Source organism: Triticum urartu, chromosome 3A (assembly GCF_056163025.1).
Source record: "Triticum urartu cultivar PI428250 chromosome 3A, HENAU_Tu73, whole genome shotgun sequence".
NCBI lineage: Eukaryota > Viridiplantae > Streptophyta > Magnoliopsida > Poales > Poaceae > Triticum > Triticum urartu.
Window position 1 is genome coordinate 685,144,489 of NC_141875.1, and position 72,089 is coordinate 685,216,577.

Below are 72,089 nucleotides of genomic sequence, written 5' to 3' on the forward strand. Positions count from 1 at the left end.
TGATCACAAAAGATATTACTCATATAAATAGAACAACCATTATTCTCTGATTTAAATGAATAACCGTCTCGCATCAAACAAGATCCAGATATAATATTCATGCTTAACGCTGGCACCAAATAACAATTATTTAGGTCTAATATTAATCCCGAAGGTAGATGTAGAGGTAGCGCGCCGACTGTGATCACATCGACTGTTTCCCACGTGCATCTTCACCTCGTCCTTAGCCAATCTTCGCTTAATCCGTAGTCCCTGTTTCGAGTTGCAAATATTAGCAACAGAACCTGTATCAAATACCCAGGTGCTACTGCGAGCATTAGTAAGATACACATCAATAACATGTATATCACATATACCTTTGTTCACCTTGCCATCCTTCTTATCCGCCAAATACTTGGGGCAGTTCCGCTTTCAGTGACCAGTCTGGTTGCAGTAGAAGCACTCAGTTTCAGGCTTAGGTCCAGACTTGGGTTTCTTCTCTTGAGCGGCAACTTGCTTGCTGTTCTTCTTGAAGTTCCCCTTCTTCTTCCCTTTGCCCTTTTTCTTGAAACTAGTGGTCTTGTTCACCATCAACACTTGATGCTCCTTCTTGATTTCTACCTCCGCAGCTTTCAGCATTGCGAAGAGCTCGGGAATAGTCTTATTCATCCCTTGCATATTATAGTTCATCACGAAGCTTTTGTAGCTTGGTGGAAGTGATTGGAGAATTCTGTCAATGACGCTATCATCCGGAAGATTAACTCCCAGTTGAATCAAGTGATTACAATACCCAGACATCTTGAGTATATGCTCACTGACAGAATTGTTCTCCTCCATCTTGCAGCTATAGAACTTATTGGAGACTTCATATCTCTCAATCCGGGCATTTGCTTGAAATATTAACTTCAACTCCTGGAACATCTCATATGCTCCATGACGTTCAAAACGTCGTTGAAGTCCCGATTCTAAGCCGTAAAGCATGGCACACTGAACTATCGAGTAGTCATCAGCTTTGCTCTGCCAGACGTTCACAACATCTGGTGTTGCTCCAGCAGCAGGCCTGGCACCCAGCGGTGCTTCCAGGACGTAATTCTTCTGTGCAGCAATGAGGATAATCCTCAAGTTACGGACCCAGTCCGTGTAATTGCTACCATCATCTTTCAACTTTGCTTTCTCAAGGAACGCATTAAAATTCAACGGAACAACAACACGGGCCATTTATCTACAATCATACATAAACAAGCAAGATACTATCAGGTACTAAGTTCATGATAAATTTAGGTTCAATTAATCATATTACTTAAAGAACTACCACTTAGATAGACATCCCTCTAATCCTCTAAGTGATTACGTGATCCAAATCAACTAAACCATGTCCGATCATCACGTGAGATGGAGTAGTTTCATTGGTGAACATCACTATGTTGATCATATCTACTATATGATTCACGCTCGACCTTTCGGTCTCCGTCTTCCAAGGCCATATCTGTATATGCTTGGCTCGTCAAGTATAACCTGAGTATTCCGCGTGTGCAACTGTTTTGCACCCGTTGTATTTGAACGTAGAGCCTATCACACCTGATCATCACGTGGTGTCTCAGCACGAAGAAATTTCGCAACGGTGCATACTCAGGGAGAACACTTCTTGATAATTAGTGAGAGATCATCTTATAATGCTACCGTCAATCAAAGCAAGATAAGATGCATAAAAGATAAACATCACATGCAATCAATATAAGTGATATGATATGGCCATCATCATCTTGTGCTTGTGATCTCAATCTCTGAAGCACCGTCATGATCACCATCGTCACCGGTGCGACACCTTGATCTCCACCGTAGCATCGTTGTCGTCTCGCCAATCTTATGCTTCCACGACTATCGCTACCGCTTAGTGATAAAGTAAAGCATTACAGCGCGATTGCATTGCATACAATAAAGCGACAACCATATGGCTCCTGCCAGTTGCCGATAACTCGGTTACAAAACATGATCATCTCATACAATAAAATTTAGCATCATGTCTTGACCATATCACATCACAACATGCCCTCCAAAAACAAGTTAGACGTCCTCTACTTTGTTGTTGCATGTTTTACGTGGCTGCTACGGGCTTAAGCAAGAACCAATCTTACCTACGCATCAAAACCACAACGATAGTTTGTCAAGTTGGTGTTGTTTTAACCTTCACAAGGACCGGGCGTAGCCACACTCGGTTCAACTAAAGTTGGAGAAACTGTCACCCGCAAGCCACCTATGTGCAAAGCATGTCGGGAGAACCGGTCTCGCGTAAGCGTACGCGTAATGTCGGTCCGGGCCGCTTCGTCCAACAATACCGCCGAACCAAAGTATGACATGCTGGTAAGCAGTATGACTTATATCGCCCACAACTCACTTGTGTTCTACTCGTGCATATAACATCAACATATAAAACCTAGGCTCGGATGCCACTATTGGGGAACGTAGTAATTTCAAAAAAATTCCTACGCACACGCAAGATCATGGTGATGCATAGCAACGAGAGGGGAGAGTGTGATCTACGTACCCTTGTAGATCGACAACGGAAGCGTTAACTTGGTTGATGTAGTCGTACGTCTTCACGGCCCGACCGGTCAAGCACCGAAACTACGACACCTCCGAGTTCTAGCACACGTTCAGCTCGATGACGATCCCCGGACTCCGATCCAGCAAAGTGTCGGGGAAGAGTTCCGTCAGCACGACAGCGTGGTGACGATCTTGATGTACTACTGTCACAGGGCTTCGCCTAAGCAATGCTACAATATTATCGAGGACTATGGTGGAAGGAGGCACCGCACACGGCTAAGAATATGATCACGTGGATCAACTTGTGTGTCTAGGGGTGCCCCGTGCCTCCGTATATAAAGGCTCAAAGGGGGGGGCTGGCCGGCGAAGAGGTGGCGCGCCAGGAGGAGTCCTACTCCTTCCGGGAGTAGGACTCCCCCCTTTCCTAGTTGGAATAGGATTCGCGGAGGGGGGGGAAGAGGAGAGAGAGGAGGAAGGGGGGCCGGCCCCCTCTCCTTGTCCTATTCAGACCAAGGGGGCAGGGGCGCGTGGCCCATCTCTGGCCACATCTCCTCTCTTCCACTAAGGCCCACTAAGGCCCATATACCTCCCGGGGGGGTTCCGGTAACCTCCCGGTAATCCAGTAAAATCCCGATTTCACCCGGAACACTTCCGATATCCAAACATAGGCTTCCAATATATCAATCTTTATGTCTCGACCATTTCGAGACTCCTCGTCATGTCCGTGATCACATCCGGGACTCCGAACAACCTTCGGTACATCAAAACGCATAAACTCATAATATAACTGTCATCGAAACCTTAAGCGTGCGGACCCTACGGGTTCGAGAACAATGTAGACATGACCGAGACACGTCTCCGGTCAATAACCAATAGCGGGACCTGGATGCCCATATTGGTTCCTACATATTCTGCGAAGATCTTTTATCGGTCAGACCACATAACAACATATGTTGTTCCCTTTGTCATCGGTATGTTACTTGCCCGAGATTCGATCGTCAGTATCCTATACCTAGTTCAATCTCGTTACCGGCAAGTCTCTTTACTCGTTCTGTAATACATCATCCCCAACTAACTCATTAGTTGCAATGCTTGCAAGGCTTAAGTGATGTGCATTACCGAGAGGGCCCAGAGATACCTCTCCGACAATCGGAGTGACAAATCCTAATCTCGAAATACGCCAACCCAACATGTACCTTTGGAGACACCTGTAGAGCTCCTTTATAATCACCCAGTTACGTTGTGACGTTTGGTAGCACACAAAGTGTTCCTCAGGCAAACGGGAGTTGCATAATCTCATAGTTATAGGAACATGTATAAGTCATGAAGAAAGCAATAGCAACATACTAAACGATCGGGTGCTAAGCTAATGGAATGAGTCATGTCAATCAGATCATTCAACTAATGATGTGATCCCGTTAATCAAATGACAACTCTTTGTCCATGTTTAGGAAACATAACCATCTTTGATTAACGAGCTAGTCTAGTAGAGGCATACTAGTGACACTCTGTTTGTCTATGTATTCACACATGTATTATGTTTCCGGTTAATACAATTCTAGCATGAATAATAAACTTTTATCATGATATAAGGAAATAAATAATAACTTTATTATTGCCTCTAGGGCATATTTCCTTCAAGCATGGCATACATAATAGAACCTATGGCTGAGGCATAGGGGATGACACTCATCTCTTCTATATCTTCTGCCGTGGTCGGACATTGAGGTCAGCTCAATTTCACACCTTGCAATACAGGCAAGAACCCCTTCTTAGACTGATCCATATTGAACTTCTTCAATATCTTATCAAGGTATGTGCTTTGTGAAAGACCTATAAGGCGTCTTGATCTATCTCTATAGATCTTGATGCCTAATATATAAGCAGCTTCTCCAAGGTCCTTCATTGAAAAACTCTTATTCAAGTAGGCCTTAATGCTGTCCAAAAGCTCTATATTATTTCCCATCAAAAGTATGTCATCTACATATAATATGAGAAATGCTACAGATCTCCCACTCACTTTCTTGTAAACGCGGGCTTCTCCATAAGTCTGCATAAACCCAAACGCTTTGATCATCTCATCAAAGCGAATGTTCCAACTCCAAGACGCTTGCACCAGCCCATAAATCGAGCGTTGGAGCTTGCACACCTTGTCAGTATTCTTAGGATCGACAAAACCTTCCAGCTGCATCATATACAGTTCTTCCTTAAGATAACCGTTAAGGAATGCCGTTTTGACGTCCATTTGCCATATCTCATAATCATAGTATGCGGCAATTGCTAACATGATTCGGACGGACTTCAGCTTTGCTACGGGAGAGAATGTCTCATCGTAGTCAACCCCTTGAACTTGTCGATAACCCTTAGCGACAAGCCTAGCTTTGTAGATGGTCACATTACCATCCGCGTCTGTCTTCTTCTTAAAGATCCATTTATTTTCTATGGCTCGCCGATCATCGGGCAAGTCAGTCAAAGTCCATACTTCATTTTCATACATGGATCCTATCTCGGATTTCATGGCTTCCAAGGCGGCCAAATTTCCTTAAGTGCGTGCCAAATTCGTGACTCAAGTATTCTCCCCCATGATCTGATCGCAAGAACTTGATTTTTCTGTCACGTTGATTCTCAACCTGACTCTGAAATTCCTTGAACTTTTGAAAGGTTTCAGACTTGTGTTTCATTAAGTAGATATACCCATATCTACTTAAGTCATCAGTGAGGGTGAGAACATAACGATAGCCACCACGAGCCTCAACACTCATTGGACCGCACACATCAGTATGTATGATTTCCAATAGCTTGGTTGCTCGCTCCATTGTTCCTGAGAACGGAGTCTTGGTCATCTTACCCATGAGGCATGGTTCGCACGTGTCAAATGATTCGTAATCAAGAGACTCTAAAAGTCCATCTGCATGGAGCTTCTTCATGCGTTTGACACCTATGTGACCAAGGCGGCAGTGCCACAAGTATGTGGGACTATCATTATCAACCTTACATCTTTTGGTATTCACACTATGAATATGTGTAGCATTACGCTCGAGATTCATTAAGAATAAACCATTCACCATAGGAGCATGACCATAAAACATATCTCTCATATAAATAGAACAACCATTATTCTCGGATTTAAATGAGTAGCCATCTCGAATTAAACGAGATCCTAATACAATATTCATGCTCAAAGCTGGTACTAAATAACAATTATTGAGGTTTAAAACTAATCCCGTGGGTAAATGTAGAGGTAGCGTGCCGACGGCGATCACATCGACCTTGGAACCATTCCCGACGCGCATCGTCACCTCGTCCTTCGCTTGTCTCCGTTTATTCCGCAGCTCCTGCTTTGAGTTACAAATGTGAGCAACTGCACCGGTATCAAATACCCAGGAGCTAGTACGAGTACTGGTAAGGTACACATCAATTACATGTATATCACATATACCTTTCGTTTTGCCGGCCTTCTTGTCCGCTAAGTATTTGGGGCAGTTCTGCTTCCAGTGACCACTTCCCTTGCAATAAAAACACTCAGTCTCGGGCTTGGGTCCATTCTTTGGCTTCTTCCCGGCAGCTTGCTTACCGGACGCGGCAACTCCCTTGCCGTCCTTCTTGAAGTTCTTCTTACCCTTGCCTTTCTTAAACATAGTGGTTTTATTCACCATCAACACTTGATGGTCCTTTTTGACTTCTACCTCTGCTGATTTCAGCATTGCAAATACTTCAGGAATGGTCTTTTCCATCCCCTGCATATTGAAGTTCATCACAAAGCTCTTGTAGCTTGGTGGAAGCGACTGGAGGATTCTGTCAATGACCGCATCATCCGGGAGATTAACTCCCAGCTGAGTCAAGCGGTTATGTAACCCAGACATTGTGAGTATGTGCTCACTAACAGAACTATTTTCCTCCATCTTACAGCTGAAGAACTTGTCGGAGACTTCATATCTCTCGACCCGGGCATGAGCTTCGAAAACCATTTTCAGCTCTTCGAACATCTCACATGCTCCGTGTCGCTCAAAACGCTTTTGGAGACCCGGTTCTAAGCTGTAAAGCATGCCGCACTGAACGAGGGAGTAATCATCAGCACGTGTCTGCCAAGCGTTCATAATGTCTTGGTTATGTGGGACGGGTGCGTCACCTAGCGGTGCTAGTAGGACATAATCTTTCTTGGCAGCTATGAGGATGATCCTCAGGTTCCGGACCCAGTCCGTATAGTTGCTGCCATCATCTTTCAGCTTGGTTTTCTCTAGGAATGCGTTGAAGTTGAGGACAACATTGGCCATTTGATCTACAAGACATATTGTAAAGATTTTAGACTAAGTTCATGATAATTAAGTTCATCTAATCAAATTATATAATGAACTCCCACTTAGATAGACATCCCTCCAGTCATCTAAGTATAACATGATCCGAGTTAACTAGGCCGTGTCCGATCATCACGTCAGACGGACTAGTCAACATCGGTGAACATCTTCATGTTGATCGTATCTTCTATACGACTCATGCTCGACCTTTCGGTCTTCTGTGTTCCGAGGCCATGTCTGTACATGCTAGGCTCGTCAAGTCAACCTAAGTGTTTGCATGTGTAAATCTGTCTTACACCCGTTGTATGTGAACGTTGGAATCTATCACACCCGATCATCACGTGGTGCTTCGAAACAACGAACTGTCGCAACGGTGCACAGTTAGGGGGGACACTTTCTTGAAATTATTATGAGGGATCATCTTATTTACTACCGCCGTTCTAAGTAAACAAGATGCAAAAACATGATAAACATCACATGCAATCAAATAATAATAGTGACATGATATGGCCAATATCACATAGCTCCTTTGATCTCCATCTTGGGGCTCCATGATCATCTTGTCACTGGCATGACACCATGATCTCCATCATCGTGTCTCCATGAAGTTGCTCGCCAACTATTACTTCTACTACTATGGCTAACACGTTTAGCAATAAAGTAAAGTAATTTACATGGCATTTCTCAATGACACGCAGGTCATACAAAAATAAAGACAACTCCTATGGCTCCTGCCGGTTGTCATACTCATCGACATGCAAGTCGTGATTCCTATTACAAGAACATGATCTCATACATCACATATATATCATTCATCATTCATCACAACTTTGGCCATATCACATCACAAAGCACTTGCTGCAAAAACAAGTTAGACGTCCTCTAATTGTTGTTGCAAGTTTTACGTGGCTGCAAAAGGGTTCTAGCAAGAACGTTTTCTTACCTACGTAATAGCTACAACGTGATTTGTCAACTTCTATTTACCCTTCATAAGGACCCTTTTCATCAAATCCGCTCCAACTAAAGTGGGAGAGACAGACACCCGCTAGCCACCTTATGCAACTAGTGCATGTCAGTCGGTGGAACCAGTCTCACGTAAGCGTACGTGTAAGGTCGGTCCGGGCCGCTTCATCCCACAATACCACTGAAGCAAGATAAGACTAGTAGCGGCAAGAAAGTTGACAACATCTACGCCCACAACAAATTGTGTTCTACTCGTGCAAGGAGAACTACGCATAGACCTAGCTCATGATGCCACTGTTGGGGAACGTTGCAGAAAACAAAAATTTTCCTACGGTTTCACCAAGATCCATCTATGAGTTCATCTAGCAACAAGTGATCGGATTGCATCTACATACCTTTGTAGATCACGTGCGGAAGCGTTCAAAGAACGGGGATGAGGAAGTCGTACTCGACGTGATCCAAATCACCGGAGATCCTAGCGCCGAACGGACGGCACCTCCGTGTTCAACACACGTACGGTCAGCGTGACGTCTCCTCCTTCTTGATCCAGCAAGGGGGGAGGAGAGGTTGATGAAGATTCAGCAGCACGACGGCGTGGTGGTGGATGTAGGGCGTCACCGCAGCAGGGCTTCGCCGTTATACTGCGAGAGGGAGAGGTGTAGCAGGGGAGAGGGAGGCGCCAAGACTCAAGGGTGTCGCTGCCCCTCCCTCCCCCCCTTTATATAGGCCCCCTAGGGGGGCGCCGGCCCTAGGAGATGGGAACTCCTAGGGGGCGATGGCCAAGGGGTGGAGTGCCCCCCAAGCCAGGTGGGGCGCCCCCCACCCTAGGGTTCCCAACCCTAGGCGCATGGGGTGGGCCTAGGGGGGCACACCAGCCCACTATGGGCTGGTTCCCCTCCCCACTTTGGCCCATGGCGGCGTCCGGGATGGGTGGCCCCACCCGGTGGACCTCTGGGACCCTTTCGGTGGTCCCGGTACAATACTGGTGACCTCGAAACTCTCCCGATGGCCGAAACTGCACATCCTATATATAATTCTCCACCTCCGGACCATTCTGGAACTCCTCGTGATGTCCAGGATCTCATCTAGGACTCCGAACAACTTTCGGGTTACTGCATATTCATATCTCTACAACCCTAGCGTCACCGAACCTTAAGTGTGTGGACCCTACGGGTTCGGGAGACATGTAGACATGACCGAGACGGCTCTCCGGTCAATAACCAACAGCGGGATCTGGATACCCATGTTGGCTCCCACATGCTCCTCGATGATCTCATCGGATGAACCACGATGTCGAGGATTCAAGCAACCCCGTATACAATTCCCTTTGTCAATCGGTACGTTACTTGCCCGAGATTCGATCGTCGGTATCCCAATACCTCGTTCAATCTCGTTACCGGCAAGTCACTTTACTCGTACCGTAATGCATGATCCCGTGACCAGACACTTGGTCACTTTGAGCTCATTATGATGATGCATTACCGAGTGGGCCTAGAGATACCTCTCCGTCATACGGAGTGACAAATCCCAGTCTTGATCCGTGTCAACCCAACAGACACTTTCGGAGATACCCGTAGTATACCTTTATAGTCACCCAGTTACGTTGTGACGTTTGGTATACCCAGAGCACTCCTACGGTATCCGGGAGTTGTACGATCTCATGGTCTAAGGAAAAGATACTTGACATTGGAAAAACTCTAGCAAACGAACTATACGATCTTGTGCTATGTTTAGGATTGGGTCTTGTCCATCACATCATTCTCCTAATGATGTGATCCCGTTATCAATGACATCCCCATGTCCATAGCCAGGAAACCATGACTATCTGTTGATCAACAGCTAGTCAACTAGAGGCTCACTAGGGACACATTGTGGTCTATGTATTCACACATGTATTACGATTTCCGGATAATACAATTAAAGCATGAATAATAGACAATTATCATGAACAAGGAAATATAATAATCATTTTATTATTGCCTCTAGGGCATATTTCCAACAAGGGTCTGGTGTGGAAAAGATGTTATGATACATATCAATACTTTTCTAGAAATCCGATGAGCATAAAAGAAAATATAAGTTAGCTAAGTGAGAGTTTTGTATATTTGGAGGATCAAGGAGGTCTTGGTATAGAGAACCTTGAGCTGATGAAAAAGGGTTTGCTCAATAAATATATGGACAAGTTACTTACCGTTGAAGGTGTTTAATAAGAATTGCTTCCAAACAAATACCTTCATTCCAAGATCTTGGAAAGGTTCGATGACTATTAATGCGGAGTTATTTAGCGGAGGCTCTTTCTCCGTAGGTAATGACATAACGTGAGATTTTGGGATGATCTCTAGCTTGGAGACAAATTACTAGGACTTCAGTATTTGAACCTGTATAATATCGTGCAATGGAAAGTTGTTTTTGTTATTCAATATTAGGGATGAGTATTGTTGCTTCAGTATTAGGGGTGAGTTTTAGAATACCTAGTTTTGTCGGGCTCTGAATGGGTACAAGTGGATTGCACGGTTCCATTTGTTACATATATAGGTTTATATCGGTCGGCTTACCGCATGAACCTAATGCATTTCGTTGGGAGTTGCACATCTCGAGTGTTTTCTCTGTCAACATATATGCCAATATAATTGACACCATGCAATCTCCTACAAGATTATGTTGGAAGATTAAAATGCTGTTAAAGATCAAAAATAGTTGTGTTGTATGTACATAGATGGCATGGAAGTTAAAACATTGATTTTGTCACGAGGAAACAATTCATTGTCAATTTCTTTCCTGTCTGTTTGCCACCATTCTTTGGTGAATGACCCACGCAGATTTTAATCTTCCTCCACCTACTAGCATAAGAAATTTTCTCAGGAACTGGTTGGTGTATGTTCACGCGAAAATTAACAACAAGAAGCTTCTAATTATTTGGAAGGTTACCATTAGATTCATATGATGGATATGTGTGAGGCGTTCACTCCAACGTGCAGAGTATTAGACACCTATGGTCGTTGGATGCTGATACGTCTCCAACGTATCTATAATTTATGAAGTATTCATGCCAATGTTTTATCATTCTTGGATGTTTTATAATCATTTTATAGTCATTTTATATCATTTTTGGGACTAACCTATTGACATAGTGCCAAGTGCCAGCTGCTGTTTTTTGCATGTTTTTTACATCGCAGAAAATCAATATCAAACAGAGTCTAAACACTGCGAAATTTTTTGTGAATTTTTTATGGGCCAGAAGACTCCTGATGGGCCATAGCAGCACCTGGGGGTGCCCCGAGGGGGGCACAACCCAGCAAGGCATGCCAGGCCCCCCTGGTGCGCCCAGGTGGGTTGTGCCCACCTCGGTGGCCTCCCGTACACCTTCTTTGCACTATAAATTCCCAAATATTCCGAAACACCTCGGGGTTAATCTAGATCATAAGTTCTGCCCTGCAGGGCTCTGTAGCCACCGAAAACCAATCTACACCCATTCCGGCATCCTGCCGGAGGGGGGAATCATCTCCGGTGGCCATCTTCATCATCCTGGCGTCCACCACGATGAGGAGGGAGTAGTCCACCCTCGGGGCTGAGTGTTTGTACCAATAGCTATGTGTTTAATCTCTCTCTCTCTCTCTCTCTAGTGATCTATATCATGGGCTTTGTTAATATAGTCGGATCATATGATGTTTCTCCCCTTTAAACTCTTGTTGTGATGAATTGAATCTTTACCCTTTGAAATTTTGCCATGTCGGATTGAATATTCAGAGATGAGAACACATGATATATGTCTTGTGGTATGAATACTTGAGGTGACAATTGGGGTACCTTATTGATTCACTTGATATATGTTATGGCATTCAACTCGCGGATTCCCGCGGTGATATTGGGGTAATCTATGCATAGGGGTTGATGCACGTTTTTCTCCGACGGGAACTTTGGGGTCTCTTTACAGTTCTTTGTGTGGATTGAGTATTATGAATATGAATATGCTTTGCGGTTATTCTAGTACGAACTCTAGGATAGATCGAACGGAAACAATAGCTTTGTGTTATTTTAGTACGAACTCTTGAATAGATCGAACGGAAAGAATAGCTTTGAGGTGGCTTTGTACCCTACAAACAATTCCTATCTTTTGTTCTCCGCTAATAGGAACTCGGGAGTGATTCTTCATTGCACTTTGAGGGATAATCATATGATCCAACTATGTTAGCAATGTTGAGAGATTGCACTAGCGAAAGTACGGACCCTAGGCCTTGTTTTTAAGCATTGCAATACCGTTTTTGTGCCCGTTTGCTATTTGCTACCTTGCTGTTTTTATAATTTCAGATTACAAAAACCAATATCTACTCTCCATATTACACTTTTATCACCATCTCTTCGCCGAACTAGTGCACCTATACAATTTGCCATTGTCTTGGGTGTGTTGGGGACACAAGAGATTGCTTGTATTTGGTTGCAGTGTCGTTTGAGAGAGACCATCTTCATCCTACACCTCTCACAGATTGATAAACTTAGGTCATCCACTTGAGGGAAAATTGCTACTGTCCTACAAAACGCTGCGCTTTGAGGCCCAACACGTGTCTACAAGAATAAAGTTGCGTAGTAGACATCAGATGCTACCGTTGAAGATGGTAGAAAGTGATACATTCAAACTGTTTAGATGGTGGTTCAATTGTAAGTTATGCATGTGCCCGAGTCATGTAACTCTACTAGCTAAATGCCCGTGCATTGCTATGGTTGGACAACAATAAGATTCAAACATAAACTTCACATCACAGATCTATTATACACTTTAGCAATTTCATTGAACAATGAGTGATTAATTATTTGATATCACAATGCTGAACTCTCTTCTCTATGTGATGGTTCACAAGAAGAGAGAACAAAGTCCCCGTCATAATTGTAGGACATGAAATTTAATGGGGCGGGGTCATGTTTCTTCATTGGAATACAATAACAGACAAATCTAGTGTGATATTAGGAAGTAGACACTTGTTTCAAGTTGAAGAAAAGCAATCATATTTCTCATTTACAAAAAATATTATTCATTTGACTTAACTTTTCACAATATATCAATCTGCAAAGCAAGGTAAATAAATTATACAACAAGTTCCCTCAACGCACAATGTCTTGTCATGAAGTGAATTCTTTGAAAGTGAATAGCTACCTAGAGATTGCAATTTTTTAGAAGGTCTTACACATATCTTAGCAATTCAAAACTTCATACTACTCTCCGACATTTGCTGATCGAACTTCGTGCATATATTAGAGTTTGAATCTCAGCTAAAGAATGAGGAATGCCTCTATACCAACCATGTCTTTGTGACCAAGCTCAAACTTTAAGCAATGAAATCAAACGAGGAAAATAAATCATGGAAGCGCACCTGCAAACAAAATGAAGAGATATAGATGAGCAAGCATTGCTAATGAACAAAATAATAATGATTAGGCAAGCACAATATCTTACACTTCCATCATATAAACTAAAAGGTTCGTAGTGTCATATTAGTTCATGCACGTTGCTATCATCATATAAATCCAGGGTATGAAATCTTAGAGCAGAATTAAGCTTTATATAGCCTCCAAATGATACGATAAAAATTGGGGCATTTATGACTTGCAAGTACTCGTTCATCTTATTGGTTAGCATGATATTGGGTCTCTCTAGTGCAATTCCTGCCATGACTATGTTAAATTAAAACAAGATCATGTTACCAAAAAAAACCTTTCAACATAATCTACAATCGCTATCATTTAACAAAGTTAACCAACAATAATGTTCAAAAATAAAGTTAACCAACAATAAGAAAATCAGCATGTACGCCTGGCAAGTAACCAACAATTGGCAATGTTAATTGACCAACGTAACACATCATGTAGGATTTGCAGCATCTTTTGATAAAAAAAATTTACGTCTAGACCACCTAATTCGTTGAATTTGCTTTTTTATTTTCTCATCTATAATATATACCAAATGCATTTGGATTTCTTATTTTCTATTTATACATTCATTTCTGTGAGACAGACTATACAATGGTCATCTGAAAATAATTTTGCACCACATTCAGTACCTTCTCATGTATGCTTTTTGAGAGTTAAACACCTAATTTAAGGGTTACATAGCAGTAAAAATAAGTATCTTATCAAAAGTCATAGTATATAAGGTTTAGTAGCCTTCCTAGAAAAAGTAGTATATAACAATATACCTCTTAGTTAGGACCATGAAGTCGGTTTTCGAGTGAACCTTCTTGACAGTACTCTTAAAAAAACCACTTGCCCTTAGAACGTGGGGAAAGAGTGGGAGAGGGTTGCGACTGGATCGGGTATGTTCCTTTTTCTACCTGTATCGCACCCCGTCTTTTTCCGATCAAAACATTTTTCGGGGTTGTAGCGATATAGTGAGGGAGTAGCGAGGTCGAACCATCATGACGACGTAAACGATGATGACCGCAGATCCCCATTAATAGTAGAGATTATCGGCCAATTGTTTTTTGGGCCTTGTCTTTGTGTTGTTAAACTTTTCGAATGTTTATATGCTACTTTAATAAAGATTTCTGCGCATCTATTGATCCATAGATTTTGGGTTTAACCTCTTTTTTGAAAAGAAAATAAAAAATGCAGTTGTATAGGTTCCATAAACCAGTTCACTCTCGAACACAACCTCACACGAGCCTTGCCTACACAAAAAAGTGATCATGGTCTACACCCACACATGGCGCCCTGGTCATGATGATTGATTGATACTAAGGTTTTGGATTCCGAATGAACAAATTTTCTCATGGGGAGATGAGATTCTCGGTTACCACGGTTACCGAGAATACCGAAAAAAATTCGAAAGAAATTTATATTTGAATTTGAACTTCTTTTAAACTACTCCCTGTGTTCCTAAATATAAGTCTTTTTAGAGATTTGAATATGAACCACATACGGATGTATATAGACATAGTTTAGAATGTAGATTCACTCATTTTGCTCCTTTGTAGTCCATATTGGAATCTCTAAAAACACTTATTTTTAGGAATGGAGGGAGTAGATATACTGGAGACTTGAACATCTATTGACCAGGAAAGTGGTACCATCTCACTCGTACGTCACGTGTGCTAATTTCCTACTTCATGCAGGCGAGTTGCAGCCTGCAATCCATACCGAGGACGGGGTTTTGGAGTTAGCTCGCACTCGTGAGATCATGACCCTTTGTCATGTCCATTGTAGCACGTGTGTCGCCAAGGGCATAAGGGGCATGATGACTTGGCCTCAGGATAGATGTTTGATTTTGGCGTGATGTGGTACGTCGCCAATTCGGCGGGCCAACTCATGCTTGTCGAAACCTTCTCAACATGTCGGATCGTCCACTTCAGTAATCTTGATTTCACAGCTCGCAACCCCTTTGTTGGGTTCTTATTTTTTTCATGTACGTATTCTAAAAATAAACAAAAAAGAAAAGTTGCAACGAAGAGGAATCAAACCTGCTACCTCTCGAGGCGGGGAGTAGATGGTTACCACCACGCCATAATAATGAATGGTTTCACCAATGAGATGCTCATTGGTGCAATATTTTAGTATATCCCGAGAGTATAAATTCAAAAATTTCAGAAATTTTTGCTCGGCATACTTTTGTTTCATGGGGCGGCGAGAAACGCGGATACCGCCCATTGTCCGAATTTTCCGGGCAGTACCCAAAACCTTCATTGATACCAACAGATTGTTGGGTTTACTGAAGGATTTTGTTGTTCTTTTATTTCATGAATAAACAATTGCCATGGAGTGCCATACTGATACACTACATGCATTTTCAAAGCACTGGCCGGAAAATCTATACACGAACTCAGCTATTCTAGATGATGATTTTAAATATATTTTTCTTGCACACCGTCCTGGGTGCAGGTCACTTTATGATCTCCGCTTGCACTGATAGCATTGTTTGCTTGTTCAGATGAGGAAAAAAACTAGCTTAGCTTTGGCATAGCCACCATGAGCAAGGTCGGGTTTTGATCAATAGCCTGTGTAAAGAAGATGTGTAGTTTTAATGCAGCACAAGAGAGTCATGTTATTCAGCTCTGCTCCCATGAAGAATTTTTCTATTGCTGTTACTGTAGGCACAGCTGGAGAAGGAAGAAGACTCACACACACAACTAAAGGTGGAAGAAGATACGCACAGAGTCTTGGCACGCACACACTTTGCCTTTTCTTTGTTTTCTTCTCACCCTTGCAATGCAATTACATGATGGCTTAAATAGCCGGAAGCACACGGCTAAAACGCAGCCACTCACCCACTAACTCCATGCACACACACGCACAGGCCACAACTGTCTGACCCGGTTACTACTCAACTAACCCACGTCTAGATTGAGTCACTTCCAAGTTTTCTGCAGATCAACTAAGAGTTCACGCAGCCGGCGCATGCCACAACTGATTTTGCCCGCTTCTTTCTCCACCTCTTTCTGCTACACAACTCGGCCGCTTGGACTCCACGGAACTAGACGCATGCAGCTAGCCTATCCATGCAAACTACTAACAAACTCAACGGGATACACTACTGACTTGCATATACACGCGTGATCTCTTCTCTACGTGAGTACATGCCCACAGCCAGGTAGGTCGGACGTGACAACATGCATGACACTGCTAAATAAATACGATGAAAAACCAAAAAACAGCAAGGTTAATTCTAACAATCACCCCCTTAACATTGCTGTCGTTTATTCGAACTCCCATGCCGTAGCATCACAGCAGCCCCGGCTCGTCGTCGGCCGTCGCGGCAGCAAGAAGCGCTCGCTGTTTCCTTGGCTCGGTGCAGTCCTTGGAGTAGTGTCCGTACTCTTGCAGTTGTAGCAACGCACCTTGCGTATGTCGAAGTTGCCCTTCTTCTTGCCGGCGCCGCTGCGGTGGCGAGCAAGCCACTCCTCCTCCGTGAGGAGCAGGCGACTCCCACCACCTTGGTCGTAGTTGTTGGCGCCCTTGTCCAAGTCGCTCCGGTCTTCCGCCGTTTTGAGCCTTCCCACAAGCTCTTCCATGGACATGGTTTTAAGATCAAGAAGCTGTTCAATGGCAATAGCTACCTGGGTATACTTGGATGGCACGATGCGGAGAAGCTTCTTCACGACCTTCACCACGTCGAGGTTCTCGCCGAGCGTGCGCAGCTTGTTGGCGATCTCGTTCATGCGCATGGCGAGCTCATCGAGGGTCTCGCCGCTCCTCATGCGGACGGCATCAAACTCCTTGAGGAGAGTCTGCGCCTTGGCCTCACGGACGCGGGCATCGCCGACCCGCATGATCTTGATGGCATCCCATGCCTCCTTTGCCGTCGCCTTCACGGCAAGCGTGGAGTGCATCTCCTCCGGCACGGCTCGCAGAATTGCCGCAAGCGCCGCCCTGTCCTGGCTGAAGCTCCCGCCTCCCTCGATGGAGTCCCACACGCGTTGGGCCTCCATGTTCACCTTCATGATCAGCGACCACTCGAAGTAGTTCGTCGCCGTCAGCGGCGGGTAGACGACGGTGCTGCTGGCCTGGTGAACGACCTCCTGCTGCACCACCACCTCGCGGCAGCCATGCCGCGTCGGGCTCCGGCCTCGGCGCACCACCGGCGAGGCCGAGACACGGCGGCGACCCGGCGACGGAGTGCGTGAACCTTCAGTCACCATGGCTCTGAATAACAAATGTTGGCACAGCCGGAGGAGGAAGAAGACTCACACACACAACTAGAGGTGGAAGAAGATACGCACAGAGTCTTGGCACGCACACACTTTGCCTTTTCTTTGTTTTCTTCTCACCCTTGCAATGCAATTACATGATGGCTTAAATAGCCAGAAGCACACGGCTAAAACGCAGCCACTCACCCACTAACTCCATGCACACACACGCACAGGCCACAACTGTCTGACCCGGTTACTACTCAACTAACCCACGTCTAGATTGAGTCACTTCCAAGTTTTCTGCAGATCAACTAAGAGTTCACGTAGCCGGCGCATGCCACAACTGATTTTGCCCGCTTCTTTCTCCACCTCTTTCTGCTACACAACTCGGCCGCTTGGACTCCACGGAACTAGACGCGTGCAGCTAGCCTATCCATGCAAACTACTAACAAACTCAACGGGATACACTACTGACTTGCATATACACGCGTGATCTCTTCTCTACGTGAGTACATGCCCACAGCCAGGTAGGTCGGATGTGACAACATGCATGACACTGCTAAATAAATATGATGAAAAACCAAAAAACAGCAAGGTTAATTCTAACAGTTATAGTCTATGTTGCCGAGCAAAGCGAGATCCACCAGTGGTGCCAAACAAATATCCTGGGACAGCAAAGCTATTGGTATTGTAGGCTTTTAACATGTCCTGCAAACAAATTCAAGTCCTTAGACCACCACAATATATTTCCTTCTGGGAACCCCTGCCTTTTCCGATGCCTCTCACTACCATCTTGAGTACGTGCAGCTCCTCCTGTTGTTCATTTTATCTTTCATTTCCCAAGTCTCGACTCCATTCGTGTTACATTAATTTGTGGGTAGTACTCTGGTCCGGAAGATAAGGATAGGCACAAGCTACTCTGGTCCGATATGATTTTAGCTATATAAGGAGGGAGAGAGTGTGTCCTTCATATAAGAGGACCCTGATACAAAGGCTAGTCATATGCTTACAATTACACATGAATACTTGATTGTTTGTAGTGACAAGTAAAATAAAATTAAAGCAAATATATTAGTTGGTCCTTGATTGTTACATATGTTAATTATAAATGAAGGTTTGTACAACAACTAAGACAACTAGTTTGTAGTAAATTCTTTCTAGGTGTATGGGGCATAGTGGTGGGTATGAGCGCCTTTATACTGTAAACTGTATCTAATGCAACATATTTAGTGGAAGTGCATAAATGAGTACATGTGATGTGCTATGACAACGATATTTTCATGTCATTTGTAGCCACACAAACAAATGTGTAACTTGTAATGGCTCGAGCCATTACATGTGTAGGTTGCACAAACAATTCAATTGAAGGTTGCATGCATCAATCGATGCAGCGGCCGTGATTTTTATCCCTTTTTTGGATTTTTAAATAAACAGTGTCGGACACTATGAACTACAGCCTTATACATGTCTTTTCTACAACAAAAATGTTATGATGGCATACACAGACACATAACATACCAGATGTTTGATCTGCAGAAACTACGAAACATAATCATGAGTAAATCTAAGTCGAGTAGAATTCCACACACTTGAACCATCCAATGCATGTATTATGTAGACCCAAACCAAAACCTCTATACTGTTTCCTACAATCTGGTCACAACCCATGCCGAAACAACAATAGACGTATTCTAGGATGCCTCTCATTCCAAGCACGAATGCTACCTCGATCTCGATCTCGATCTCTCAATATGGAATTAATAGTTTGCCAGGGGATTTCAGCATGGCATCCCGGGTCGTTTCGGTATTCGCTTTGAACCTGGCATATCAAATTCTGCGCGCCTTGGCTGTGTGCATCTTAGTTATGCAGAGGCCGGGTGTGTGCTCATTGTGTTATGTATCCTCTTGATGCTCCACTTTGAGCAAATAAAATCCACCATTTGTCGAAAAATCAAATTCCGCGTGTCTTTACTAATAGTTCGGGAAAGAATAGCTGATCCATAAACAACTAGCGCTGACCACTCTTGATAAGCATGTAACAGTCGCTCTATAAATAAATTATATGTCACATGAGTGTAAATTGTTCTGTTGAGAATTTCACTGTCCCCACACTACTTGCATTTGACTTGCATACTGGCGGCATACCATCTCCCATCTCTTTGTTATACCTATATAATATGTTTAAACCCTCTCGAGGTTCCTCCCAAATCAGCGGTACCAAGTGTGTATCAGACATGTCTTCAGATGAATGTTATCATGGGCTAGCAAATCTTATTTATGTTGAATTCAAATTATTCGCTTGCACTATCTATGTGTGTATATGAAGATAACAAGAAAAAATGCATTAATATTGCAATTTAGCATGCTCTTCCTATTCAGTGCGCCGATGCATCGATCCGTCTTGGGTGCGTGGGTGTCTCCGTGTTGGGTGTGTGGATGGATTAAAGTGGGGGAGGAGGGGAGGCTTAGGGCCGAGCGGAATCGGAGATCGCAGTGCCAGCCGCCTCTGCCTGCTCCTCTCATCCCTCGTAGACACGTGCTAGTTCTTGCCAATTTATTTCTTGAGAAGCACGTACTAGTTCTTCTTCTTCTTCTTTTTTGCGAGAATAGAAACACGTAGTGGTTTCTCCTATACTTTTGTTGTGTTTTCCTTTGCTGGGTTTACTAGATTTTCTTCAAGTTTTTAGTTTACGTTTGTTTTTTTGTTGTCTTTGTATTTTTAAAATTCAATACACTGTAAATTTATGCAACCTTTTTTGAGCCCAGTTGAAAAAAACACAGGAATATTTTTTGAATTTTGTAAATATTTGTTAAAATACATGAATATTTGAAATTTTAGAAAGTATTTTAAATAGAAAACCACCAAGAGAGGAAAAAAGGGGCTGAACAAAACCGACCAAAAATTAAAATAACTAGCCCTACACGAACCATTGTAGAGCTAGCAAAACGTATATGGGTTGTTCGACAAGAGGGCTTCCCGTGGGTGGTGGGGTGACTGCTGGGGGATTTCCCAGCATCCTAGATGCGCTTTAGGAGCAATCCAAATCCGTACTATTAAAGTGGAGTTGGTAGTTTGCCTCATCTCTTATTTTTTGTCCCGACGTTCTTCTCCTTTCGTTTTCTGTTGATTTTTAGGTAAAACGATGCCGCAAAAAATAAAAAATAAATCCTAAATGATAAGTAACACACGTGTGACGTGAAGCACTATGGTCCTGTACAACTAAAGATGTCGCCTAAACGAGGATGAATACCTTAAGCTACCATTTCCAAGAGACACTACTCTTTTGACGTGAAAGGCTGTGCTCTGTCCATTTCATTATGCCAGAGAAAAAAAAGGAGTTACAGATTACAAGACAGCAGGACAACACGTCAGCAACAGCGACAACACCACAGATCTAAGCCACCCTCAACCTCCAAACATGACCGCAAACCGAAGTGTTACGAGAGCAAGGTGTTTGGACATATCTCCAAGAAGGGAAATGACACACGTGAGTGCAATCGTCGTCGGCATCGACCCCTGGCGAAAACTCTGTCTGCCGCCCAAAACTGTGCCACACCACTCCGCTGAACACCAGGTAGGATTCGACCGTGGCAAATCATCCACTACCTAGCCAAATGCAACCAATCGCAACACAGTGTACAGGGAGTGATATTTGACAATGCCTCCAAAAAGGGGAAAGACACCAACATGTGGCATCATCACCAACATCGACTACGGTCAAAGATCAAGCTTGCGCCCGCAGCCTTGCGCCGATCCGAACCCTTGAGAGGAAGCCCAATGGCTAACAACAAGGACAAGCTGCAACTCAGTCTGCCTAACATGGCAATACTGAAACCAGCTAGTTGGATCTAAGAAGACCATCACAGTACCATGGAGATCAGCTCAAGCCAATGATGATCACCACAACCGTTGCGACCCAGAATTCTGGCCAGCAACCACATCGATTGTTGGAGCCCCGCGCTGTCACTGCACACTCCCGCCACGGCCCACCCAAGCCCAGATTGGGCCCGCCTCACCACTTCGCCCACACACGCCCACCGCACCTTGTCGCTGCCACGAGGACTGCTCACCGACAAACAACACCACCTCACACATGCCGCCACGTGTAGATTGAGAACCAGCATTTGCCAGGTCGGTACCGAACTGATCGTGCATGGACTGATGGCCCCCAAGCTCATGCGAAGCCGCCTCAGATCAACCAGTGCAACCCCACCACACATTGCTGTTGAGCACACTGGAGAACAGTGGCGGCCACACCATCATGACCGCCGCCACAAGCTCCCTACTCGCAGAGGAGGCGCTGCCAACTGGAGCAAAGAACAGGTCCAGTCTTCGCCGACTCCATCTAAGCCTTTTCTGGCGGAGGCAGTACTGACGACAAGGGGAAGCAGGAGGGAGGGGTCGGGGGTCGACACGGCGGAGGTGTTGGGTTGCTGCCATTGTCTCCCTAGTGAGGGAGCGACATGCGGGACTTGTACAATATTATTCTACACAAGACACACTACTTTTACAGTTTTTTTCTTGCTCATTGTTTTGCTTATGGGTGTTGGGCACTCTATGATCTTAGCATGGTCAAGCGACACATGCAAGAATTTTTTTTATTTTCTAGCTTTCCTTTCCTTGCTCGCTAGACTAGGAAAACATAGGTCTGTTGGTCATAGCTACGAAGGAGCAAGGCTCGTTATCTAATCAAGATGAGTAGTTATGCACGACAGTTTGCACGAAGTGATGTCTTATTTTCACAACGGGGAAGCCAAATCAGTCTTTCCTTGATAGAGCAAGGATAACTCCTTTTTTTATGTTATGCACGACAGTTTCTGTTCTAGTTAGCTATGTTGTTGAGGAAGGAGAATTCCTTTTTTAAGATCCAACAATCGTGAGCATTTCAATAATTAAGCGGATATAATAGTTACTCATGGTCACTGATGTGACAGGGAGAAAATAAGAGAAATGGAAACAAAGGAGCATGTAGCTCCGAAGGATCACCTCAGATCTTCCATAGGGGTTTCCAGATATTTACCACCCATGAGGCGCCATGCATCGTTAGATCTTCTAGAAGCAGCAATAATCATTCTAACTGGCATGATTTGATTGTGCAATATTCGTCTGGTTTGCTCAAGCCAAATCTCACAGGAGAACAGGATCGAGAGGGACTTAATCCCCTTGTGACGTCGGGCCTTGTCGATGATGTAATGCTAGATATCCATGGAAGATGTGAGGTGTCTCTAGTTGATAGGGAACACCGAGCCGCAACCCTTCCAGCTTGACATCCGCCGCAAAGTTTTCCTCGCCACCAGGCAAGGAGAACTAGCTTTTCAATTACATCATCAGAGGCTATGTCCTTCTGGCCAGTAAATTGCACTTGTTCGGCGGACCAGACGAGCATCCTTGCCTAGCGAGGTTATTGCCACTCCTACTAGTTTGACCCAAACACAATCGAGTTCGTAGTCAACTACGATGAGTTCGAGATGACAACCCCCTCAGTTTCCGGATGCCTCCTACTCCCATCATGGGTCCAACTCATGTTGGTGTTCATCGTATCTCTCTTTTCTAAAGTCTACTCCATTCGTGTTGATTTGGTGGGTACTACTCCGGCCTGAAGAGATAAATATGGGCACGAGCTACAATGCTAGAGCCACCAATCCGATATACTTTTAGCTACGCCGGGAGGTGAGTGTGTCCTGTATATAAGGGCCTTTATATGAAAGACAGTTATGCCTACAATTATAAACAAGTAGTTGTAAGCACATTAGGTATCCATGGACACTAAACTTAAATTTGACATTACACTTCTAGTAACAAAAAGATCTGAAGGTTCAACACCATGTATTTTGAAGCTAAATATTAATGATATTGCATCCAAAATAGCATACTTTCAATGGACTGGGATCAGGTGACATGCCTCTTGGCAGTCACCAGGTAACATGCGGCTAGCCATCCAGCGTTCCTTCTTCATCCAACGGCCGCCAGCGAGCAAAGCGAGAAAAGCCAACGCTTAGCAATTTCAGAGCAACGGAAACGACACGGTGAAAAAGAGGAACAGGCGAGCTCGCTCAAGTCAATAAGTGCAACTCCAACGTGCTGACCAAACGGAGAGTGATTTTATCCGTCTTTTTGTCCGTTTGGGTTGGTCCAGCGGACACCAACGTCCGTTTACGCGTTTGGATCGACGCTTGCACCCAACGCTGGCCTGACCCATTATGACGACACGAAAAAAATACAGGCATTTCGCAAATAAAAACAGACATTAATTAAACATTAAAAGTCGGCCACGAAGGCCGATGAGAGTCCACACATCCACGTTTGCATTAACGAAAATTAAAAACGAACTAAACTACGAGGCGGCGCGCTGCCCTAAGCGGCGGCAGTACGTGAGTTCGATGAGCGTCGGTGCAGGGCCGGCCTCGGGGAATGTCGTGTTCCAAGCGGCGGCGATGTCGGCCGCCGGCTGTGCTACCGCGGGGGCCTGTGCCGTTGCGGCGCTCTTCGGCCAGCCGTCGTTGGCGCCACGGTTCGAGGTACGCCGCCTCATCTTCCTCGTTCGCCGCCACCCTGCGGCGTTCGTCCTCCTCGCTCTCCTGAAAGACAGCCGCAACTACCGCCTGGTAGGTGGCCTCCGCCTTCTGATCCTCCTCGCGGGGGCGGCGGCACGCTGCGGTCGACTTCGCGGACGCCGCGTCGCCTCGCCTCCTCGTGCTCGAAGGCGAACCATTGAGCCCAGTATGACAAGTCAAAGGCGTACGCGGCTTCGTGGCGCTGCTCCGGCGTTAGCAGCGCCCGCCGGCGCCGCACCTCCTCCGCGTGCGCCCGCCGGCTTCGGAGGCCGCCTCGGCCTTCTGCTCCTCCGACGCCACCACCAGGGTAGCGGAACGTACCCTAGGTCGAGTTGAACGCCGCTGGGGCGGGCCACGTCATGCATAGGTTTAGGGATGATTTACGCATGTATGTGTGCTTGATCTGGCTACAGAATTTCTATGCTAATTACTTGTAATTTGTAATGACAAGTGTTACTAAATTGTTCAATTTTTACTTCTTTGATGTCCCTGCACGTTGAGTCTAGTTTTTCCTGTACAAAAAACAACTCGTACAAATCAGTTTTTAGTTCTCGGTTGTTGCGCTAAAAACTGCTAAGTGTTGGCCTTTTTTCACTTTGGTCGCTGGCGGCAGTTGGATGGAGAAGGAACGCTGGATGGCTAGCCGCAAGTTACCCCGTGACTGCCAAGAGGCATGTCACCTGATCCCAGTCCACTTTCAATGGTATGGTAAAATGAATAAATATGCAAATAAATTACTTAGTCCTTTATTGTTGGTATAATATTGCACATAATAAATCATAGTTTAATGGGAGCATGTGCATGTCAACTAAGACAACTTGTTTGTAAAAAACGCATCACTATGCATATGTGGCATAGCGGTGGGTGAAGGGGCCTTTATTAATCCCCACATATTGGCTAATTTTTTTAAAATAATACAATTTTTTTTAGTAATTTGCACAAATATTACGCCCAAAAAATTATTTTCAAAAATAATACACCGTCGGGCAGCAGCTGGCCGACTGGTCCTAATCAGCTAGCAGTAGGCCGACTGGGCCTTATCGGCCAACTGCGAGCCGACAGGTGGCTTCTCGGCCATGCGGAGGCCGACTATTGGCCAGGCCACGTCGGGCGCTGGCTGTCGGCGCGGGCTGGGTCACGGGCGACCCAGTCGGCCAGCTGCCGACCGATCAGCCAGCTGCTGGCCGACAGGGAGCCGGCCCCACAGCGCACGCCTCTTTTTCCTCTCCTTCTTCTTTCCCTTTTTCCCACCGCAAGTTTCTCTCTGTTCTTCCTTCCTCCTCTCTCTTACACGAACTAGCTCCAATTAATACACCAAAATGCCCCGTTTTTTCGTGGATTTGGCACCGTGAATGGGTTCTACATAGTTAGGGAAGCCAAAAGAGAACTCGATCTACTGATGGGGTAGCTTGTGGTGGTCGTGGTGAGCATTCTGTTGGAGCATTTTTTCAGCGCATTGGTGGAGGTTGTGGCGGTGGTGGAGGTGGAGGTGGTGGTGGTGAAGCTGGGGCAGTGTGGTGGAGGTGAAGCTCCGGTAGTTTGGTGGAGTTTCCGGCTCCAGTTCCGGTGATTGAATGCCGTCGTTCGTCGTTCGCACGCACGCTACAAGGGTATATTTGAACAAACATTTTTATTTTCGAAGTTGCGTGCAATTATTGTTATTTGCTCCGGTAGTAATGTAAATATATTTAGGTAGTCGTGGTGAGCATTTTATTTCCCGGTACCGGTGTGCAATCATTGTTATTTGCTCCGGTAGTAACGTAAATATATTTAGGTGGTCGTGGTGAGCATTTTATTTCCCGGTTCCGGTGTGCGATTATTGTTATTTGCTCCGGTAGTAAACGTAAATATATTTAGGTAGTCGTGGTGAGCATTTTATTTCCCGGTACCGATGTGCAATTATTGTTATTTGCTCCGGTGGTAACGTAAATATATTTAGGTGGTCGTGGTGAGCATTTTATTTCCCGGTTCCGGTGTGCAATTATTGTTATTTGCTCCGGTAGTAAACGTAAATATATTTAGGTGTGTCAGTAATTGGAGTTGCTCCGGTAGTAAACGTAAATATTTAGGTGTTCTTGGTGAGCATTTTAAGTTGTTGCTTAATACTTGTATTAGTTCCTCCGTTAATATTCTGTAATATATAGTTAGCTAATATATAGACATGTCTAATATTTCTTAGTGGGGGTATATTAAGTTGTTGCTTATACCTGTATTTCGTTGTTGAAAAAAATAGGTGAGCCGAGATGTCTGATGTAGTGAACTTCAGATTTTGCTATGGTCCTGGTACTGTCCAAACAACTGAGATGGGAGCAGATCTGAGTGAATTTACTCATATAGATATGCCAATGAGCGCACCTCAAACATGGTCTATCAGTCAGTGGGAAGAATGGATTGTGGCAAGTTTAGGTCTTGATACTGAAACACACACCGTCGGTGTTCATGCATTGTGGACACGGTCAAGTTCAATAATTTACTTTTATTTGAGGCCGATAGAGCGAGACTCCGAATGGGTGCGGTGGTTACAAGGTTATGAACGAAGGGGATGCAATCCTGTTGCTTTAGTTCTTCCCGTCATGAAGGAGGTCACTACACATGAAGGGGAAGGTGGCTACGATCCTGGTCATAGCAGTGTAGGGAGGCAGTTATCTATGTCAAATGCTGGAGATGATTGTTACGAACAAGGACAGAGCAGTCAGGTAGAAGGAGGAAATGCTTATGGTTATGAACCAGGGCAGAGTAGTCAGGTAGAAGGAGGAAATGACGATGGTGATTACAATGGTGAGGTGGACGCTGACGAGGTAGATGGGCACATGCAGGACCAGATGGAAGAAGAAGACACCGATGTTGAAAGGGGTCATGCCGATGATTCTGACGAGTCATATGAAGAAGAAAATGCAGAGGAGGTCCCAAATCCTGCATCGTGGAATCATGACTTCTCATCTGCAATGACCGTGAATGATGGACATGATTCAGCCTGGCAATATCACCAGAACAATATTGCGACGGGTGCTATGTATCCGAACAAGCAAGCCCTGAAAGATGCAATAATTAACTGGGCAATGTCCACGCAAAGGGTTTTCACAGCTCAGGTGTCCAGTCAGAAATTCCTGACAATGGTATGCAAGAACGCAGATTGTCCCGCCAGGGTGCACGGCTTTCTCCCTAAGTATGGCACAAGTTGGGTGATAAGTGACTTAGTTAATCACACTTGTCTTATTCCCTGCATCCCTCGGGATCATGCCAACCTTTCATCCACGCTTATTGCTCGGTTGTTTTACGATGAGATAGTGCAGGGCAAAGCTATGGAAGTGAAGGCAGTCCAGACAAAAGTCTTCGCCAGGTTCAAGTATAGAATTTCTTATGGCAAGGCTTGGAGGGCTAAGCATGCGGCGCTTGAGAGGAGATTTGGTTCTTATTTTGATGCATATGACTCTGTTGTCCAGCTCCTCCACACCCTGCAGTAGCGGAATCCAGGCACCTATATCGATATCCAAGACATGTTCATGCCAGAGTTCCCAACTGTGAGGGTGCTACATCGTCTCTTCTTCTCTTTCCATGTATGCATCGAAGCTTTCAGGCATTGCCGACCGGTGATATGTGTTGACGGTACTTTTCTCACGGGCAAGTACATGAAGGAAATATGCCCTAGAGGCAATAATAAAGTTATTATTTATTTCCTTATATCATGATAAATGTTTATTATTCATGCTAGAATTGTATTAACCGGAAACATAATACTTGTGTGAATACATAGACAAACAAAGTGTCACTAGTATGCCTCTACTTGACTAGCTCGTTAACCGAAGATGGTTATGTTTCCTAACCATAAACAAAAGAGTTGTTATTTGATTAACGGGATCACATCATTAGGAGAATGATGTGATTGACATGACCCATTCCATTAGCTTAGCACCCGATCGTTTAGTATGTTGCTATTGCTTTCTTCATGACTTATACATGTTCCTATGACTATGAGATTATGCAACTCCCGTTTGCCGGAGGAACACTTTGGGTGCTACCAAACGTCACAACGTAACTGGGTGATTATAAAGGAGCACTACAGGTGTCTCCAAAGGTAGATGTTGGGTTGGCGTATTTCGAGATTAGGATTTGTCACTCCGATTGTCGGAGAGGTATCTCTGGGCCCTCTCGGTAATGCACATCACATAAGCCTTGCAAGCATTGCAACTAATGAGTTAGTTGCGGGATGATGTATTACAGAACGAGTAAGTGACTTGCCGGTAACGAGATTGAACTAGGTATTGGATACCGATAATCGAATCTCGGGCAAGTAACATACCGATGATAAAGGGAACAACGTATGTTGTTATGCGGTCTGACCGATAAAGATCTTCGTAGAATATGTAGGAGCCAATATGGGCATCCAGGTCCCGCTATTGGTTATTGACCGGAGACGTGTCTCGGTCATGTCTACATTGTTCTCGAACCCGTAGGGTCCGCACGCTTAAGATTTCGATGACAGTTATATTATGAGTTTATGAGTTTTGATGTACCGAAGGAGTTCGGAGTCCCGGATGAGATCGGGGACATGATGAGGAGTCTCGAAATGGTCGAGACGTAAAGATTGATATATTGGACGACTATATTCGGACATCGGAAAGGTTCCGAGTGATTCGGGTATTTTTCGGAGTACCGGGTAGTTACGGGAGAAGCAATGGGCCTTGATGGGCTTTAGTGGGAAGAGGAGAAAGGGCCAAGGGGCTGCTGCGCCCCCCCTCCCCTCTAGTCCGAATTGGACTAGGGAAAAGGGGGCCGGCCACCTCTCCTTCTCCTCCACTTCCTTCTCCCTTCCTCCCCTCTTGGTGGACTCCTACTAGGACTTGGAGTCCTAGTAGGACTCCACATCCTGGCTGCACCAACCTTGGCCGGCCTCCTCCTCCTCCATCCTTTATATACTGAGGCAAGGGGCACCCCAAAGACACAAGTTGATCCACATGATCTATTCCTTAGCCGTGTGCGGCGCCCCCAGCCACCATAGTCCTCGATAATACTGTAGCGGAGTTTAGGCGAAGCCCTGCTGCAGTAGTGCATCAAGATCGTCACCACGCCGTCGTGCTGACGGAACTCTTCCCCGACACTTTGCTGGATCGGAGTCCGGGGATCGTCATCGAGCTGAACGTGTGCTAGAACTCGGAGGTGCCGTAGTTTCGGTGCTCGATCGGTCGGATCGTGAAGACGTACGACTACATCAACCAAACGCTTCCGTTGTCGATCTACTAGGTATGTAGATCACACTCCCCCCCCCCCCTCGTTGCTATGCATCACATGATCTTGCGTGTGCGTAGGAAATTTTTTGAAATTACTACGAAACCCAACAGTGGCATCCGAGCCTAGGTTTTATATGTTGATGTTATATGCACGAGTAGAACACAAGTGAGTTGTGGGCGATACAAGTCATACTGCCTACCACATGTCATACTTTGGTTCGGCGGTATTGTTGGACAAGACGACCCGGACCAACATTACGCGTACGCTTACGCGAGACCGGTTCTCCCGACGTGCTTTGCACATAGGTGGCTTGCGGGCGACTGTCTCTACAACTTTAGTTGAACCAAGTGTGGCTACACCCGGTCCTTGCGAAGGTTAAAACGGAGTCAAATTGACAAACTATCGTTGTGGTTTTGATGCGTAGGTAAGATTAGTTCTTGCTTAAGCCCGTAGCAGCCACGTAAAACATGCAACAACAAAGTAGAGGACGTCTAACTTGTTTTTGCAGGGCATGTTGTGATGTGATATGGTCAAGACATGATGCTGTTTTTATTGTATGAGATGATCATGTTTTGTAACCGAGTTATCGGCAACTGGCAGGAGCCTTATGGTTGTCGTTTTATTGTATGCAATGAATCGCGATGTAATGCTTTACTTTATCACTAAGCGGTAGCGATAGTCGTAGAAGCACAAGCTTGGCGAGACGACAACGATGCTACGATGGAGACCAAGGTGTCACGCCGGTGACGATGGTCATCACGACGGTGCTTCGGAGATGGAGATCACAAGCACAAGATGATGATGGCCATATCATATCACTTATATTGATTGCATGTGATGTTTATCCTTTTATGCATCTTATATTGCTTTGATTGACGGTAGCATTATAAGATGATCTCTCACTAAATTATCAAGAAGTGTTCTCCCTGAGTATGCACCGTTGCGAAAGTTCTTCGTGCTGAGACACCACGTGATGATCGGGTGTGATAGGTTCTACGTTCAAATACAACGGGTGCAAAACAGTTGCACATGCGGAATACTCAGGTTATACTTGACGAGCCAAGCATATACAGATATGGCCTCGGAACACGGAGACCGAAAGGTCGAGCATGAATCATATAGTAGATATGATCAACATAACGATGTTCACCATTGAAAACTACTCCATCCCACGTGATGATCGGTTATGGTTTAGTTGATTTGGATCACGTGATCACTTAGAGGATTAGAGGGATGTCTATCTAAGTGGGAGATCTTTAATTAATTTGACTAATTGAACTTAAATTTATCATGAACTTAGTACCTGATAGTATCTTGCTTATGTATGTTTGATTGTAGATAGATGGCTCGTGCTGTTGTTCCGTTGAATTTTAATGCGTTCCTTGAGAAAGCAAAGTTGAAAGATGATGGTAGCAATTACACGGACTGGGTCCGTAACTTGAGGATTATCCTCATTGTTGCACAGAAGAATTACGTCCTGGAAGCACCGCTGGGTGCCAGGCCTGCTGCAGGAGCAATGCCGGATGTTATGAACGTCTGGCAGAGCAAAGCTGATGACTACTCGATAGTTCAGTGTGCCATGCTTTACGGCTTAGAATCGGGACTTCAACGACGTTTTGAACGTCATGGAGCATATGAGATGTTCCAGGAGTTGAAGTTAATATTTCAAGCAAATGCCCGGACTGAGAGATATGAAGTCTCCAATAAGTTCTATAGCTGCAAGATGGAGGAGAACAGTTCTGTCAGTGAGCATATACTCAAAATGTCCGGGTATAATAATCACTTGATTCAATTGGGAGTTAATCTTCCAGATGATTGCGTCATTGACAGAATTCTCCAATCACTGCCACCAAGCTACAAGAGCTTCGTGATGAACTATAATATGCAAGGGATGAACAAGACTATTCCCGAGCTCTTCGCGATGCTGAAAGCTGCGGAGGTAGAAATCAAGAAGGAGCATCAAGTGTTGATGGTCAACAAGACCACTAGTTTCAAGAAAAGGGCAAAGGGAAGAAGAAGGGAAACTTCAAAAAGAACGGCAAGCAAGTTGCTACTCAAGAGAAGAAACCAAACCTGGACCTAAGCCTGAAACTGAGTGCTTCTATTGCAAGCAGACTGGTCACTGGAAGCGGAACTGCCCCAAGTATTTGGCGGATAAGAAGGATGGCAAGGTGAACAAAGGTATATGTGATATACATGTTATTGATGTGCACCTTACTAATGCTCGCAGTAGCACCTGGGTATTTGATACTGGTTCTGTTGCTAATATTTGCAACTCGAAACAGGGACTACGGATTAAGCGAAGATTGGTTAAGGACGAGGTGACGATGCGCGTGGGAAATGGTTCCAAAGTCGATGTGATCGCAGTCAGCACGCTACCTCTACATCTACCTTCGGGATTAGTATTAGACCTAAATAATTGTTATTCGGTGCCAGCGTTAAGCATGAACATTATATCTGGATCTTGTTTGATGCGAGACGGTTATTCATTTAAATCAGAGAATAATGGTTGTTCTATTTATATGAGTAATATCTTTTATGGTCATACACCTTTGAAGAGTGGTCTATTCTTGTTGAATCTCGATAGTAGTCACACACATATTCATAATATTGAAACCAAAAGATGCAGAGTTGATAATGAGAGTGCAACTTATTTGTGGCACTGCCGTTTAGGTCATATCGGTGTAAAGCGCATGAAGAAACTCCATACTGATGGACTTTTGGAATCACTTGATTATGAATCACTTGATGCTTGCGAACCATGCCTCATGGGCAAGATGACTAAGACTCCGTTCTCCGGAGCGAACAACTGACTTATTGGAAATAATACATACTGATGTATGCGGTCCGATGAGTGTTAAGACTCACGGCAAGTATCATTATTTTCTGAACTTCTCAGATGATTTGAGCAGATATGGGTATATCTACTTGATGAAACATAAGTCTGAAACATTTGAAAAGTTCAAAGAATTTCAGAGTGAAGTGGAAAATCATCGTGACAAAGAAAATAAAGTTTCTACGATCTGATCGCGGAGACAAATATTTGAGTTACGAGTTTGGTCTTCAATTAAAACAATGTGGAATAGTTTCACAAACTCATGCCACATGGAACACCACAGCATAATGGTGTGTCCGAACGTCATAACCGTACTTTATTGGATATAGTGCAATCTATGATGTCTCTTACCGATCTACCACTATCGTTTTGGGGTTATGCATTAGAGATAGCTGCATTCACGTTAAATAGGGCACCATCAAAATCCGTTGAGACGACGCCTTATGAACTGTGGTTTGGCAAGAAACCAAAGTTGTCGTTTCTGAAAGTTTGGGGCTGCGATGCTTATGTGAAAAAACTTCAACCTGATAAGCTCGAACCCAAATCGGAGAAATGTGTCTTCATAGGATATCCAAAGGAAACTATTGGATACACCTTCTATCACAGATCCGAAGGCAAGACCTTTGTTACTAAATTCGGAAACTTTCTGGAGAAGGAGTTTCTCTCTAAAGAAGTGAGTGGGAGGAAAGTAGAGCTTGACGAGGTAACTGTACCTGCTCCCTTATTGGAAAGTAGTACATCACAGAAACCTGTTTCTGCGACACCTACACCGATTAGTGAGGAAGCTAATGATAATGATCATGAAACTTCAGAACAAGATACTACTGAACCTCGTAGATCAACCAGAGTAAGATCCGCACCAGAGTGGTACGGTAATCCTGTTCTGGAAGTCATGCTACTAGATCATGATGAACCTACGAACTATGAAGAAGCAATGGTGAGCCCAGATTCCGCAAAGTGGCTTGAAGCCATGAAATCTGAGATGGGATCCATGTATGAGAACAAAGTATGGACTTTGGTTGACTTGCCCGATGATCGGCAAGCAATTGAGAATAAATGGATCTTCAAGAAGAAGACTGACGCTGACGGTAATATTACTGTCTACAAAGCTCGACTTGTCGCAAAAGGTTTTCGGCAAGTTCAAGGGATTGACTACGATGAGACCTTCTCACCGGTAGCGATGCTTAAGTCTGTCCGAATCATGTTAGCAATTGCCGCATTTTATGATTATGAAATTTGGCAGATGGATGTCAAAACTGCATTCCTGAATGGATTTCTGGAAGAAGAGTTGTATATGATGCAACCAGAAGGTTTTGTCGATCCAAAGGGAGCTAACAAAGTGTGCAAGCTCCAGCGATCCATTTATGGACTGGTGCAAGCCTCTCGGAGTTGGAATAAACGTTTTGATAGTGTGATCAAAGCATTTGGTTTTATACAGACTTTTGGAGAAGCCTGTATTTACAAAAAAATGAGTGGGAGCTCTGTAGCATTTCTGATATTATATGTGGATGACATATTATTAATTGGAAATGATATAGAATTTCTGGATAGCATAAAGGGATACTTGAATAAGAGTTTTTCAATGAAAGACCTCGGTGAAGCTGCTTACATATTAGGCATTAAGATCTATAGAGATAGATCAAGATGCTTGATAAGTTTTTTCAATGAGTACATACCTTGACAAGATTTTGAAATAGTTCAAAATGGAACGGTCAAAGAAAGAGTTCTTGCCTGTGTTGCAAGGTGTGAAATTGAGTAAGACTCAAAGCCCGACCACGGCAGAAGATAGAAATAGAATGAAAGTCATTCCCTATGCCTCAGCCATAGGTTCTATAAAGTATGCCATGCTGTGTACCAGATCTATTGTATACCCTACACTGTGTTAAGCAAGGGAGTACAATAGTGATCTAAGAGTAGATCACTGGACAGCGGTCAAAATTATCCTTAGTGGAATAAGGAAATATTTCTCAATTATGGAGGTGACAAAAAGGTTCGTCGTAAAAGGTTACGTCGATGCAAGTTTTGACACAGATCTAGATGACTCTAAGTCTCGATCTAGATACATATTGAAAGTGGGAGCAATAAGCTAGAGTAGCTCCGTGCAGAGCATTGTTGACATAGAAATTTGCAAAATACTTACGGATCTGAATGTGACAGATCCGTTGACTAAAATTATATCACAAGCAAAACATGATCACACCTTAGTACTCTTTGGGTGTTAATCACATAGCGATGTGAACTAGATTACTGACTCTAGTAAACCCTTTGGGTGTTGATCACATATCGATGTGAACTATGGGTGTTAATCACATGGTGATGTGAACTATTGCTGTTAAATCACAAGGCGATGTGAACTAGATTATTGACTCTAGTGCAAGTGGGAGACTGAAGGAAATATGCCCTAGAGGCAATAATAAAGTTATTATTTATTTCCTTATATCATGATAAATGTTTATTATTCATGCTAGAATTGTATTAACCGGAAACATAATACTTGTGTGAATACATAGACAAACAAAGTGTCACTAGTATGCCTCTACTTGACTAGCTCGTTAATCGAAGATGGTTATGTTTCCTAACCATAAACAAAAGAGTTGTTATTTGATTAACGGGATCACATCATTAGGAGAATGATGTGATTGACATGACCCATTCCATTAGCTTAGCACCCGATCGTTTAGTATGTTGCTATTGCTTTCTTCATGACTTATACATGTTCCTATGACTATGAGATTATGCAACTCCCGTTTGCCGGAGGAACACTTTGGGTGCTACCAAACGTCACAACGTAACTGGGTGATTATAAAGGAGCACTACAGGTGTCTCCAAAGGTAGATGTTGGGTTGGCGTATTTCGAGATTAGGATTTTTCACTCCGATTGTCGGAGAGGTATCTCTGGGCCCTCTCGGTAATGCACATCACATAAGCCTTGCAAGCATTGCAACTAATGAGTTAGTTGCGGGATGATGTATTACAGAACGAGTAAAGAGACTTGCCGGTAACGAGATTGAACTAGGTATTGGATACCGACGATCGAATCTCGGGCAAGTAACATACCGATGACAAAGGGAACAACGTATGTTGTTATGCGGTCTGACCGATAAAGATCTTCGTAGAATATGTAGGAGCCAATATGGGCATCCAGGTCCCGCTATTGGTTATTGACCGGAGACGTGTCTCGGTCATGTCTACATTGTTCTCGAACCCATAGGGTCCGCACGCTTAAGATTTCGATGACAGTTATATTATGAGTTTATGAGTTTTGATGTACCGAAGGAGTTCGGAGTCCCGGATGAGATCGGGGACATGACGAGGAGTCTCGAAATGGTTGAGACGTAAAGATTGATATATTGGACGACTATATTCGGACATCGGAAAGGTTCCGAGTGATTCGGGTATTTTTCGGAGTACCGGGTAGTTACGGGAGAAGCAATGGGCCTTGATGGGCTTTAGTGGGAAGAGGAGAAAGGGCCAAGGGGCTGCTGCGCGCCCCCTCCCCTCTAGTCCGAATTGGACTAGGGAAAAGGGGGCCGGCCACCTCTCCTTCTCCTCCACTTCCTTCTCCCTTCCTCCCCTCTTGGTGGACTCCTACTAGGACTTGGAGTCCTAGTAGGACTCCACATCCTGGCCGCACCAACCTTGGCCGGCCTCCTCTTCCATCCTTTATATACTGAGGCAAGGGGCACCCCAAAGACACAAGTTGATCCACGTGATCTATTCCTTAGCCGTGTGCGGCGCCCCCAGCCACCATAGTCCTCGATAATACTGTAGCGGAGTTTAGGCGAAGCCCTGCTGCAGTAGTGCATCAAGATCGTCACCACGCCGTCGTGCTGACGGAACTCTTCCCCGACACTTTGCTGGATCGGAGTCCGGGGATCTTCATCGAGCTGAACATGTGCTAGAACTCGGAGGTGTCGTAGTTTCGGTGCTTGATCGGTCGGATCGTGAAGACGTACGACTACATCAACCAAACGCTTCCGTTGTCGATCTACTAGGTAAGTAGATCACACTCCCCCCCCCCCCTCGTTGCTATGCATCACATGATCTTGCGTGTGCCTAGGAAAATTTTTGAAATTACTACGAAACCCAACAGTACAAGGGTCAGATCCTGACAGCCATAGGTCAAGACGGCCAAAATCAAGTCGTCCCACTCGCATTTGCTTTTGTGGAGAGTGAGAACATTGAAAGTTGGACATGGTTCTTCAGGCAGTTGAAAATATCAGTTGTGAAGGAGAAGCCCAATGTGTGCATCCTTCATGACAGGCATGCAGGTATACTCATTACGATAAGGACACTGACAAACCCAGGCCCTGAGGAACAAGTTGCATGGCAGGACTTGCAGAGCCGTTGGTGCATGCGCCATCTGGGGGCTAATTTCTTCTCGCAGTTTAGAAATAAGAACCTGATGAATCTGTTCAAAAAACTCTGCAAGTAGAACCAGCTATGGAAGTACAATTTGATACGCAACAAGCTTAATGTGTGCACGCAGAGACACGTGAGGGACAGGAAAGCTGCAAGAGATGCAGCGGTGAGGGCACATGTTGAAGCAGTAGCTGCACAGTTGGCAACAGGAACAGCGGCCGTGGAGGAGGAGCCTGTTGGGCTATGTGACCTGCCAGGCTTTGACCCACCTGGTACTACGAGAAGGCTTGGGAGGTCGATTAAAACCTTCGAGCAGTGGATAGAGCATGAGCCTCTAGAGAGGTGGTATTTGCTACATGACACACATGGAGCACGATACGGTGTCATGAAAACAAACCTCGCAGAAACATACAACTTTGTCCTCAGAGGAAACCGGGCATTGCCACTTACAGCCATCGTTGAGGGTATTTTCTATGGCACCGTCAAGTATTTCAGAGATAGACGTCAAAAAGCAGAGCACCATATCTTCAACAACCCGAATACACGGTACTGTGAAAGAGTCACGAAGTACATGGACAACAAGATGCAAAAAGCTAGATCACACACTGTAGTCGCCATCGGTAATCAAGAAAGAAGGTTTGAGGTCCGCTTAGCCAACAACAAATTCGGATGTGCAAATGAGTTGAGGACGCATGAGGTGAAAATTGGTAATGAAGCCTGGCCAACGTGTGAGTGCACATGCAACAAACCGAAATTGCTTCACCTACCTTGCTCACATGTACTTGCTGCTTGCGGGCAGCTTGGAATGGATGCAATATCGTTTGTGTCTCCATTTTTTCTGAAAGAGTCTGTCCTCAATACCTGGACAGGTGAGCTGATGGGTTTTCGATCAATGGGTAATTTCAACAGCGTCAACCCCGCTGAAAGGCGTTACATTCCAAACCCAGAGCATATGCGTACAAGTAGAGGCAGATGGCACTGTCGGCGCATCCGAAATGATATGGATGAATCTGAAGCAGGAGGTCCGACTAGGCAATGCATTCTGTGCAATGAATTTGGCCATAGGGACACTAATTGTCCCACTTTCGTCACTGGGTGTGGACGAGGCAACCGGGGAAGAAGAGGAGGAAGAGGCAGTAGAGGAGTAAGGGCGAGAGGAAGAAGCTAAGCTAGCAGTAGTATGTTCTGAATTTGTATTAAGTATGGCACTATGTTCTGAATTTGTATTAAGTGTGGCACTATGTTCTGAATTTGTATTAAGTGTGGCACTATGTTCTGAATTTGTATTAAGTGTGGCACTATGTTCTGAATTTTTATTTAAGTGTGGCACTATGTTCTGAATTTTTATTAAGTGTGGCACTATGTTCTGAATTTTTTTTATGTGCAGGAATGTCGGGAATGTGGTTGCTGAGGCGACCTCATTCTTCATGACTAAACGTTCCATCGTGCAGGAGACTACGGATATCATGCGTCTATGTCAGCATCACATGATACGTGGGGAGTGATCAACATCCCGAGGAGAATATACATGCTCAGATGTCGCAGCACACCCAGTGGATGAACATGTATTCGACTCCTCCACCAGGCCCCACACAGGATACACAGCATGACCAGGGAGAGTCTGAAATTCCTCCTCGTAACATTAGGCCACCTAACAGGTTCGGATGGTCGCCGCTTCCAGATCCGCCTCCCCGCCAAGCCAGACGTCGTCACTGACGCTTCCATCTATCAGTAGAGACATGACCATCTACTTATGTATGAGACTTATGTCTATTCTATGTATGAGACAAATGACTATGTACTTATGTATGAGACATATGTCTACTCTATTTTAGTACTCTGTTATCCGAACTACAACATCGTATTTAGATAGAACATAATGCTCGTACAACAAGACATTATAAACAACTAGATAGAACTACATCTAAATTAACGGTACATACGACTAAACTTACAACATACATCATAAAAACTACATGAAGTCATCATCGTCATCCTCCGTCGATGCAGAACTCTTGCCCTTCGAGGATGCAGAACTCTTACCCTTGGACGATGCAGAACTCTTGCCCTTCGAGGATGCAGTACTCTTACCCTTGGACGATGCAAAACTCTTGCTCTTTGACGATGCAGAACCCGGAAGCGGCGGCATGAAGATATCATCTTCGTCCTCGCTCTCCTCAGTCCATAAAAATGGATGCTTTTCTGCAGTCCTTCTCAAAGTTTCACTCTCCGGCTCCACTACCTTCTTCCACCTTGCATGCAACCTAAGTTCTATACGTACCTCCTCATAGGTCCTTTCAGGCCACCCAGACATACGTAATTCGTGAGCCAACTCATTCATTATGGTGTCACTACCGGTGAGTTCGTCCCATGGAACTATCCTATTGTCCATCCTGAAATCGGTAGCTAGCCTCAGAAGAGTCCTGCTCATCTCAGGGTGAAAACTACGATCAAAAGGATAATGGGACATCTCAACTACACTACACTGGAATGCTTATCCTTCTCTGTCTGAAGGGGGTTTTATAGGTAGGGATGAGAAAATGGCGGGAAAGAACGACTGCGGTATGGCGGGAAACGATTGGCGGGAAACGGGTGGCGGGAAAGAGCTGGCGCGAACATATGGCGGGAAAGAGTTGGCGCGAACATATGGCAGGAAAATATTACGGGCAAAGGGTTGCACGAAATACGTCATAGTTTATAAAAAAAATCCAGGGAGCGTTCGGCAAAAAAATGGTGGCATGCACCAGTCGGCCCACAGCAGGCCAATTAGTCCCTGTCAGCCCGCAGCTAGCCAATTAGTCTCTGTCGGCCCACAGCAGGCCAATTAGGCTCTGTCGGCCCACTACTGGCCGACTGGACCTCAACTGGTGACCGACAGGCCAATCGGCCAGCAGCTAGCCGATAGGGACTCAGTCGGCCTGCTGTGGGCCGACTAGGTCCACTCGGCCTGCCGCGGGCCGACGGTGTATTATTTTCGAAAATTATTTTTTGAGCATAATATTTGTGCAAATTAATAAAAAAATGTATTATTTAAAAAAATTAGCCACATATTGTACTCAGCACAACGTATTTGATGGAAGTGCATACGTTAGTACATTTTAAGTGTTATAGTTGGAAGGGCAAGTTGACGTCCCATGGGGGAAGTCTGGTCCTAATCAATGTTGTCATCATAAGTCTAGCGATGCTTATGTTATCTTTCTTTTAAATACCCAAAAGGTCCACTGTGGAATAGATTGGATCACTACATATCAATATTTTAGTAGAAATCCGATGAGCATAAATGAAAATTCGGTTAGCTAAGTGAGAATTCTATGTAGTTAGAAGGATCAAGGAGGTCTTAGGATCGAGGACCACAAGGTGACAAAAAAGTGCTTGCTCTATAAATAGATGGGCACATTACTTACCGTGGAAGGTGTTTGGCAGGAATTGCTTCCAAAAAATACTTTCATGCAAAGATCCGATCCCAAGTGTCGTCAAAGCCACAAGAATCTGCGTTTTGGAAAGGTTGGATGATTTTCAATGCGGAGTTATTTAGCAAAGGCTCTTTCTCTGTAGGTAATGGCATAACGTGAGATTTTGGGATGATACCTGCCTTTAAGACAAATACTAGGATTTCAGTATCTGAACCTGTATATATCGTGCAATGGAAAGTTGGTTTTGTTGCTTCAGTATTAGGGATGTGTTTGGGAATATCCAGTTTCGTCAGGCTCTGAATGGGTACAAGTGGATTTGTAAAAGATTTGTTTTTGGAAAAATAAAATATTGTTATGTGGTCCGTAGACAGAGGAGTGATCCTAACAAAGGAAAGTATGGCGAAACGCAGATGGCAAGGAAGTAAAAATGTTAATTTTGCGACGAGGAAAACATTTCATTATATATTTCCTTCCTGCTCGTTTGCCGCCATTCTTTGTTGAATGACACACGTCGCTTTTATTCTCCCTCCACCTACTAGCATAGCGAGTTTGCACGGAACTGGTTGGTCGGTGTTCACCCAAAAATTAAGGGCTTAAGGCGCTTGTCTGTGCAGATTAGTGTGCCTTGCTGTTGGCGACTTGCAATTTTTTGGTAGGTTACCTTTAGATGCTGAGGATGGATGTGTCATGTGTGTGTGGTGCTCTCTGCAACTTGCAGAGTATCAGGCACTTATGGCCGTTGGGTGGAACCATTGGAGGATGGTAGCATAATATACATTCAAACGGTTTGGATGACTGTCCAATAATAAGTTATGTGTCGGAGTCATCTAATCTTGTTATTGGCCAATTGTTTTTGGACCTTTTCTTTACATTGTAAAACTTTTTGGATGTTGATATGTTACTTTAATAAAGAAGTCAGCGTTCATCTATTGATCCAGAGGTTTATGATTTAACATCCTTTTTGAAGTGAATAACATATGGAGGTGTGTAGGTTCCATAAGCCGGTTCACTACGGAACAAAACTTCACACGAGCCTTGTCTACACAAACAATGTGATCACAGTCTGCACTGACACATGGCGTCCCTGATCATCATGATTGATTGATACTAATAGATTTGTACTAGCCCATATGTGGCATGGTTCACTGAAGAATTTCATCGTTATATTATTTCATAAATAAACAACTACCACGGAGTGCCAATGTGCCATACAGATACACTACTTGTATTTTCAAAGCACCGGCAGGAAAATCTATACGCGAACTCAGTCACTCTAGATGATAGTTTTACATAGATTTTTCTTGCACACTGTTGTGGGTGCTGGTCACTCTATGATCTCTTGGTCAAGCAACGTGTGCAAGATACGCTTTGATCGATAGCTTTGTTTTCCTGGCCAGATTGAAAAAAACTAGCTTAGCTTTTGCATAGATACTGTGAGCAAGGTCGTGGTTTGATCAATAGCTGACGTAAAGTAGAAGTGCAGTTTGGGCGAAGTGCAGGAGAGTCAAGTTATTCAGCTGTGCCCCCATGAAGGGCTTTTCTGTTCCTGTTACAGTGTATGTTGCCGAGCAAAGCGAGATCCACCAGTGGTACCAAAGGAATATCCGGGGCCAGCAAAGCTGTTGGTATTGTAGGCTTGTAGCTTGTCCTGCAAACAACTTCCAGTCCTTTGACCACTACAATATATTTCCTTCAGGAACCCCCTGTGTTTCCCTCTGCCTCTCACTCCCATCTTGCGTATATGCAGCTCCTCCTGGTGTTCATATTACCTCTCTTTTCACAAGTCTCGACTCCATTCATGTTACATTAATTTGTGGGTGGTACTCTGGTCCGGAGGATAAGGATAGGCTGATATGATTTTAGCTATATAAGGAGGGAGAGTGTGGAAATTACACTGGAGCACCCAGGTGCTCCACCCATGCACATCTGTACCGTCCGTAGCTGCCCATTTAGATTCGGACCGATCCAATTCAATGCGCTGTATTAATCTTTGTATCCATGAAGCACTTGTTCGTAAACATCTCGTATATGCATGTGGTCTCCTACGAGCTGGCCCCACCTGTAAGATTGGTTATGTTCCACCAATGGCCCACACTGCCGCATTGAAGGCCACCGCACTCTGCAGCATATCTACCCCGCCTGTCCACTGTTCCTCTTCCTCATCCTCTTTCCGTTCCCCACTTCATCTCTCCCAGGTCTAAACTTCTCGAGCTCCCTGTTCCGGCGAAATGTGTGCCTCGTCATCGACCTACCAGTCACTCGTGCCCACACTGCCACCCACTTGTTGCCGCCCCTCCGGACGAAGCTCCGCTGCCATATCACCTCCAGCCGGCGACGGATTCGACCTCCTACGCCGCACAGGAACATCGATGGATTCGGGTGCGAGCCGGTCACTGCAGATCCGGCATGGGCTGAGACTTTGGGGATGAAGGTCGGCGACTATGCAAGGATCCTCGGTGGTTTGGTGTTGAGTCTTTCCTCGTATTTTCTCTCTGTAAATTTTTGTTTCTCAAATTTTCTCTCTGAGGTGTTGAGATCGTTTTTTCTTTCCTTGTTTTTTCTCTGAAAATTTTCTTTCCTCAAAATTTCTCGCTGAGGTTTTCTACTTTTTTTCGTCAACTCTGACACCATTGGGTATGCAACGGCGGCGGCCAGCAGCAGAAGTACGCAACGCTAGCCGCTGGGGCAGCGACTGCCTGTGGCGGCGAGAAGCGAGCAGCAGCTGCAGTACGCGGAGCTGGGGCAGGGGCAGGCCATGTCGTCGAGCAGTGGCAGCCCGTGGCGTCAGCGAGCAGCAGGAAATAGGTGGCACAGACAAGATGGGGAGCAGTAAATCCATGCCGCCAACTCTCAACGTCCTCCTCATCCCGAGGATCCTCAATCAAGCGCCGTTCTGTACCTCTTCCTGAATCTCAACTGAACCTGTAAATAAGATCTCTGTAGTTAGCCTACTTCTTTCTTTTTTTTGCGAAAAATCACCTGGTTAATTGTTACCTGCCCTTCGATCCAGGAAGTTCATGTGAAAATTAAAAAGTTCCAGGAAGTTTAGGTTTATATGTAGCTTCTCTGTCAGCCAAGATGTAACCAGGATAGTATTAAGTTCCAGGAAGTTTACTTAATATCTTAGAAGACAAAGATCCTTCTTTAAGTTCCAGGATGTGGATTTTTGACTAAGCCGAATTTAATTGTGAGTAAGATGTTTTTTTACTTATACCCAAGAAGCTAGATATATTACGTAAACCAGGATATATTTCTGTCTTCCAAGGTGTATTTTTTGCCTTATAACCAAGAAGTTGGGTATTGAGGAACAACAACGCATCATTTTTTTAGGTTTCTTATTATATCCCCAAATGTTATGAAACATTTGTCTTGCAACTATCAGAGTCTCACATAATTAGGTGCTCAAATGAATCGACTCTCATCAATCATAAATGAGATGCATTGTTCAACGGATTTTATGAAAGTCCTAAACTGAAATCAAAATTAACGGGAGGCTTCCTTTTTATTCATTCCCATTCATTATGACTCGCAACACCTGGTGCTGAATTTGAATTAATTCGGTCACAGCAGTCTGCACCACACATTATTGTTGCTGTTCTTAGGTGTTCTAGAGTACAACAATCATTTAAAGATGGGCCCACCGGTGATAGTATTGAGCGGATGTATCCAGAGGTATCTCTGAATTGTAACTTGATCTGGCTAGAGTAACATGAGGCATAGATATCGGTGGGGGGAGCACCGATGTGCTACAAATCCTCATCCGGGAGAGTGTGTCCTATATATAAGGACCCTTATACAAAGGCTAGTCATGAGCGCTTTAGACATCCATGCACACCAAAGTAATATTCTGGATTGTATTTTCTAGTATCAAGTGATGTTGTATATAGAAAAAGCTAAATATTTTTAATGGCAAGTAAAATTAAAGAAAAGACAAATTACATAGTCCTTGATTATTCATATAATACTACAAATATGTTAATTCTAGATGAATGAGGTATGTACATGACAGCTAAGACAACTTGTTTGTAGTAAATTCTTGCTAGGTGTATCCGGTGCAACATATTTAATGGAAGTACATATATGAGTACGCGTTATGTGCTATGATAATGATCTGCGATATTTTCACGTCATTTGGCTCGAACCATTACCTGTGTAGGCTGCATAAATATTGGAAAAATTAACACCCGCACGTGTGGCATCTTGCACATCGCCCACACATCTTCTTTATCACTCATTTTGCCACATGTGAACATATGACATCAGTAGGAATTTTTTTGGTCTTCTGCTTAAAAATGTTTCATCTCCTAAATAAAAATTGAATTAAAAATCTGTTTTCACCATTAAATCCGTCTCGATGAGATCTTCAAAACCAAAACCGATGTTAATATGTCTCGACAAAAAATTATTTTGCCCAAAAGTTGCCATGATGTTTACACTGTAGTTGCCATAGTGCTTAAACTAAAGTTGTCATGCGGCAATTTCAGTTTGTAGAGCATGGCAATTTTATTATTTTGATAATGGCAACTCCAGTACTTTGACCAAAAAAATTATTTTTGTATAAACCATGGCAATTTTAAGTGCAGGTATCATGGCAATTTTAGTTTATGGTTCATGACAAGTCTAGTTTCTTAAATGCCCATTTTATAAATGTCAAAATTTACTTTTAAATGGAGAAGAAAATAGCTGAAACATATCATGGCAACTTTAGTTTAAATACCATGGCAATTTATATGCAATAGGCATGGCAACTTTTAACCCCCCAAAAAATTCGTCGAAATATATTGATATAAGATCTAGTTTCGAAGATCTCGTTGCGAGGGACTTAATGGTGAAAACGGATCTTCAATCGGATTTTTCATCTAAGGGATAAAACTTTTTAAAAACTGAAAATTCAAAAAGAATTCCACATGCATGGAAGCGGTGATGTGGCGAAGTCTGTGTGTTATAGGGCGTGTGAGCGAGTTACACTCCCACCACACGTGTGGACGTTAGCTTGTCCTAAATAGTTGCATCCCCTTTTTTGTTTTTCACTACACATGTAATGGTCACTATATACCACGACCTTATACAGTTCTTTTCTACACCAAAAATGTTATCATGGCCTATACAGGCACAAACACACCCATGATTATAGTGATTGATAATATGGTTGTCGTGTATATCGCGTTGTTCATATACTAGATGTTTGATCTAGCAACTACAAACATAATCGTGCGTAAATCTAAGTTGATTATAATTCGTACCCAGGCGCCGCTAGGGTTTCTTCTGCCTTCCGCCGGCGTCGACGCCGGTCTGCCTCGTCTCCTGTAGCCTTAGGGCCATGGAGGCGTGGTGAATTCTGGTCTTTGCATGCGAAGGGCTTCAGTTTTGAATGTTTTTCTGAGCTTCCTTGGGGTTTGTGTCATGCTCTGAGAGACGAGGACGCGGTGATTCTCTAAAGATGGAATAAGGTTTTCCCCGCCTGGTCCCTGTCTTGATGGTGCTTCTAGCATCATCGGAGGACGTGTGAAGGTTTACAGTGGCAGATCTAGGAATTAAAGATCAATGGGCCAAAACACTCAATCTTTTGATAACATGGGCTAAATAATACTAATACATGTATTGTTTTCCTAAATTCTACACTGTTCATCTACTAACTAGCGTCAAATCAACGGTCTTAGGGGGGGCGAGGGCCCCTACTGGTCTCCTATGTATGCCAGTGGAGGTATGTCTCCGGTGGATCTCTCGGGATTCGGTCGGTGTTTGTCTTTGGTGGATCCGGTATTTGTTCGTTGGTGTCCATGTGTCCACAGGATGGACCTTCCCGATCTAAACTTCTCTTCAATGATACGGGTTGCTATTCTGGTGCGCTAGTCCTATAGGGTCTTAACATGGTGACTTCCCAACTATCTACTAGAACAAGTTGTTCCCGGCTCCAGTGAAGGAGGGCGATGACGGCAGCGCGCCTTCGGCTTGCTTCGGTGCTTGTAGTCGTCGCTAGGTGATCTACGGATATTGATGTAATTCTTATTATTTCTGGTATTCGTTACACTATCATGATTGTTGCTGAATAGATTGGACGTTTTACCACAAAAAAAGTTGAGTAGAATTCCATACACACGAACCATCCAGTGCATGTATCTCTACTCCAAAAGGGGGAGTTGGTAACCTGGTACCAGTTTATTTTCATCCATTTTATCGTCCCACCTCCTGCCACCACCTTCAACTGGCTTTATCTCTTTACAAATACTCACAAATGGAAACAAAGATACCATTCCGCCACTCCTCCCACCACCGGCATTGATCTTTTCTCTAGGATCCTCAAGGACGTCGCTGCCGCCATCGCGGATCCGCCGTCACCACAAATCACCATGGACACCGCCACATGGCGTGGTCACTGCTCATTGTGCTCATCTGCCGACCTCCTTGACCGCCACCATCGCGAACCCCCTGGTGAGGGCAGGACTCAATGGAGGGTGTGATTGTTGGATGACGCCGCCGCCGCCATCGCGGAACCACAAGGTCAGGGCATGGTGGCGTTGCAGGCATTGAGGAGCGGCAAAAGGCCTTGCTGGCCATGCCCTACATCACGGAACAACACAAGTATTTACGTTTTGTTTGTTTTCTGAATATTTCTATTCATTTTCTGTACTTTCCAGATCATTTCAATGCTTCACCTGTCCTGAACTGCGTTGCTTGCAGCGACGAGCGGTGCAAGGCCGTGCCGGGCGTGCCCTACGTCTCTACTTCTAAAGGGGAAGTTGGTAGCCTGGTACCGGTTTATTTTTGTTTTTTTTTCTGTCCCACCTCCCGACATCACCTTCCACTGGTTTTATCTCTTTACAAATAATCACAAAAGAAAACAAAAAAATCATTCCGCCACTCCTCTTTTCTCTATGATTCCCAGGGACGCCGCCACCGCCACCGCCACCGCAGCCGCGGATCCCCCACGAACGCCGCCGTTAGGCATGGCCACCGCTCCTTGTGCTCCTCCAACGACCTACGAGACCGTCGCCGCCGCCGCCGCCATCGCAAAACCCCTGGTGAGGGCAGGACTCAAGGGATGGCATGGTTGTTGGAGGACACCGCCGCCGCCATCACGGAACCCCAGGGTCAGGGTGTGGTCACGTTGCGGGCAGCGAGGAGCCACAAAAACCGGTGCCGGCCATGCCCTGCATCATGGAACAGCACGTGTATTTACATTATGTTCGTTTTCTGAATTTGTTTATTCTTTTTCTGTATTTTCCTGATCATTTGAATGCTTCACCTGTCCTGAACAGCGTTGGTGAGGAGCTGCGCAAGGCCATGCCGGGCGTACCCTACATTTGTACTCCTAATCTCTACTCCTAAAACGGGAATTGGTAGCCTAATACCATTTTATTTTATTTTTGTTCTTTTTCGTCCCACCTCCCACTATCACCTTCCATTAGTTTTATCTCTTTACGAATGATCACAAAAGGAAACAGAAAAATAATTCCGCCACTCTTCTTTACTCTAGGATCCCAATGGACGCCGCCACCGCCACGGATCCCCACGGACAACGCCACGGGGCGTGGTCACCCGTTCTTGCGCTCCTCCACCGACCTCTGAGACCGCCGCCGACGCCGCCATCATGATAATCCCTGGTGAGGACAAGACTCAAGGGATGGCGTGGTTGTTGGAGGACGCCGCCGCCATCGCGGAATCCCAGGGTCAGGGCGTGGCGGCATTGCGGGCAGCGAGGAGCGGCAAAAGGCCGTGCCGGCCGTGCCCTACATCACCGAACGACACGAATTTACATTATGTTCGTTTTCTGAATTTGTCTATCATTTTCTGTGTTTTCCTGGTCATTTGTATGCTTCACCTGTCCTGAGCAGCGTTGCTTGCAGCGAGGAGCTGCGCAAGGCCGTGCTGGGCCGGGCGTGCCTTACATCACGGAACAACACAGGTATTTACGTTCTGTTCGTTATCTTTACTTTTCTGATCGTACCTATACGGCTATACCCAATTTTGAATTGTCAAGGAAAGAGCTTTGTATGCTTCACCTGTCCTGAATCATATGTACACAGGTATACAGATACAAGGAGGACACTGGACGCACGCTGAAGGTGAGGGGCCTCACCAGGTACGCAGTGAGCACTGCTATGTGCCAGAAGACCGTCCTGCACGCCTTCACCTACAGTGATTGAGTTTTTATGTTTATTAAAATTGTTTTGTACATTACGCGTGATCGGGTGTTAATTTTATTTATCAACACCTGTAAAATGTGTTTTGTATTACTCATCATTACCACTATCTATGAATTCTCTATTTGAACTATCAGGAATCATTGAACTATTTGGTATGGATTAAGAATTTAAGATGATTGTGTTCTTATTGATGTTTCTGTGCTATAATGCCTGCAGGAAATAGAAAATGTTATGTTTTCTCGATTCTTACTATGGTTAAACTTGCAGCGTATTTTCAGATATTGTTATGTAGATTGCTTTGCACAGCAGTTATGGAGCTGGATTATTTGCCTGTATTCGTTAGCTTCTGCAACTTCGTTTGGTGAAGAAGATAGTTTTGCAGTTCTTTTTGCCGATGTGATTCTGCAAACCATGGTTAGTTCGCACCTCGTATTGGGAACTTTCTCTTAGATTGATCATCGGTACTAAATCACTTTCCCTCGTGCATGAATTATTTTCGTAGTTCAGGCCACACATACGATGTGGAAATAGATCATGGGTATAGTATTCGGGTTTTTCTGAATTTTACTGCAGTTGATGGTGCTTTTCAATATATAAGATTGTTTATGGTTTAATCATAAAATTTCAAGGTACTAGACTTGGTCAGAGATACACAATCAGGCTGTCGACTAATTTTAGTCTAAACCGAGGTTTAAATATTATTCAGAATATAGTGGAATAGTATGCCAGATCGTCAGGTATGTGGAATCATGATTCTGAATTTACCAAAGGAATTTGATGGCTTAGCTATTGAAATGGTTCGATCAAACAGAAAATATACCTTAATGGAGGTCCAACACCTCCCACTTGTGTTTTGTACGGAACATTTGTGACCTTTACCAGCTATATGAGCTATGGATTGTTTACGAGCATATCTGAAATCTTAATAGAAAACTGACATGATGTGTTGATGATCTTCTTCCTACTACGCAGGAGTTGTCTTGTCTGTCTTTCCCATATCTGGATGGTACGGTTGTCCCACTAGAGCAAATGGAAAATGTTTGTTCTCTTCCGTCGTTGCTTTGTTTTCATATAGTATTCTGTATTGAGCCGGTCAAAAAGGTTCATACTCATTCCATATTCAACAGTACTAGCACCTCGACAGTGAAGAAGAGGAAATGAGGTGGAGCTTTGCTACTAGCAATTTGAGCAGTGGAATGGATTTGGTTGTGAACACTGTCTGATCCACTCAAATCTCACTTTGCCTGACCATGCAGCATGCACTTGTGAAGCTTTTGTTGGAGTTGGACGGCCGAAGGTGCGTCGGAACGACCACGGTCGCGGCAGAGGACGTAGTGGCCATGGCCAAGTGCGTTGGCGGGGCAGACATGGGAAGCTGGGCAGGGAGCCAGCGGAGCGGCAGGCGTTGAGACGGAGTTGGGAGAACGTATCATGGTGGGGGTGGTACAACACAGGTTTTGGGTCTGAAGAGTTATTCTTCTCTACTGTTTCTGGGTATAGTTCTCTCAACGACTGTGTCTGCAGGTGGCATGTTGGAGAGGCTAGGATTAAGGATTTTGTAGCAGAGAATTGGTCTGGGATGGAAACAGATTTGGGAGATATGTTGCTGCGAGCAAAAACATTTGTACTAGTCATTTTTCTGTGGTATATTAAAAGTCTGACATGTTGGTTGAGGGGCGAGGAAACAGATTCTGAATTTACCAAGTAGGAGGGGTGAGGAGATTAAAAGTCAACGAATTGCTTGAAGATAATGGAAGTTTAAGTAGGAAGGGGAATGCGAGTTGAGGGAGTCAACTCCCACCGCATTTAGATGGTGTATGAGGCCAAAACGCCGAGTATGGCTTCTCACCTTTGGTACAGGCATCAAAATCCAAAGACACCGTCTTTCACCACATTGGCAAATCAGTGTTGTGTGTAGAGGCCAGGAGGACAATGGAGCAGAGCAGACGTGTGTAGAAAAACCTCTTTTGAGAAAGGGAAATTAAGGCCCAGGTACAATGCAAACTCTAGGACTTTATAGCAAAATTAATGAGAAAAAAATGCTAATGTGCTCACCAACCTTCCTCAGTCTAAGTATGACCAGGACTTATAAAGGAGGAAGCGCTGTGTTGTAGTCTACTTCTTGCGGCCTATAACTATGTTACTAGGATAGTACTAGAAATCAAACAAACACGAACATGGGCGAGGCTCCCCAACGAGAGTGCATTGACAATAAATGATGGGTTGGATCGATGTAATATGAATGGGAGGCATATGGAAACACATCGCCCCGAAAAATTATATGGGGTGAAGCCGAAAAAGCTATATCAGTAGTGTGCTCGCGCAAGGGAGACCAAGCAAAGATGACGCTTACATATATAGTCACAACGGCTTGGGCCACACGCTGCTCCAATCCCACACTCACGCGGCCCAAATCCAGTCCACTGTAATTTTACGCAGGTCTGACACTCTCCCTAACTTGAGAACTTGCCCTTGTCGAGATGAATTCTGTTGGGCAGCGACGTCAAAGAACCTCGTAGTTTTCCCGTTGCTGCCTCAGGTGACAGGTTAGACCAGGGAATGTGCAGCTGCACCACAGCATTGTTGCCACACTTTACCATGCGGATGATCCAGGATCTCGACCGGCTGCAGACCACCAGTCGTCAGGTTCGTCGTGCACCGTGACTCAGAGAAGACTGGTGTTTAATACGACGTGAAAGGCTTCAACTGATAGACATCGAACACTGGGTGAACCGTACTGTGGGGGGATTAATGTTGAGAGAGAGAGAGATGTAGAGATAGAGGTCCTGGCAAGCAGGGGTGGGCCCAGGAATTCAAGACCGTGTATTCAAAATTTGAAAACTTTTTTGGAGGCGTACAGCCTTCCTTTTGGTGTGTAAAACTGATTATAACAACGTATTGTACTAGTTCTAAACTATATGAAAGATACCACATAATATATTATATTCATAAAAAATGATCATAACTTGGTATTGTTCGACATATAGAAGTAAAAAATTGTTCGACATATCATGACAAAATCTAAGATATATAGAGGATAGAAAATAGTAAATGATAAAAAAGCTTACAAATTACATGATAACTTTGCGATCCTTGATGCTCTGGAAATGAGTGATGATGTCCTCATTCTTAACTTGCAAGAATTTATAAACATTCTCCCATCACAAACTTAAATGGAGAATTGCACATTCTCATGTCTAAACAATTCATAATTGGCTGCAAACTGGTCTTTACTTAACCTATAATTCAATAAGAAAGTCAAGTGGTGAAAATACTTACTTAGGAGCCGAACTATGCTCCTGCAATAGTGCAGCCAGCTGGACAGTGAGAAGAACCGTGGCTGTTCCTTACAAAATCAGAGTGACAGAACCTACAGAAGTAAAAAAAGGAGACATAACCTGTAAAATGAATTCAGTGCCACTTCAGGTTCAGAGATGAGATGATTCAGAAATTGGAAGTTGGTTGTTCCTTACAAAATCAGTGCTTGTGTATTTGAAACTGAATCAATGTGGTCTGTTCGCTGTTGTCGTTGCCTGCTTCTGTGCTTCAGGTTCAGAGATGAGAAAATTCAGAGCTTAGAACAGAAGGGATGCAGGGAGAGGAAGCGAGGGGTTCGTCGCGGCGGACCGGCGGCGCGCCGTGCGCACGCGCGCAAGGCGACGGCGGCAACAGCCCTGCCGGCCGGCCGGCGCAGTGGCTGTGGCGGCGGCCCGACAGTTCGTGTGCGATCTGCGGATGCGGCTATGGCGGAGCAGCGGAGGGGAGGTGCCGGTTCGTCTCGCGTCTGATAGATCGATCTATTTTTTGGCGACGATGTATCCGCGTGATGCGCTTCTGGGCCAAGGTGTGGACTCGAGGAGAAGGTGGGCTACTGGGCCAGCCTATGTTTTGGGCTTATAAATGCTTACCAAGCACGTTGGCGACTTGGCGTACCAATTTCGTTTTTTCTTATACTGACACAGTATATATGCTATATATACCTAATTTTTTGCCAAAAACAATGGGTATTCAGCTGCATACCCTTGAATTGAGGTGGGCCCGCCTCTGCTGGCAAGCAGGCAAGCAGGACTTGTAGAGAGAGAATGGAGATGATTAATGGCTTTTCACACCAGTGCGGACAGAGTATTTTCTAGATGGCCACATGCTTCCTGTCTGCCTGCCTGCGCCCAAACACCCAACCCAACCCAGCTCACCTGCTTATAACCACCACCAATTTATCTGCTCCTCCATTTATCAATCCAAACCGAGCTGTAGCATGCCCGCCTAAACTGCGAATTTTGGCAGAGCAGCGTACCATCATTGCAGCATTTTCATACAGTTGCCTAAACTGCGATGGTAAACTGATGATAAAATTCATTCGCTTAAAGAGTAATTTCTCATGGCCAACCACAAGAATAAAACGCCTGTTTAAGAAATGAATATGACAATTAGATGGATTTCATGCTAGAGTGCCAGTCAGTGGTCACACATGTGAAAATTAATCTACATGAGGTAAAGAAGGATGTCATGGACAAATATGGCAAATTAACGCTTGAGCTTTTTAACGTTCTCCGGTTTGACTTTTGTTTCTCACAGGCATAAGCCTGTTCTGCTCAGAAGAACAACAGAGTAGTGTGATACATCACAGCTTGCCCTCCGATTTATTCTGATTTAATTTTCTATAGCTTTGAGGAGAAAAACCTTTGGTACACAAAATTTGATTTTGTTTTATCACCAGTGAAATACTTGCATAATTAGTTCAAGAGTGATCAGCCCACAAACAGTATAAGAATTTTAATAATTTCCAGTTTGAACCAAATCAAAATAGCCATTTCCTTCATATTCAAGGAAAACTATGTAAACAATAAGAGTGAAACCAGGAAGTCAGATACTTGTGCCACGGTTGTGTAATGGTTTTCAATTTCAGTTTCAGAAAAATTTCAGCACCAACTGAAATCATCAAAATTCAGCGAATTTCGGTTTTCATTTCTGTCAAAGGGCCGAAATATTCACTTGAATTCAATTAAAAAATTGAAAATTTTGAAAAACATTTGAATTTATGTGTACTACTGAAATTGCTGAATTTTTTTGGCCGAAAAGTAATATTTCAGTGTCTGCTGAAATTAATGAAATTCAGTGAATTTCGTTGAAATCTCACTGAAAGTGAAAACCATGGTATAGAGTGACAACGATGCCCCAAAATGTTTGAGGACGTGCAGGACCAGTCCGGATGTAACAGCGGCGGGAAAAAGACAATAATAGGGGATTTTTTTACGTTAAAGCAGTTCTATATCTTTTATTTTAATTACCATGACAATATTCAATGCTAAGTAGGAGTATATCCTAGGACATAAAACAATCATTAGAGATATTTAGAAAACTAAGACACATCCTGTCAGTTATATGTAGCCGATAGATTGCACCTCAAGAGCGTACTTGGTGTTGTCATGCAGGGGCTTGCGAGCTATCTTGTGGATATGAGTTGCTCATGGGTCTCACTCGGTGTTTTGACCGAGACAAAAGTTATCCTTTTAGTGAACAAAGTAGGTACACCAAAAAGTTTCACAAAGCAGGTGAATTAGTGGTAATTAACTAGTTGTTAATTGGTTAGGAGGGTGGTGGTACCCCAAGACCACCAGGAATCAAAACTTGGGTTTGACACCTTAATGTATCAATGTGGATTATATTTTCAATGGGAGGTGATGTTTAACTTTCTCAATCTTAAACTAGAACGAAACATTTCGTCCCTCGCGTCACCTGCTCAGGTATATGAAGGCGATTAGGAAGTATATACTTAGGAATTGGCACATATATTGTATGACAATATATTTCACATGTTGGAGACATAGTTATTTGTCTGAAATATTGCCTTTTCATATGGATCGGAGCTAATTATCATGAGCACCAACCTATGGGTATTGTCACACCTATAAAGCCCAAAGCATGCATGTCAGCCTCCTATCCTTGCATGCAGTCTTCTTGTGTACCCTCCTATCTACCTTATAGCCTCTTTTACCTGAACTATCAGAGGAGATGAATACCAGACACCCACACTAGCTGTACTAATTTGGTATATCAGATAAATGTGCGTTAGGAATGAGAGGTGTGCGGAAAGGCATTCTTGGACGAGGTATTCCTTCCAATTATCTCACTTGCTGCAGTATTACTGCGCTGGAAAGAATAGTTGTTGGGAAGGACACTCTCCATGGAGGATTTTGTTCTGATTGGCTCAGGTCTTGTAGAGCTAGAGTATCCACGGGAAGGAAAGGGACAACGCTGGTTGACAGAGGGTGGTCGTTCACAGTGCGGACAAGAGAGTGAATCTTGCCTGGAAAACGCACGCAAAGAATCAGTACCTCCCTGAAAACACAAGCGAACACACTTGCAAGGCGGTTTGGAGCTAGGCAGGGAATTATCTTCATGATTTCAGTATGAGGCGCGGAAGTGCAAGCTCTTGTAGACGATCACGCCATTACTGCCGGGGAAGCGCCAGATCAGGAGGAGCTTGACGTGGTCGTGAGGAGAGGTAGCAAATGTGATGGTCTGCATACTGACATCAACGTCCCGACTCCTTCGACGACGTACACGGTTGGTGAAGATGTATTTGACTTAGGGACTGGTGCAAGATAATAACATTGTATAATTATTCCCAAAATAATAGTTAACCCGGAGTATATCGCTGAACAGGAAGGCTATGAAACAGCCAACTTCCGCTAGAGCGCATGGTCGGACGTTAAAGGACTGCAAAACCTACATTTCAATAGTTGAAATGTGCAAAAATGCAACTCCGATTCATGATGACATGACTGAAGGCTCCTAGCCAGCCCTTCTATCCTATAGCGAATGCTAACTAAAAGTTTGATCTGGCTACAATGGAACCACTGGCAATCCCACCACTGATGCTTCATGCTGCACAAACTCTGAGATTTTTCTTAGATGTAGAAACCATTGATTTTAAACTCCATGATATTGAGATTTTCTACTGTGCTATATGGTATGTATATATCAGCTTGGAGTTGATTCATGAACGGATAAGATTTACAACCTAGCACAGATCAAAAAGGAAAATAGAGGCTCTACAGAAGAAAGATAGCAGTAGGCTATTCTAACAATGTAAATAGGGATGACATGTCATTTGCAATCTTCAAGGACACATGCGACCGCGAGGGGGAGGGAGGTGGTAATGGTATCATCGAAGATTAGAGCAGTTTGCTAGTTACACAAATTTCATATGGTGTACGAGGCTGTAATGTTGAGCACAACTTTGGCTGTCAGTTCAGGCTCCGAACGCACCATCTCTTACTAGCTTGGCAAATCCGTGTTTACTGTAGAGACTAGGGTGAGCTAGGGGTGATGGAGCAAGGCACACAGATGTAACCAAATCTCTTTGGAGAAACTACAATTATAAGGGAAGCTAATGTGCTCACCAACTTTTCTCAGCCAAAGCCTGACCGACACTTATAAGGGAAGCCTGGCCGGAAAGAGCTCCTCAGGCTCTCGCGACCGCGTCGCCCCCGCGGGCGACCGACCGCGCCCCGATCTCCTTCTCCAGCGACCCTCCCTCCTCCTTCCCTCCCCGCCGCCGTCGTCGGCGCTCGCCGCCGGGCCTGGCCCGGGCAACGCTGGCGGCGGTGGCCCCCTCGCAATTCCCCTCTCGGCACTCCTCTGGCGCGGGACGGAGCGGGCTGGGGTGTCCCTAGGCGGCGGCGGTCCGGCGTGGCGGCGGGGTCCTGGAGCTGCACGCGCGGATGGCTGGGCGGTGGCGTCGCCGTTGGCGGCGGGGTAGCGCGGCGGCGCGTTCTGACGACGCCCGCGCAGCCCAGATCTAGGCCCTTCGGGCCCCATCTGGGCCCGGGCGGGCTGGCGGTGGGGTGCGGCTGCGGCGCATCCTCCAGGAGGCGGGGGAGAGGCGAAGAACAGCAGGGTGCTGGCGGCGCCATCGCCGGCTTGCTGCAGCGTGGCGGCGGGGCTTAGCGGGCCCGTTTCGGGCCTGGCCAGGTCAGGGGTGGCCTGGCATGCCCTGCTGCCATGTCCGGACGGCTACCGCGACGGTGCCGGAGGTTCTGGCCTCCCGCACGGTGGCGATGGAGGTGGTTCCCTCCCGTTCGGCTTCGGTGTTGCTTCTCCCTCCACGGGGCGCTTCTCTCCAGTCCTTTTGGCCTCGTGTTGGTGTCCGCAGTGAGGCGGTGTGGGTGGCGGCACAACCGTGATGACGCATGCTGGTGGGCGGTGGTCTGGTTGGTCGGCTCCGGTCCGTTGGGCGGTGGGGATGGAGTGCGGGAGAAATCCTTGCCGGTTTTTCGGCTTCGATGCGGTGACACCTGCGGGTGCCACCATTCCTCCCTGGAGGGTGTCGGTGATATCCATCCCCCACCTCCCTCCGCGTGCCGGGGGAAACTCTAGAACATGTCCGGGCAGCAGCGTCGTCGGCGTCGCAATCCTTCTTGGAGGTGCTGCTTGGTACGCGGTGGTTCGGAGCCTCGGGTTGTGGTGGTTTGTGTCTGGAGGGCGTAGCGGTGGCGGGTCATCCGCGCTTTGTCGAGCTGCCGTTGTTGGCATTTGTTTCTTCTTCTTTTTCTTTTGGGTTTGCTGTGCTGTTCGCCCCAGCTATCCTTGTATCGGTGTTGGTTGCTTTGGAATACATAGCGGGGGGAATCCTTTTTCGGCAAGGGAAGCCTGACCAATACTTTCTCAGCCAAACATGAAGAGAGAGAGAGAGACGTGACAATGAAAGATGGTTTGGGTGACGCAATCTGCTATGAAATATGAATGTGAGGCATATGGAAACACATCATCTCTAGAAATCGTATGGGGTGTCGACTGGCCAGAATTGCAAGTATTTTTTAGGAAACAAAGCAATTGCAATTGCAGCGCTGACTAACACGCGGAGGAGCCAACATGAGAAGACGGCAATGCAGATCTGCCGGAGGTGCCACACAACTTTGTGGCGTCATGCCTCTCCTCCTCGGCCCCCCTCAATTGACTCATGAGAACCTAGCGGTGTGCACATTCAGAAGCAGGAGAGTGTAGCTTGTCGCATCATTGGTTGTCGGAATCGCTATGCCCCTCCAGAACAACGGTGGTGGTAGGAGAGAGGAAGCGCGGTGGGTGGACTCGCGAGGTGGAGGCAGTTGAGATTCATAGGGCCACTAGAGGATAGAAAAAACCGACGGGAGATAAACAGGCCAAGACAGAGAAAGGCGCTCGTGCAGTTTCGTGTGCAGGAAGCGGAGAATCCGCCAAAGTACACATCACATTAAGTTCATCGGTCTACATTTCTCTTTTTCTCCAGTAGTACGATTGACAACCTTAATTTTTTACCGGAGCACAATTTACAGCTTAGCATTACATATATGCATCAAAAGATTAAAACTGACTCAGAGAAAACGATGTATCTGCAGGACTTTGCACAAGCCTTTGGATGGCCTTGTGGGCACCAAGAGGCCAAGTGTATGTTTGGTTTATGCCTCAGATGAAAACATAGCTAGTGGAAATAATGGTTGAGGTTTTGGTTGCCCATAAGTTGGAACATTCGCCAGGAAAACAAACCAGAGTTTGACAAAACAGTATTTATCTACTACCCCTATAAAAACACAAGAGGGCGGAGAACCAATTCATCTCATCCATCTAATCAAAAGATCTAACGGTCCAAATCATCTGAATGTTTAGCAGCAAACCACGGTTAGCTCATCCCACTAATCCCACGATCGACCCCCGTCATCCGTCCCCCACGCTCGAGGAAAAAAAACCCACGCGAGCCCCACGCTCTCCCGTCGGTTGCTCCTATCCTCCTCATGTCGTCCCTGCCGCCGCCTTCCCCATCCCCCCCTCCCCTCGCCGCCAGCCATGGCCTCCCACTCCCCAATGCTGCACTCCTCCCCCTCCGCCCACCGCCACCAATCCTCCTCACCCCACCTCGGCCAGCTCCACCTCCACCCCCGCCTTCATAGCCAGAATCCCCCCTCCCGCCTCTCCCTCCTCCGCTCCCTCCCACTCCGCCTCCACCTTGCCATTCCCCGCCCCCTCCTCCCCACCCTCCTCCCCCTCGCCCTCCTCGGCAACAACGGCAACGACGACGGCGGCGGCAACAACAACGACGGCAGCCGCCATCGCGAAATAGGGGACGACGGCGGCGAGTGGGGCGGCCACCGGGGGGAGGCGCTATTCGTGCTGGCGCAGGAGGGGAGGAAGCTCTCCAGCCTGCCGGCGGACCTCGCCGCGGCCGTGGAGGGTGGCCACGTCACGGGTGACGGCGTGCAGCGCTTCGCGGAGATGGAGCGCTGGCTGCTGCTCCGCTGGCTGCTGGGCTTCAGAGGGTTCAGGGAGTGCCTCCTCGCCGACGACCTCTTCCTCGCCAAGCTCGCCATGGAGATGGGCGTTGGCATGATCGCCAAGGTCCGTGGGATCGACATGGATGAATCATGAATGCTTTCAACTTATTCTTATCTTATTCTCCTTTGATTTTCAAAAGAAAAAAATGAAATCACGTTTTAATTTGTCTGACCCTTTTTTGTTGCTGCTCTTTTTGTTTCAGACCGCTGCCGAGTACGAGAAGAGAGAGAGAGCTTCGTCAAAGAAATTGACATCGTCATCGCTGATGTGGTACGCCTCTTGTCGTCTGCTACTGAAGACGGGCAATCTGTACATATGTTGATACATAACCCTGACATTTTAAATCACATACAGATGGGGATAGTGTAAACCTCCAACATCCCTGCACCGGCGTCGTGTAAACCTCCAACAGAAGATTCCTTCAGCTGGGGATAGTGTTACCCATGATCCGGTGGCACACATACATGCTTCTTCAGTAGGGTCTGTGCAATGTAATGCTTTTAGCAACATAACCAACACACATACAGATGGTATATTCATCCACTTCATATTAGATTGTATTGTTGCACCTATTACTACTTGTTTATAAATTCATCTCCTATTTTATTGTAGGTTGTACATCTATAAGCTCCGCGAGTCATCGTCTTGAAGAAGTAAATGGTGGCTGAAAGTTAAGAAGTGGCACCAGTTGGTATGCCGGCCTATCCAAGGACCAGAGGACAGAGTGCTTAAATAAGCAACAGATTGCGCGGCTAAAAGGAAAACAGGCCTCAAACAAAGATAATGTCGATGTCACTCATAATTCCTCTTTTCCAATTGGTAATACGAACTCCAAATAGGAGATACAAATGGACCATCTTCATTCTAAAATATGAGTTGGTCTACTATTCTGATGTACAGGTGCAACCTCCATGGCACCACCCTCCATGAGGTCATCTCTTCCGGCCATGCACAGGTCTCGAGCTAGACCCCGCAGAACATTTTAGACCATCTGTATTACTAATACAGGATTGGCCCCAAGGATAATGATTTGGTCCGATATTTAACCTTTACTTTCCATGGTATTTTTTCTCTCAAGGTCTTTAAAGAGGCATTTTGTTTTCTGCCTTCCAGACTAGCTCCGGTGCATTCTGGATCCATTGTTTAGTAGTATGCTGCATTGATCGCACATAAGGCTCTATTTCTAGCCTTTTTATTCATTTTGTTAATTATGAAAACACTAATGCAAGGAGCTGTATGAGTATATTGTATGTCATCGGACGTGAATGATGAAAGATTCAAGTCTCGATTCTCACATGGCAATGAAAACCAAAGTCATCTTTGTGGCCTTTTCTTTATATTCAGAATTGAATTCTACTCATTATGCTCGTACAAATATCTTTGCTCTTGGTGCTAGGCATGTAGGAATTGTTCCCAAATTATTAGTTTCATATGAGATGACGCAATACTCTGAAATCTTAGACCTTCGTATTTCAAACTTATTTTTTCCAGTGCATAGTATCTAACCATGGGTTTTTTCCCCCATGTGCAGAGTGCTACAGTTGGATATTTGTTCAAGACAATTATGTCTGAAGTTCAAACTGCTAAAAGTATTTGCTCCGGTGTTCTAAAGTTTTCCAGTGAAGTGTAATGTATTTGACCATTAGCGACACTACTGACCATAAGTCATAGTACCAATGATGTTATTTCTTGAAGGAAATTTGAAATTTGTGTCTGTTGTGACTAACAAGTAACCTGCTCAGGATGCTCTTATTTGTATATATTTTGAAACTGTTTCCTGATTGATGTATTAGAAGAGTGTGGTTAGTCTAGATTTAATCAGTATACTTCAGTTTGGTTCAGTTCATGGCATATAGAGTAAGTTTGATTTAGAAGAAAATACCAAAATTATCTGCTGCGAAGAACACGTCAGACATGCTTTTTCAATCTCCCTGTACTTCTATGGTTCTGGATTTTCTATTGTAGAACTGTACGGCAAGTTAGTTTGCTATATTCAAGCAAAATCCATTTATTATAAAAAGTGTGTATGGATTGCTCAATTACTAGGATTGTAGCCCACTAGGTAGTTTCAAATCCATTTATTTTGTAGAACATTGGCTATTTCATTAGTCTAAAAATTAAGGTGCTCACTAGAATTGTATACTAGCATTAGCTTATTCATTGACTTTGTAATTTGCGGCTAATGGTAATTCCATATTAGTTAGGGAGTTGCGAGTTCTATGAAATTTGGGATAGAAAGGTTTATTGAACATAGATTAGCTTATTTAATGACTTTGAAATTTACGCCTAATGGCAGTTCCATGTTAGTTAGGGAGTTGTCCAGTTTCATGTATATTTGTGTGTCAGAGACATGAACATTCATCGTTTCAAGCCATATTAATTTTTCCTATACATCACAATAGGCGCAACCGTTTCCCGAATGAGACCGTAACATTTGTCGTTTCATGCCATGCAAAATATTCTTATATTTTTTTTTTGAATAATTGCCTCTTAACTAGGATGAATGAGGAAATATATCGTCCGGTTTATACGTGCGTTGCACATGCACGTTTACTGGTATATGCAAGAAGTTGACAACCATCCTCCAAACAAAAACAGATTAAATGGATATGGTCAAAGCAACAAATTTGGTGTGGTATACTTTTGTCAAAATGCAAACATACCCAAAGACTCTTCAAAGCTGTTCATCTTGTCAACAGCAGAAAATGCTCGTCACGCAAAACTGAAGGAGTCCGATCTTAATTGTTTCTAAATCACACAATGTCACAATGGTTGGAGTTTGGGAATAAAATCTAATAGCTAACTCGAACGACATAGATATTGCCTCAAACACGATTACATGCATTTGAAAACAAAATTTGGTGCACAGAAGATTCAGATTTTCCCAAAAGAGCATGCAGTTTGCCGAACATCAGATGTTAAATCGCCTAGGAAACCTACATGAGAGTACTAGTTTGGTGAACAGAAAAACAGAGCTACCAATCCAGCAACTGCAACATTCAAGTTTCAAGCTGACATGACCAGAAACTGCTTTGCAATCCCACACCCTGCTATCAGGACAAAATTCCACCTTCTAGCGCCTAGTTAGTCAACTCCATGATGGCGCTGACAATGTCACCATCCACAGCCTTGAGCACCTTCACAGCCCTGGATCTCGACACCGAGGTCTGCGTCATCACGAGCTCGACGTCCTTCTGGTCAACGTCAGTGTCATCGACCTCCTCATCGTCCTGGGCTGTTGCCACGGATGGCTCGTCCTTCGAGATCACACTGCTCAGGCCTGGCGCCTTGAACTGTTCCGCCGCTTGTGTCGGCAGCTGAGTGCTCGGGTCCTCGACCTTGAGCTCCCCGAACATGACATAGGTGTCTGACTGCGAGCTCTTGAACACATCTGGCTTCGAGAGGACATACATAACCTGCAATTATGTGGAAAAGTTAAGACAGTGCAACAACCACCAGCATATAGGGAACAATGGCCTGAAGTGGTCAAGATGCTCACGGTCTTGCTCTTCTTGATAGTTACACGGCTCACACCAGTAACGGCCTTCATGCCAAGCTTCTCCATGGCTTTCCTGCTCTTCTTCTCACTCCTACTCTGCCTAGATCTTCCACCAGCATCACCTCCTAGTCCCAGAAAGCACAGATATATTGTCAAGACTTTCTAAATTTTGCATAAGACCAGAATTCTACAACTAGACATAGTTCACTCCATGAATTTTTATTTTTAACCACTGGAAATGGCAAGTGTAACATTCAAACAACACATCCCTTTTCTCAAGCAAGACCGAACAGAAACTGTGACTGCGGTCAAGTCTTGTTGGTATCAATTATCATATTTTCTAAAAATGAACAAGATATCCCTTTTGTTTTGCCTCTTAGGTAAGGTACAAAGGATTAGCTACTCGTATAATGTTAGTTCCAGCATCACGTCATACTAAATGCATTGAAATGGTTCACATAGCAGGACTATAATAGCAAAAGCAAGAGTTTGCATTAGAGGATTTGCTCCTATCAAACTAAATGCTACATACGAACATTCATGCATATGTTAATGCAGATTAATATTGATACAACGTGCCACCACAGTACATAGGTGAATATTATATACAAATGGCAGGCAGTACTCAAGGAAACTATAAACTGTGTAGAGACAGTTCTGAATAATACAGGAATAAGTAAATATGATAGAGTCCAAAAAAATAAGAATAAAAACCACAAAGGCATAGCAATGGTATGGAAAGAACAGAATATTAGAGGGTACAAACTGGCTATTGTCTAATCGGCAAATAGAAAACAGGTCAAAATGAACCAAAAGAGGTCAATACGGATAAGTAAAGTTTGATTTGAAATTTTGGTATGGTCAATAACTTCCGAAGTTTAAATTTATGTTAGAACAAGGCAGCATTACAATAAGAAATAGGCTTATCTGTAGCTAAGTGGCTACTTGAAGTCTTGAACTGAACAAAAGTAACCACAGAATTACAACATACCCTCAACATCATCGTCATCTTTTTCATCCTCATCCTCGGTATCATCTTCGTCGTCATCATCATCCTCAAGGATAGGCTCATCTTCCTTAAGAGTATGCATTAAAAGATCATATTACTTGACTGTTGTAAGCAGTAAACACTAAACAGGGGACATGCAGAGTAATAAAAACAGAGTTATCCATAAGCAGAAATGAAAAACAGGTAAACAGTCTACGAACAATTTTATCATCCCAGCAAGAAGATGTGAGTACATACTAAGTAGCATCAGCAGAAGATCAAAGGAAATGACAGTCCAAAAGCAGAAAGAAGAAGAGTATGTAAATAACAAGGAACTGTCGTCTGTGTTGACAACAGAAAGTTATGCTCACACATCTGCATTGTTGCTACAGAAAATATGCCGTACAGCATATAAGCATAAGCACAAGGTAGTTAGGTTTCTAACAGACTTCCAAAGCTAATTTCAAACAAACAAGGCCACATTTTTACTATAGAAATCACCAAAGTTGAATGATTTCTCTATGCTCCCTTAAAACTCCCTTCAGATTTTGTATCCATAATAAACGACAGTAGCATTTCAATACGCAACAAAAGGGAACCACAATCAGTATATAATAAGGAACAGCTGACAAACAAGTCACCAATCACAGGGCCTATCACAACAAAGTTGGCTCCAGAAATACCAAAGGATAGTAGTATTAGCAAACTCTGAAACTGAACTCCTAGATGGACAGCAGGCATCACAAGGCCTGGGCTGGGCCGCTGCCCTCCCCCATGGAAAATTGCAGGATAAGCGCAGAAACAAGGACAAAGCTCTGCAACCTAGGCGACATAAACAGACGAGATCTACCGTCCTGACACCGCTGCCGCAACAAAATAAGCCGACGTAGGACCCGAACAAGCAGGGAGAGGCGAAATAATCATTTTCTGTCTGACACGGCACCAAATCGGAGAGGGGGGAGGGGTCGGAATGGAGGATCACCTCGATCTCGTGCTCCTCGAGATCGGCGCGGAGCAGCTCGGCGAGCGTCATGGTGATGGGGCGAGGCCGGGTGCGCCGGTAAGAACTTGCCGGAGGGCGGAGGGGAAAGTAAAACCCTAGCTAGTCAAGCTAGGAGGGACGAGGGGAAGTGGGGAAGAGACGCGCTTGACTCGTGTCGTCGTGTTGGGTTTTTGTGGACTTGGGTCGGTGGGATGTGCCATTTGGGCCGGGGCATCCACGGTTCAGTTTATCTTGGATGGGCTCATACAGAGCTTATTTTCACTATTTTGTTTGTAACTTCAGACTCGGACTTGAAATGGAATTATGGAATGTAGTCCAATTAGCAATTACGCACGACAAGAACTACCTTATATTGGGGAAAAAATGCTAATTCCTCCGTGACTCTCTCTCATTTGATTGCAAAATATTGTGCTCACACCTATCTCTTGCTTGCTTGCAGGCTTTCAAAAGTGAGGCTGAGGCGCAGAGGTGAGGCCAAATTGGCGTGTGAATGTAAGGACCGAAAGTAGGATCAATCAAGTTGTTTTTTCTGTGCAATCAAGTTGTTTTTTCCTCTGAAAAGGAGGCAAGCTGGCCTCTACATCTTTGTTGTGCTATGCCCATCTCAAATTTTATGCTACGCTTTACTTATTGTAGCTTAACGTAGGTTTTGCCAGCAAGAAACACTTGCAAATGTATGTCTCTTCCGCATATAAGTATCTGCTCTAGAAGATAAATATTGATAGCCGTCACAATAACTGGGCATATAAATATTTGCACTAGAAGATAAATATTAATAGCGGTCACAATAACTTAATCTGTTCTGTACTACAGTATTTTTATTCAGAAGAAGACATGATTATATGTTTTTTATATAGTTTTAGTATCTGAGTCGAACTTTCTTAATTTATAAAAAGATAGTTGTAATTGATTTAAGAAGCGCGTTAGCTGAGAAACGAGGATCTGAGATGTTTGGTAGTTGAGACATGCATTGTTCTCGGATTTTAGCACCGTGAGTAGCATCATTTTTTTCTTCCAAAAAGCCTTTGGCAACGCACATGCGTTCTACTAGTGTTTGTAATTTCAGACTCGGACTTGAAATGGAATTATGGAATGTAGTCCAATTAGCAATTACATACGACAAGAACTATGGAATGGAGGGAGTACCTTATACTAGGGAAACCCTATTTGCCGCTCTCTGCGGCAAACAGTCGCGGTTACACACTCGCCATCGGATTGAGCGCTCGGGATAGGCCGGCAAGTTTAGCGTTCAGCCATACCTGGTTTTAGGAACCTTCTATGATCTTCCAAGCCGGTTTTTCTGTTTTTGGGTACCTTCTAGAAGTTCTCGAACCGGTTTCTCTATTTATATTACTTTTGTTGTATTTATTTTTTATTTTCTTTCATTTTTCTTTTTTTCTTTTTATTTTCAGTCTTTTTTCATTTCTTTCTTCTTGCTTTATTTTTTATTTCAACTAACATTATCAGAAATTTGAAAAAACGAAATTTTAGAATTTTGTTCAAATTTTCAGAAAATGTTCCTATTTTTAGTTTTTTTTAGAAATTTCACAAAATTTTACAGTTTAAAAAATTGTTCTCTTATTTTCAAAAAATGTTCCAAATTTGAAAAAGAGTTTTCCCTTTAAATTTTGTTCAGAAACTCAGAAATGTTTGTTTTCACAAATATATCCCAATTTTCGAATTTTTTTCAAAATTTTAAAAAATATTCAAGTTTGAAAATTTGTTCATAAATTCGAAAAATACTCACGTTATAAAATTTTGTTCACAAATTACAAATTGTTCCGGATTTAAAAAAAAATTTGAAAGGTGTTCTCAAAATTTGGAAAATGTTCACATTTTCAAAATTTCTTCACAAATTCAGAAAACTGTCATGTTTTAAAATTTTGTTCACAAATTCAAAAAAATTTGGCAATTTTGCCCCTGCTTTCCAAATTTGTTCACATGAAAAAATTTATGTTTCCAATTTTTTCACAATTAAAATATTTTTAGAATTTCAAAAAATATTCCTGTTTTCCAAGTATGTTCGGAAATTAAGATAATGTTCCTCTTTTTTAAATGTTTCCGTTTTTTTGAAAAATGTTTAAAAAGTTGAAAAGTGTTTGTGTTTCATAAGACACTCAGGGTTGTTTTAGAAAAAAAGTTGCGTTTGAAATTCTAAAAATATGTCGGATCTGTGTTGGATGTTGGTTTTAAATATTTTACACTGCTCTTTGTTCAATACCCCTCATTAGCTCAATTGGTTGTTGTGCGTGGTCTCTTACATGAGATGTTGTGATCGCTCCCGTGCGAGGGCGGCTACTTTTTTAGCTACTACAGTACGTGCTCGCAGCTGTTTTCTTCCTGGACCGGCTCGGGTAGACACCCGCCTATGCGAAACTACGGTTGTTTGCCGCAAAGAGCGGCATGTAGGAGGTCCCCTTTTATAGTGTTTTTTTTGGCAAACGGTCCCTGCATGTCATAAAACCAAGTGGGAAAAACACCCCCACACAAGTATAAAGATACAACGAACAATCCCACCTTCTGAAAAACCCCGCCCCCCGCGTCGCCTCTCAGGCGGCTCGGGCGGAATTCCCAATCCAGCGCCACCGGACCCCTCCCCGCCTCCTTCCCTCACCTCGCCGTTGCCGGAGGACGCCGCCGGGCTAAGCCCGCGCGGCGGACGGCGGCGGCGGGGCATCTCTCGGTCTGGCTGTGGGGTCTCGCGGTGGGGGAGGCTCGGCTCCTCTCTGCTGCGCTGCCTGGCTGCTCTGGCGCCGCCGTGGTTTGCCTGGGGGTCGAGTTGCGTCGGCTTCACGCGCTCCTTGACACTGCTCGACTCCTGCCGTCTCAACGTGTTGCGTGCGCTGGAGGTGGCGGCCTATGGATCTGGCCGGCTGCGGCTGGATCCGGCTCGTCTGCATCGGTGGCTCGATGTGGAGGGCTTCAAGCGGCCGTCCGGCGGCTCGGCCTGGCGGATCTGGGGCAGGGTGGCAGCCCTCCCGTCCGACTCAGGTGATTTGCGGCGGCTGTGGGCGGCTCACCGCGGTGCAGCGGGTGTGGGTACCAGATCTGGCTGGGATTGGTCTGTTCTGGCTCGCCTGCGTTTGTCGGCGACGAGGAAGGAGGAGGCCCTGCGCAGCGTTGGCGTGCTCGCTGCGTAGGGGTGCGTGGACCAGTGGAGGTACTGCGTGGGAGTGGTGGCTGTGCTACTCCGGGTGAAAGCCTGGCCCGTGCTTGCCGGCCGGCGGCGACGGCGTCTGTGGGCATCGCTATCCTCCTTGGAGGCGTCGCCGAGGAGATCTGCGCATCCTCACCTTCCGGATCTAGATCTTCAGGTGAAAGCCAAGATTCTGTTGCAGGGTCGGGCGGCGGCGGCGTCTTCAGCATCGTTTTCCCTCTTTAGGGCGCCGTCTTGAAGATCTTGGTTCCTTTGGTGCTTCCGGCGGGCTGGACGTGCACAACATTGCGGTCGGTTGGTGTCCGTCCGGTGATTTAGGCGGTTTGGCGTTGCGACTCGTGTGGCGACAACGATGGTGGCGAGCGAAGCTGGTTCGCGACTTGTCCTTTTGATGTCGACGGTCCAGTGCGCCTATGCTGGTTTCGTGCTGTGACAGAGAAGTCGGAGCTGCGGTCGGCAACGCCATTGCGGCAACGATGACTCCATGAGGGTGGTTTTCAGCGGGCGGTACTCTCCGGGTGTTGCGTTGGACTAGGTCGGTGCGAGGCGTGCAACTTTCTCATGTGAAGCTCTTCAACAAAATCGGAGCTGTCAAGTCCTCGACGCTTCGGTCGATTGTTTGGCGTTTGTGGCCAGGTCGTCTGTGTGGGGTTGTAATCTAGGTTTTCGCCCGGTTTTTCTTTAATTAACCGGGCAACTCTTTTCTGCTTAATCAATGAAAATGGCAAATCTTTTGCCTCGTTTCAAAAAAAATAAGATACAACGAACCGAAGAGGCAAAAGTAAAGGCAACAAAATACAACATATCAAAGAGCTCTGAAGACACCTATAGGGCACACGTAGAAGCGCTTCCTCTGAGAGTGCCACGCCACACCACATGTCGCAGTCGATCACAGCCGTAAGAACCTGTTGACTAGTGGCTAGGCTGCCAATGATGGATCGAACCACCGGCTCCCACAAGCTTGGCGATATAGGCTCACAACAAAAACTGGCCCCATGTCATCCTCTAAGGGAAGAGGGGGAATAAAGAGTCGCCAAAGAAGAACATGAAGGTTGAACCACCACTTCGATGCTCCAAAGGCAACATCCACAGATACATATGTTGGATGTGCAAATGGTGTCATAGGAACGAGACAAGGTACTGATACGTCTTCGTCGTATCTATAATTTTTTATTGTTTCATGTCAATATTATACAACTTTTACATATTTTGGAAACTTTTTATATTATTTATTGGACTAATTTATTGACCCAGTGCCCAGTGTAAGTTTATGTTTTTTGTTTCACAGAAAATCCATATCAAACGAAGTCCAAATGCAATATGATTTTACGGAGAATTATTTTGGAATATTTGTGATTTTTGGGAGTTGGTATGAAGAGAAGAGAGGCCTACAGTGACCACAACCCACCAGGGCGCACCCAGGTGTCCTATGCCCACCTCGTACGTCAGTTGGAGCTCTACTTTGGGCGCAATAAAGCTTATATCCGGGGGAAAATCGTGTTAAAAATTCAGCGCAATCGGAGTTACGGATCTTCCGGAATATAATAAACGGTTTTCTGCCAGATTTTGGGAACGCGAAACAAAAGAGAACAGAGAGGGAGATCCAATCTCGGAGGGGCTCCTGCCCCTCCGCCGCCATGGAGGCCATAGACCAGAGGGGGAACCCTCCTCCCATCTAGGTGGGAGGCCAAGGAAGAAGAAGAAGGAGGGGGCTCTCTCTCCCTCTCTCCCGGTGGTGCCGGAGTGCGGTCGTGGCTAGGATGATGATGGCGATCTACATCAAAAATCTTGCTACCATCAACACCAATTCTCTCCCCCTCTATGCAGCGGTGTAATACCCCTTATCTCCGCTGTAATCTCTACTTAAACATGGTGCTCAACTCCATATATTATTTTTCAATGATATTTGGCTATCATATAATGTTTGAGTAGATCCATTTTGTCCTTAGGGTTAATCGTGATCTTGGTTGGTATGATTGTATATTTTATTTATGGTGTTGTCCTATGGTATCCTCCGTCTCGCGCTAACGTGGGGGATCCTCATTGTAGGGTGTTGCAATATGTTCACGAAAATAGTGTTGGGGAACGTAGTAATTTCAAAAAAATTCATACGCACATGCAAGATCATGGTGATGCATAGCAACGAGAGGGGAGAGTGTTGTCCACGTACCCTCGTAGACCGAAGGCGGAAGCGTTAGCACAACGCGGTTGATGTAGTCATACGTCTTCATGATCCGACCGATCAAGTACCGAACGTACGACACCTCCGAGTTCAGCACACGTTCAGCCCGATGACGTCCCTCGAACTCCGATCCAACCGAGTGTTGAGGGAGAGTTTTCGTCAGCACGACGGCGTGGTGACGATGATGATGTTCTACCGACGCAGGGCTTCGCCTAAGCACCGCTACAGTATTATCGAGGTGGACTATGGTGGAGGGAGGCACCGCACACGGCTAAAAGATCAAACGATCAATTGTTGTGTCTCTAGGGTGCCCCCTGCCCCCGTATATAATGGAGCAAGGGGGGAGGTGCGGCCGGCCTAGAGGGGGCGCACTAGGAGGGAGTCCTACTCCTGGACTCCCTCCCTTTTCCTTGTTGGACTAGGAGTGGAGGGGGAAAGAGGAGGGAGAGAGGAAGGAAAGGGGGGGCGCCGCCCCCCTCTCCTTGTCCTATTCGGACTAGGGGGAGGGGCGCGCGCCCCTGCCCTGACCGCCTCTCCTCTTCTCCACTAAGGCCCACTATGGCCCATTAAGCCCCCGGGAGGTTCCGGTAACCTCCCGGTACTCCGGTAAAATCCCGATTTCACCCGGAACACTTCCGATATCCAAACATAGGCTTCCAATATATCAATCTTCATGTCTCGACCATTTTGAGACTCCTCATCATGTCCATGATCACATCCAGGACTCCGAACAACCTTCGGTATATCAAAACATATAAACCCATAATATAACTATCATCGAAACGTTAAGCGTGCGGACCCTACGAGTTCGAGAACTATGTAGACATGACCGAGACATGTCTCCGGTCTATAACCAATAGCAGAACCTGGATGCTCATATTGGCTCCAACATATTCTACGAAGATCTTTATCGGTCAAACTTCATAACAACATACGTTGTTCCCTTTGTCATCGATATGTTACTTGCCCGAGATTCGATCGTCGGTATCTCAATACCTAGTTCAATCTCGTTACCGGCAAGTCTCTTTACTCGTTATGTAATACATCATCCCGCAACTAACCCATTAGTTACAATGCTTGCAAGGCTTATAGTGATGTGCATTACTGAGTGGGCCCAGAGATACCTCTCCGACAATCGGAGTGACAAATCCTAATATCGAAATACGCCAACCCAACAAGTACCTTCGGAGACACCTGTAGAGCACCTTTATAATCACCTAGTTACGTTGTGACGTTTGGTAGCATACAAAGTGTTCCTCCGGTAAACGGGAGTTGCATAATCTCATAGTCATAGGAACATGTATAAGTCATGAAGAAAGCAATAGCAGAATACTAAACGATCAAGTGCTATGCTAACAGAATGGGTCAAGTCAATCACGTCATTCTCCTAATGATATGATCCCGTTAATCAAATGACAACTCATGTCTATGGCTAGGAAACATAACCATCTTTGATCAACGAGCTAGTCAAGTAGAGGCATACTAGTGACACTTTGTTTGTCTATGTATTCACACAAGTATTATGTTTCCGGTTAATACAATTCTAGCATGGATAATAAACATTTATCATGAAATAAGGAAATAAATAATGACTTTATTATTGCCTCTAGGGCATATTTCCTTCAGTCTCCCACTTGCACTAGAGTCAATAATCCAGATCACATCGCCATGTGATTTAACATCAATAGTTCACATCACCATGTGATTAACACCCATAGTTCACATCTCATGTGACCAACACCCAAAGGGTTTACTAGAGTCAATAATCTAGTTCACATCGCTATGTGATTAACACCCAAAGAGTACTAAGGTGTGATCATGTTTTGCTTGTGAGAGAAGTTTAGTCAACGGGTCTGCCATATTCAGATCCGTATGTATTTTGTAAATTTCTATGTCTACAATGCTCTGCATGGAGCTACTTTAGCTAATTGCTCCCACTTTCATTATGTATCGAGATGAAGACTTAGAGTCATCTGGATCAATGCCAAAACTTGTATCGACGAAATCCTTTTACGACGAACCTTTTGTCACCTCCATAATCGAGAAACATATCCTTATTCCACTAAGGATAATTTTGACCGCTGTCTAGTGATCTACTCCTAGATCACTATTTGTACTCCCTTGCCAAAATTAGTGTGGGTATACAATAGATCTGGTACATAGCATGGCATATTTTATAGAACCTATGGCTGAGGCATAGGGAATGACTTTCATTCTCTTTCTATCTTCTGCCGTGGTCGGGCTTTGAGTCATACTCAATTTCACACCTTGTAACACAGGCAAGAACTCTTTTCTTTGACTGTTCCATTTTGAACTACTTCAAAATCTTGTCAAGGTATGTACTCATTGAAAAAACTTATCAAGCATTTTGATCTATCTCTATAGATCTTGATGCTCAATATGTAAGCAGCTTCACCGAGGTCTTTCTTTGAAAAACTCCTTTCAAACACTCCTTTATGCTTTGTAGAATAATTCTACATTATTTCCGATCAACAGTATGTCATTCACATATACTTATCAGAAATGTTGTAGTGCTCCCACTCACTTTCTTGTAAATACAGACTTCACCGCAAGTCTGTATAAAACTATATGCTTTGATCAACTCATCAAAGCGTATATTCCAACTCCGAGATGCTTGCACCAGTCCATAGATGGATCGCTGGAGCTTGCACATTTTGTTAACACCTTTAGGATCGACAAAACCTTCTGGTTGCATCATATACAACTATTCTTTAATAAATCCATTAAGGAATGTAGTTTTGTTTATCCATTTGCCAGATTTCATAAAATGCGGCAATTGCTAACATGATTCGGACAGACTTAAGCATAGATACGAGTGAGAAACTCTCATCGTAGTCAACACCTTGAACTTGTCGAAAACCTTTTGCGACAATTCTAGCTTTGTAGATAGTGACACTACTATCAGCGTCCGTCTTCCTCTTGAAGATCCATTTAATCTCAATGGCTCGCCGATCATTTGGGCAAGTCAATCAAAGTCCATACTTTGTTCTC

At 44.7% G+C, this 72,089-nt stretch overlaps 3 protein-coding genes, 1 long non-coding RNA gene and 1 pseudogene across 9 annotated transcripts; 3 read left to right on the forward strand and 2 right to left on the reverse strand.

The window, feature by feature from the left end:
- Positions 1–16,462: 16,462 nt before the first annotated feature.
- LOC147981591 (uncharacterized) lies at positions 16,463–17,404 on the reverse strand. Its single transcript, XM_087516004.1, has one exon. The coding sequence runs from the start codon at positions 17,402–17,404 to the stop codon at positions 16,463–16,465; it is 942 nt and encodes a 313-aa protein (XP_087372130.1).
- Positions 17,405–26,193: 8,789 nt separating this feature from the next.
- LOC147981592 (uncharacterized) lies at positions 26,194–37,545 on the forward strand (annotated as a pseudogene).
- A 4,193-nt stretch (positions 37,546–41,738) lies between these two features.
- On the forward strand, positions 41,739–43,001 carry LOC147981593 (uncharacterized). The gene is made up of 2 exons (XR_015598976.1): positions 41,739–42,221; positions 42,449–43,001. It is a non-coding gene; the product is annotated as an uncharacterized LOC147981593 (long non-coding RNA).
- A 14,579-nt stretch (positions 43,002–57,580) lies between these two features.
- LOC125549235 (uncharacterized) lies at positions 57,581–60,089 on the forward strand. Of its 6 annotated transcripts, none has more exons than XM_087514018.1 (5): positions 57,581–58,518; positions 58,603–58,739; positions 58,861–59,033; positions 59,149–59,203; positions 59,780–60,089. In XM_087514018.1, exon 1 carries the CDS (start codon positions 57,763–57,765, stop codon positions 58,339–58,341), a length of 579 nt encoding a protein of 192 aa, XP_087370144.1. In that variant the 5' UTR covers positions 57,581–57,762; the 3' UTR covers positions 58,342–58,518; positions 58,603–58,739; positions 58,861–59,033; positions 59,149–59,203; positions 59,780–60,089. The 6 variants fall into 6 exon arrangements, with proteins under 6 accessions (XP_087370144.1, XP_087370145.1, XP_087370141.1 ...); XM_087514019.1 differs by having other exon boundaries at positions 58,603–58,728; XM_087514015.1 differs by having other exon boundaries at positions 58,861–59,309.
- A 1,016-nt stretch (positions 60,090–61,105) lies between these two features.
- On the reverse strand, positions 61,106–63,894 carry LOC125545973 (nascent polypeptide-associated complex subunit alpha-like protein 1). The gene is made up of 4 exons (XM_048710048.2): positions 63,718–63,894; positions 62,739–62,823; positions 61,748–61,872; positions 61,106–61,664 (listed from the first exon to the last, which is right to left on the reverse strand). Exons 1-4 carry the CDS (start codon positions 63,766–63,768, stop codon positions 61,329–61,331), a joined length of 597 nt encoding a protein of 198 aa, XP_048566005.2. The 5' UTR covers positions 63,769–63,894; the 3' UTR covers positions 61,106–61,328.
- Between the last annotated feature and the right edge of the window lie 8,195 nt (positions 63,895–72,089).

Excerpts from the sequence above, each read along its gene's own strand:
- LOC147981591 (XM_087516004.1), bottom strand. The coding sequence starts at position 17,404 with ATGGTGACTGAAGGTTCACGCACTCCGTCGCCGGGTCGCCGCCGTGTC.
- LOC125549235 (XM_087514015.1), top strand. The coding sequence starts at position 57,763 with ATGGCCTCCCACTCCCCAATGCTGCACTCCTCCCCCTCCGCCCACCGC.
- LOC125545973 (XM_048710048.2), bottom strand. The coding sequence starts at position 63,768 with ATGACGCTCGCCGAGCTGCTCCGCGCCGATCTCGAGGAGCACGAGATC. Across the intron at positions 62,824-63,717 it reads TCGAGGAGCACGAGATCGAG|GAAGATGAGCCTATCCTTGA; the intron begins GTGATCCTCCAT and ends CATACTCTTAAG. Across the intron at positions 61,665-61,747 it reads CTATCAAGAAGAGCAAGACC|GTTATGTATGTCCTCTCGAA; the intron begins GTGAGCATCTTG and ends ACATAATTGCAG.